The sequence below is a fragment of the Henckelia pumila genome, chromosome 4, assembly GCF_033568475.1.
Source record: "Henckelia pumila isolate YLH828 chromosome 4, ASM3356847v2, whole genome shotgun sequence".
Taxonomy (NCBI): domain Eukaryota; kingdom Viridiplantae; phylum Streptophyta; class Magnoliopsida; order Lamiales; family Gesneriaceae; genus Henckelia; species Henckelia pumila.
The window spans coordinates 21808951-21881039 of record NC_133123.1 but is presented as its reverse complement, the minus strand read 5'-3'; the positions used below and the strand labels follow the sequence as shown (position 1 = coordinate 21881039).

Sequence of the window (72089 nt, the reverse complement as noted above, 5' to 3'; positions counted from 1 at the left end):
TTTTAGAATATGGGGTGTGTTTTCTCTTCCAAATGCTTGGATTCACTGCATATGGATCTTTTTTATCCTATACTATGAAGAGAATATGGGAAATGAGATATACCCTAGTGATAGTGGATGATTACTCTCATTATACATGGGTGATTTTCTACATTCCAAATATCAAACAACATCTCACCTGATCAAAATTTTAAAATGTTTGCAAAATGAGAAATCCTCTGTGATAAATCGAATAAGGAGTGGCAGGGGTTCCGAGTTTACAAAAAAATCCTTGGATCCTATCTAGATGATCAATGAATCAAACATGAGTTCTCTGCTGCTAGGTCTCCTCAAAAAAATGGTGTTGCTGAAAGGAGAAATCAAACTTTAAAAGAATCAACTAGAACAATGATTGCTGATTCTAATGTTTCTCATAGACTTTGGGCAAAAACAATCAATATAGCTTGTTAAACTAAAAAATATCTATGATTAACAATAATATAACGAAACTTTTTATGAGATCTGGAATGGCACAAAACTAGACACTTCTTACTTCAAAATCTTTGGTTGCAAGTGTTTTATCCATGAGAATAGCAAACACCAATTATTTTCCTTCGATGCTAAATTTGATGAAGGAATTTTATTGGTTATTCATCAGTCAATCGAGCTTATAGAGTCTTCAACAATGAGTTTTAGACCGTTGAATAAACCATTCATGTTATTTTCTATGAATCTTTAGCTTGTACAACGCAAGAACATGTGAACATAACTGATTTAATTCACATATTGGAGATTACAAATCTCATCTATGTAATTGACAGTGATATTGAGATTATGCGGCATACTGAGAAAATCATTGCAACCGCTCCTTCCATCAATGAAGAAAATCTTACCGGGTGAGATCCATTGCAACCGGTCGAGGAAAATGTTGCTCCAAGAAATGAATATGTCACCATTCCTGATGTAGAAGCTCAACCTTAACAAGATTAGATCCCCCTTAGACCTTGTCTTCGGTGAAATAAGAATAATCTACCTGAGCTGGTCAAAGGTGATCCTACTTACCATCTTAGAACTAGGAGACAAACACTTGATGAGTTTTTTCATGCAACTTTCATCTCACAACTAGAACCTAAGAAGATTGATAAAGTATTAGAAGATTCCAGCTGGATAGAAACCATGCAAAAAGAACTCAACTAGTTTGAGAGCAACAAAGTGTGTCATTTAGTCCCTCTCCCGGAAAGACAAAACATTATAGGGACTAGATGGGTATTTAGAAACAAACTGGATGATAATGGAATAGTGGTGAGAAACAAAGTCGTCTGGTGGTTCAAGGATATCGCTAAGAAGAAGGCATTGAATTTGAAGAATCATTTGTACCAGTTTCAAAACATGAGGCCATCAGAATATTTCTTTATATGATGCTTTTAAAGTTTATCAAATGGATGTGAAGTCATCATTTATCAATGGTATGTTGCAAGAGGAAGTATATTTTGAACAACCTCCAGGTTTTGTCAATCCAACTCATCCTAGCTATTTTTTCAAACTATATAAAATTTTATATGGTTTAAATCAGGCACCTCGTGCATGGTATGATACCCTTTTGACATTTTTAATCGAGCATGATTTTGTAATAGGAACGGCCGACAAGACCCTATTAAAATTAACAAAAGTGGATCATATCTTGCCTGTGCAAATATATGTTGATGATATCATTTTTGATCAACTAACCCCAAATTATTGAGAGAATCTCTAAGTTAATGCAAGAAAAGTTTGATATGAGTATGATGGAAGAGCTTAATTTCTTCCTTGGACTACAAGTCAAGCAACTTGACAAAGGCATTTTCATCAACCAGTCCAAGTATACCAAAGAACTTAACAAGAAATTTGGCTTGGAGAACTGCTCTGCCACAACAACCCCCATGAGTGCATCAATTAATCTTGATAAAGATAAAGGGAGAACACCGGTCGAGGTAACAATGTATCGTGGTATTATAGGATTTTTGTTATATTTAACTGCTAGTCGATCGGATGTCATGTTTGTAGTCTGTCTTTGTGCTAGATTTCAAGTTGCACCCAAACAATATCACTATACTACTGTTAAGAGTATTATTAAATATCTCAATGGTACTAATAATGTGGGTCTTCTGTATCCCAAAGATTCAAGCTTTAACCTTATTGTATATTCAGATGAAGACTATGCAGTTTGCAAGATAGACAGAAAAAGCACCAATGGATCATTTCAATTACTTAAGGATCGACTGATCTCGTGGTTTAGAAAAAAGTAGACCTCCATAGCTACATCAATCGCTGAAGCAGAGTATCTCGCAGCTGGAAGTTGTTGTGCTCAAATCTTTTGGATTCAAGAACAACTTAGGGATTATGAGATCCAGTCGAGTGAAGCTCCTATCTTCTATGACAACAAAAGTGTTATTGCTATTACTTACAATCCTGTTATGCATTCAAGAACCAAGTACATTGATCTTATACATAACTTTATAAGGGGTCATGTCATTAATAAGGAAATAAAATTAGAATATTTCTCGACCGATCAACAGGCAGTAGACATCTTTACCAAACCTCTACCGGATGTTAAATTTTCTTACTTTGGAAATATTCTTGGTTTGGTAGACTTGTCATAATGTATGTTCTTAGGGGGAATTATTTTCCTTCATAATGAAGAAACCATTGTGTCAGGCGAGATAACACAATTGTCACTTGGTAGATAGAATCACTCTCCTAACCGGTCGAGTGACTCTGTGGAAAGGCTTGACGTTATTCACCTGCTAGCATGGGTAATCTTCATTAATACAGTTAATTGTAATTAGTGGCAAAACATTTCCAATTATTCATTATTTACCTGTAAAAAAATTTGTGTCTATCTTAAAATCAAGTGATTAATTTTGTCAAATACACGGTTATATTATAACTGCTTTGGGCACTCTTTTTCAAAATTTTAAAAAACTTTTAAAATTCAAACCAAAACCGTACATCCACGTGTGTGGTTGTGATTACCCCCACCGAATCATATATATACATATATATATATATATATATATATCACTTACTCGCTTCCTACTCATTACGCTATCATATTTTCTCTTAAGCATTCTGCATATCACTTACTAATCCTATGTGCTTTCAAATCCTTTGTGCTTTCACTAGTTCATTCATCTCTTTTAGAACTCATCATGTCTATCCAATATACTTGTGTTGCTTTTGATTTTGAGAAAACCATATATTTCAACCATGAGGGCATCACGTCCATTTTCACCATGCTGGAAGCTCCAGGGCTGAAGAAGTTTTTGGCATGTGGTTTTGTGTTCAACGTACATTTGGGTAAGCAGTTATTTGCCTATTCTCATCTGGATCATGGAAAGGTGCAGTTCACCATCAACGGGACCAAATAACATTTGATCAGAAGTACTTTTTAGACACCTTTGATTTGCCTTCAACTGGTTTGTCAAAATGCTCCGACCTTTCTGATGGAAATGCTAGCCACTCGGCTACTGAGTTCACTCTTGATGGGCATCTATCAAGATTTTTTCGGGCAACATGCTCAACTTGGAGATCCACTTTGGCATGTTGGCCAAAATCGTGGCCAAAACTCTCCTCTCTGGGCAGGCTCATATGAGAATATCACTCTAGAGAAGTTTCAATACATGGCTACTATTGCCTCCCAAATCCAGGTGGACTGTTCGATATTCTTTATGAAACACTATGTGAGATGACCCGTGGAAAGGGTCAGTCAGAAGCTTATTCCTTGCAGATATGTCACATCTTAGAGTTTCTTTGAGTCAATCTGAATGATACCGATCCCCTACACTCTACCAAGTGGATCAATGCTGCCAACATCCACAAATTTCTGAAAGAAAGTGATGCTTCTGAAGATTTTACAGACCTCACTGTTGATCCTAAGGCAGCAAGAATCTCAAGACACAAAGAAGGCACCAGTGAAAAGAAATATGGTGTACCATTCTAACTCTGAGGAGGAGCTGGACAATACTCCTCTTTACCAGGTGTTTGGCTCACCATCACCTTCCAAGAAGAAAGGACAAAAGACAAAGGATGGGAAAAGAACAAGGTACAAGAACCAAAGAATAAGAAGTTGAATCTAGTTTCAAAGATTTCTTAATCGAAACAATAGCCATCGGTCGAGAAGGAGCTTGTTGTCTCGCACCTCAACCAAAAAAGGTTTCTCAACCACCACTAGTCCAAAAAGCGTTTGCCTATCCTACCGCTCCATCTGTCTCAACCACCACCATTACATGACCGGTGAATAGTGTGGTGATTAAAGAAGGTGTTGTGCCATCATCAATTGTCGAGGTCCCTTCCTTGGACCCTAAGGAAACAGGAAAGGGAAAGATGATTCCTCCCTCCAAACCACTTACTGTAGAAGAACTTGATCAGATCAATGTCACCCAGTCTCAAGTACCGAGAGTTGTCAACCGGCTGCTAAAGGAGTTTGATCAATGGGTTCTCTACTGCACATAGATCCATTTGTACCAAATCATGAAGGAGAAAAGCATGTGCAAAAATTCCAAACTAGAAGACAAGATGTTCTTGTGAACTGGTACGGAGGAAGTTGGAGTTGCTTTGGCAGGCAAAATCTGATAGATTATCGGCTCTGTGAAAGTCTTGGGCTTATTATCTTCAAACGCCAGGAAAATTTTGATTAAAAAAAAATGATTGACAACCTCACATGACTTTGTTGTGCTTTGGGGTTTGGAGCACAGTGCCAACATCGATTCTCAATAGGTGAATGAGAGAAGAGTAGTATTTGGAATGGATAAATATCCCTCAGACAGGTATGTGGATATTTATGTTAAAGAATCTCATGTTATGTTTGACTTCATGGGATCAGTCGAAGAAGGTGAAGAAGAGGAACTAGTTTTTAAGGAAAAGGCGACATTTTCTTAGGCCTTAAAGATGACGGTGGTTCATCTGCAAAATTTGAAGAACAATCTACAGAAGCTCTTCTCAAGGAACAGGTTGTAGAGCCCATCTCGACCGATACCACTAAAGAAACTCGCAAAGTATCCTCACCCGCTAACGTGGAAAATCCATCAACTGTTGAATCTTCCTCAACCGCTGAGGAAATAATCACTGTTGGAACCAATCCATCTGGTGCTCAGCCCAAGGTAAATGCATCAAACCCTCCTCCTGTTTCTAGTGCTTCAGGTCCATCTTCCATGGAGTTGGAAGTTGTCCTTCCAGATATCTCTCACTACAGTGGATGAAAGAGTAAAATAAATTATGGAGTTTGATATTTTTTGGAAACCAGTCCCAGCAAATGGAAACTGAAAATCTCACTAGTCCAAAAAGCCCTCCTCTGGCTGACATGGAAACTGAAGATCTCACGGTCCAAAAATCTCGTTAGGATATCTTTCGATATAATTCAAAACATTTCAGATACTTTATCAAAAAAATTGGTTGATGACGCAATGCACATCCATCAAGGATCAAGAGATCATATAGTTACCCGAAATGTACACTGCTAAGGGTATGTGCAAAAGCTATTTAGGACCGATTTTTTTTTCTTATTTGGAAGCAATCCAAATCATGCATTATATGGAGTGTACTATTTATCAAGGAAGACGGCGAAAATAGTACTCTTGCATTTATTATGCCTACAAGACAAACTTTGAAGAGACTTATTCAAGAGACAGCATAAATAGAGAATGCTTCAAAAAATAACATAAGAACTGATCTATATGTTTTTATCCAAGAACTCTCGCTTACAAGCTTGCATTCTCAGTCACTTTGAGCACTCAAGAAATTCATATCATCGACTTCTCAATCAACCCTCTCTTACAATAATATATCATATCTTTCAAGGATCACTCAAAGTTTCTCAAGCTCTCTCGACTGTTTCAAAGGCAAAGGCCTTCGAAGAAGAGTTTGATTGTTTGGGTCTGAAGATTCAAACATCTTCTGTATTTTCTTGGTGTTTAGGTAATAATATTTGAGGTATTATCTTTGTGTTAAATAGGACTTCCGATTTAGGCGGTGTATAAGTCCTAAAGTTGGAGTGGGTTGTATACAAGGATTGTATAAACCAAAGTCTTCTAGTGCATTTCTTCCTAAGTAAGAAAAAGAGCGACGTAGAAAGATTTTGTCTTCGAACTTCCATATATCATGTGTTCTTTGTTTTTGCCTTTATTTATCTTGTTAATAGCATTATTGAGTTGAGTATAAAAGAGTCACTAAAAATTTTCAAACTATTTCTGCACTACTTGTTGTTTGATCATATCCAAGCGTTGAGATATTTGGTCTAGTTTGGTTAATACCTACTCGACCGGCCGCAAGATTTGGTCATTTTAAGTAAAAATTTTAAAGAGTGTGTATTCACACACATATACACACACACACACACACACACACCCCCCTTCACACACACTCACACACACACACAGATCCGATCCAAACAGAATCTCCTCCTGCAACATTGGATCGTTGGGTACAACTACCCTGCCAAACACAACAACTCATCATCCTGAAAAGAAGCATTTGTATATACCACATAGCCACCAGAACCAGACGACAAGTCTAGCATAGGCTCGGTAGTTTAACTTCGTCGCAACTCATGAAAGCTCTGCTCAAAATCATCTTACCAGACAAAAATAATATCCTTACTCGTCAACTGCGTCAATGATCTAAAAATCTGTGAGAAATTATTGATGAACCGCCGATAATAACCTGCTAAACCCAAAAAACTACGAATCTCTAAACTTGTCATCGGATGCGACCAGTTCAAAATAGTCTGTCTTACTAGGATCAACTGAAATACCATCATGGGAAATCACATGACCAAGGAACACCACCCGATCAATCTAGAACTCGCACTTTCTTAACTTGGCATTCAACTCTTTCTCTCGCAGAGTTTGCAACACAATCCTCAAATGTTGTGCATGTTCATCAACACTGTGAGAATAGATCAAAATATCATCGATAAACACCACAAAGAACTTATTCAGATAATCCCAAAAAACTCTATTCATTAGATTCATGAAGACTGCAAGTGCGTTCATCAACCCAATATGAATCACTAGAAGCTCGTATTGACCATACCTCGTAGGGAATGATGTCTTCGGAATGTCCTCATCACGGACTCGTAGCTGATGGTAACTAGACCTCGTGTCATTCTTGGAATAGACTGATGTTCCCTAAAGCTGGTCAAATAGATCATCAATGCACGGTAAAGGGTACTTGTTTTCGATCGTCACTCGGTTCAACTGTCTATAGTCGATACAGAGACGCATAGAACCATATTTCTTCTTGACGAAGAACACCGGCTCTCCTATAGGTGAAACGCTTGGACGAATTGATCCCATATCCAGTAGATCCAGCAACTCCTGCTTCAATTCCCTCGTCTCTGATGGAACCATATGATAGGGTGCACGAAAAATAGGGGTTTTTCCCAGCATAAGCTCAATCCCGAACTCAACCTCTCTGACAGGAGGAACACCTGGGATTTCATCAAGAAACACATTTGATAACTCATAAACCACCGATAGATAATCGAGGCCAACACTACCTGTGGACGTGTCAATTGCATAGATGAGGTAGCCTCCCTACCCGAATCCAAAGAACGACAAGCTTTCAAACATGACACTAATGGCATCGAAGGTAGCTCTCCCTCACCATAAAAAAAAAACCAACATCACCCTCCAGTGGACAAAACTTCACGATCTTCTAGTAACAATCCAATGTAGCTCAATATATCGTCAATAAATCTATAACCAAGATACAGTTGAAATCTTATATCACTAAGATCATCAAATTCGTTGTCAACTCATTACCCTAAAATTCTAAAGAATATCCTATTACTAGACTCTTGGCCAAAGTTGAATGGCATGTCCTGGTAGACATGTAAAGTACCACATCTAGAGACACGTAGGGAAATATTACTCTTAACAAATCATGCAGAAATGAAGGAATGAGACGCACCAGTATCAATGAGAACAAAGGCAGGTATTCCACATAAAATAAATGTGCCTGCAATGACCCAATCATTCTCATCCTGAGCATGATCCTTATTTAGAGCGAACACCTGACCCTAAACATGGGGTCGAAGATTAGATCCTCCCACTGACTGTCCCTATGGCTTTACTAAACAATAGACTGAGAACCAGACCTAGAACCAGACGCTGGTCCTCCACATGAATGCGGAAAATCCTCCTTAATATGGCCAATCTCACCATGCTAGAAACAAGCTCCTACAGCTTTACGGCACTTATCGAGTGGATGGTTCTTGCCACAATGATCACACTGGCCCTTCTTCTTTATAGAATAGAAAACACGTCCCGAATGCAAAGAAAAAGTAAATGGAGCAGACTTATTAAAATACTGGGCTCGTGGTCCCAAAGTATTGGCTAGTCGAGAATACTAAAGAGTCCTATCTCGGTTCAAAATAATCTTTGCCTAACGACACCGGTTTGCTAACCCCTCATACGATTTCAGATCATCACAAACATTCACTCGATCGAAGATCTCCTGATTAAGGCCTTGGAGAAAGTGATCATACTTGCTCTCAAAGCTGGCATTAATATGAGGGAAAATTGGTAATAACTCAAAGAGCTTATGTTGATACTCGTCAACAATCATACCCTCTGCTTTAACCCTAGCAGCTCAATAGACTTGGTCTGGCAAAGTGCAGGCGGAAAGTACAGCTTCATAAACGCAGCACGAAATCCAACAGAGTTATGGATGCAGACTTCCACCACTTGCGTGTTGGACTACCGGCGGTCAGATCAATCACGATTGATACCCGGTGCAGCGGAAGTTAAAAATTTTTATCATGGAACAATTCCATGGTGTGGGTATCAACCATTCAACGATTAAATTATTGTGTGTGTAAAATTCAAATAACAATTAATTAAATTTTACCTTCAATCTCGCAACGAGATTACTGGACACCAACAGATTTTATCTGCTCTTGTTGTCTCTCCCTGGAACCGATGAACTCCTTCAATCAGGTCCACGGACAGAGGTTTAATCCCTCTGATAGATTGCACTAGAAAATCTATCAGAAGTTTTTCTGCGAAGAGAATAAACGAATCTGATTCGTTATTCCTTACTGCGATTCAAAATCACAGACCGGAAAATCTCGGGCAGAGTATGGGGAGGGTTCGGCCGAAACAATCTTTGAGAGGAACTAGGGTTTTCGATTTTTGCTCTCAAAAATTATGACCCTGTTTTTTTTTAATTTCTGTACTGAAATAACTTATTTATAATGCAGGCCACTAACACCTTAGGGCCCATTAGTCATAAGCTGGGGCCCGACAAGCAAAGCCCGCTCGTTCAGAAATTAATATAAAATTCATCGTGACTCCGATTGATGAACTGATTTCACCAATGTGCACAGAAACCATTTCTGCACATTTTAAAGTCAAAATAAATTTTCCTGAATCCGAATTCAGTGGTTTCCAAAAATGTCCATCCCTATGTCATTTTAGGAAATCCTACTCCCTTACTCTTATTTAAGAAGTCCAACTCCTTAGTTCATTAAATTTAACTCTTTAAATTTAACTATCTCAACGGGGATTAAAACTCCATTACACTGTGTGACCCTCAATGGTTCAGGGATACAGCTAGCCGTGGGCTCACAACTCCTTGTGACTCGGAACAACACTTTCCGACTTGCCCAACGAATCATGGTAAAGCGCCTAGCAACATCGCCCCATGATTCCCTAGGTATCACTGATAGTGCCTACAAGAACCAGTAGATTTTGGTTAGCGTACAGTACGGTCCCTTCATCCATATATCCCGATCGAATCAACAACCATTGGTATATCGAGAGTCGCTCAAGATTCGATAACTATGCAATACATCTTGAAGATCAAATTAGTGACATCGCATGTGCTACTAAGAAACCATTTCTTAAATCACATCAATTACTCTGGCCAAGATTTATCACACTAATATCTCCTCAGATCGCATAGGATATCCACACTCGCAAGTATGTGGTGAATCCTTGACAACAATGCATTGACTCCTATATGTGTCGTAACTGTACCCAATCTCGACACCTGATGACCCCCATAGAGTCGGTAAACGAGTCAAAGCACAGCACTAGCATATAGAGTCTCCATGATGTTTCAAGTCGTAAGGACTAATGGTGTACAACCAAAACCGCGGACTTAATCCACTCGATAAGTGATAACCACTTGGAAAGTCCGGATAGGGTAGTTCGATTATTCATCCTATGAATATCCATTTGCATGCTTCGAACATCTCCATGTTCCCTACCAATGAAACGTGGTACTCCGCATCGCAAATGCTAGTCTCAAACTCGAGCGATCCTTATCCTTATTATCGGACGGCTCAATCGACTAGGAACGGTTTTAGAACATACAGTGACTATAAGATGTATTTCATGATAGACATCTCCATGTTCTACCACATCTTACATACACTATAGTATATTCAAGGTCTTTATCAAAACAACAATAGTATATCACAATATAACAATATGAAGTAATATAAAGTCATTGCCATAAAAGTGTAAATAATATTAAACAAAAGATTGTTTATACAAAGAGTCATCAAAGCCCATAGCCACACAGTTGGCTCACTGGGCACCCACTCTTACAATCTCCCACTTGCCCTATAGCCAACTAGTCATACTACGTAGACCCATTGCTTCGCGATGTTTGTCAAACAATGGTCCTGGCAAAGGCTTAGTAAGCGGATCAGCGATATTGTCTGCAGAGGCCACTCGTTCGACAATGATGTCTCCTCTTTCCACAATCTCCCGGATTATGTGGTATTTCCTCAGTACGTGTTTGGATCTTTGATGAGACCTTGGTTCCTTTGCTTGAGCAACGACACCCGTGTTGTCACAGTACACCGGGACTGGACCAACAAATTCAGGAATGACGCCCAACTCTTGGACGAACTTCCTCATCCAAACGGCCTCTTTAGCAGCAGCTGATGCTGCAATGTATTCAGCCTCAGTGGTGGAATCCGCTGTGGTGTCCTGCTTGGAACTCTTCCAAGAGACAGCACCGCCATTGAGCATGAACACAAATCCAGAGGTTGACTTCGAGTCATCCACATCACTTTGGAAGCTAGAGTCGGTATAGCCTTCCAATTTGAGTTCTCGTCCTCCATAAACCATGAACATATTCTTAGTCCTTCGCAAGTACTTAAGAATGTCCTTCACGGCTTTCCAATGCATTTGACCAGGATTAGACTGATATCTGCTCGTGACACTCAGAGCAAATGCTACATCCGGTCTGGTAGATATCATCCCATACATGATACTACCTATAGCTGACGCATATGGTACATGTGTCATATTCTCTATCTCTTCATCAGTCTTGGGACACATAGACTTGGATAGAGAAACTCCATGACACATGGGTAGATGTCCTCTTTTGGACCCATCCATTGAAAACCGTTTCAATATGGTATCGATGTAGGTTGATTGAGTGAGTCCTATCATTCTCTTAGACCTATCTCTATAGATCTGTATCCCAAGAATGTAGGATGCCTCTCCCAAATCCTTCATCGAAAATCTACCTGATAACCATATCTTTGTTGACTGCAACATCCCTACATCATTCCCAATGAGTAGGATGTCATCAACATAAAGTACTAAGAATGTCACCGCATCCTTAACTACTTTCTTGTACACGCAAGGTTCCTCCGGGTTCTTGATGAAACCAAAATCTTTTATTGTTTCATCAAATTTCTGGTTCCAACTTCTTGATGCTTGTTTTAGACCATAAATTGATCTCTGAAGCTTGCATACCTTATGCTCGCTTCCCATGGATGTGTACCCCTCAGGCTGCTTCATATAGATTTCCTCCTTAATGTCTCCATTAAGAAAAGCAGTCTTCACATCCATTTGCCATATCTCATAGTCATACCATGCAGCTATGGCAATTAGGATTCTTATGGACTTGAACATTGCAACTGGTGAAAAGGTTTCGTCATAGTCAACTCCTTGCCTTTGAGTATAACCTTTAGCCACCAATCGCGCCTTGTAGGTCAATACCTTACCATCAGGCCCAAGCTTTCTTTTGTAGATCCATTTACACCCTATCGGAACAATTCCATCGGGAGGATCTACTAAAGACCAAACTTGGTTTGTATGCATCGAATCCAATTCTGACTGCATAGCTTCAAGCCATAAATTCGAATCCGCATCAGAAATTGCTTCCTTGAAGTTTCTTGGATCACATCCAATGTCGGGTTCATCTTGATCCCCTTCAAGAAGAAGACCATATCGAACTGGAGGTCTAGAAGTCCTTTCGGATCTTCTAGGTGCAGGCGTGTCCAGCAATGGTTCCTGAGGTGTAGGATCGTTATTTTGTATTTCGGGTTCTTCTCGAACTTCTTCGAGTTCCATCATCTCGCCTTTCTTATCCAATAAGAATTCCTTCTCCAAGAAGGTGGCATTCCTAGAAACAAACACCTTTGTTTCAGCAGGATAATAGAAATAATATCCGATTGAATTCTTCGGATACCCTACAAAATAACATAAGCTGGATCGACTATCCAACTTATCTCCCACTGTCCGCTTCACGTAAGCAGGACATCCCCAAATCCTCAAGTACGAATACTTAGGAGCTTTGCCATTCCATAACTCGTATGGTGTTTTGTCCACTGCTTTAGTGTGGACGTTGTTCAACAACAATACCGCCGTTTCAAGCGCATAGCCCCAAAACGAAGGTGGAAGCTCAGTGAAGCTCATCATAGATCGAACCATGTCCAACAAAGTTCGATTACGACGCTCCGATACACCATTAAGCTGTGGTGTCATAGGAGGAGTCCACTGAGAGAGAATCCCATTCTCTTTCAGATAGTCCAAAAACTCGGTACTCAAGTATTCTCCACCTCGATCCGATCGAAGTGCTTTAATACTTTTACCTAGCTTGTTTTCTACTTCAGCCCTGAATTCTTTGAACTTTTCAAATGCTTCAGACTTATATTTCATTAAATATAAATACCCATACCTTGAATAATCATCAGTAAAGGTAATGAAGTAGGTGTGGCCATGTTGAGTCCCTACTCTAAATGGACCACAAACATCTGTATGGATCAAATCCAACAGATTTTGACTACGCTCAGGTTTCCCCTTAAAAGGAGATTTAGTCATTTTTCCTTTTAGGCAGGATTCACAAGTAGGTAGAGAATTAATATCAGACATATCAAACATGCCCTCTCCCACTAGCTTGTTCATCCTCCTTGAGGAAATATGACCTAGCCTAGCATGCCAAAGGTTTGCCGGGTTTTGACTATCGATTTTCCTTTTGTTTGTTGTCGCCGGTTTATCAACATAATTCACTGGAACGTCTTTTAGTTTTAAGTTGTATAGATCGTTTTCAAGTTGTCCATTTCCAATTAAACATTCATTCTTGTAAATATTGCAAATCCCATTCACAAAATTACAAGAATAACCATCTCTATCAAGCATAGAAATAGAAATAATGTTTTTAATTAAATCTGGCACAAATAAAACATCTCTCAACAATAATTTAAAACCATTCTGCAAAATCAAACAAACATCTCCCATGGCCGTAGCTTCAACTCTGGAACCATTCCCGAGCCTCAGCTGGGTCTCACCCATTCTAAGCCTGCGACTTCTTGTCATCACCTGCAAATCATTGCAAATGTGAGATCCACATCCGGTATCCAATACCCAAGAAGTTGTATTAAGTGACATGTTTATTTCGATATAGAACATACCCTTTGCAGTTCCTAACTGCTCAAGATACTCCTTGCAGTTGCGCTTCCAATGACCCGGCTTCTTGCAGTAATGGCAAACATCCTTGGATTTTCCATTGTTTGAAGCCTTTGTCTTTTGCTTCTTCTCGGGTTCCACTTTCTTGGGTGGGGCAGAACGTTTCTTGCCCTTCATACTTGGCCCCTTCTTAGCAGAAGATGAGGAGCCCACCAAGAAAGCTGGCTTATCCTTCTTAAGTGTGGATTCATATGTAACGAGCATATTGACCATCTCTTCAAGGGTGGCCTCTATCTTGTTCATATTAAAATTTATCACGAATCCATCAAATGAAGAAGGAAGAGATAGAAGCAGCAAGTCCACATTGAGTTCATGCTCCAACACCAAATCAAGGGTCGCTAACTTCTGTATGAGCCAAATCACTCGTACCCCATGATCACGGACCGAAGTCCCTTCACGCATGCGGCACGTCATCAACTCCTTAACAGTAGAGAACCTTTCAGCCCTCGACTGAGCCCCAAAAAGTTCCTTGAGTTGCGCGTGAATGTCAGCAGCATTCACCGTGTCCTCAAATCGCCTCTGGAGTTCATCAGACATCGAGGCTTGCATATAGCATTTGGTCTTGATGTCATGGTCCCACCATGCATCAAGCTTGGCCAATTCCTCCGGACTAACATCAGCTGGTGCTTCCTTCGGAGGTGCTTTCTCTAACACATAGAGCATTTTCTCCGAAGTTATGACAATCTTCAACTTCCGGAACCATTCCGTATAGTTGGCGCCAGTCAGCTTGTTTTGTTCGAGGATCGAGAATAAAGGATTTCGCGAATTCATTGTATGAAATACTGAAAAGGAAAACAGACATATATCAATGATTGTTTAACAATTTACTAAGACATAAAATAGGTGAATTTAATTTTATGAATCTCACTCCCACTATTTTAACGATTTCACCACCCTCTAGTGAAAACGGGAAACTTTTTCCTTAGTGAGAACATGGAGTCCAATTGACAAACTTATGGTCCCGAATAATATCAGCCAACCATAATTCTCAAAAGGTAGAGCCCAATTGCTTCCAAAGCAACCCCCATGTATTTACCTCATGTCCAATAAGGGCCCAATAATATGACGCCGTTTAAAGTGACATGTCAAGATGACCCATCAATATTAAGTTGTGATGGACGGTCGCCATGTGGATCCCCCAATAATATGAGCCGATCCCATGGGAGTTCCACCCAACTTACAACATTTGTCGATCCAATGTACAGCTTTCCGACGGACGGGCCCCCCCAATAATATGAGCCGGACCGTATCCGCGGGTAGCATCACATACATTGACCGTTGATGGAAGGTAGGAACATTTAAACAATATTTAAATTTCCTTTATTTATCTTGATATAAATTTTAAATCATATTTAAAATGAGGGATTTTATTTATAAAAATATTTGTCTCATCATATTTAATTTATTGCATGCATTGCCGGATTCACACAATTTATGTCTAAACATGCATACAATCATAATATCACATATTATATAGGATGATCGATTCCATTTCTAATTGACCCGTGGTTGCCAATCACGGGTCTTAGTCCAATCCTAGGTAATATGCAGTATGCAAATGCAATCCTATTACATATGCTTCCAATTTACATTTCTTCAGTCTTCATTGTCTGCTGGGCCCACCATCTTCAAATCTTGATCTCCCACTAAATCTAATGTATTTACAATAAATAACAATGACAAGTAGGGGATACATTTTTAGGGGGTGGGAACGGGCTATAAACCAAGCCCACTTTTATTACATATGACATTCATATCGGGCCATAAACCAGGCCCATTAATAAAACCAACAATAATAAAGACAAAATGTAAATTCCTAACATACACCTACAAAATTGGTCATGGCAATCGATCATCCTTATCCAATAACATTTAATTCAAAATTAATTTATTGGATAACATGCTGTGGCAATTCAAATTTAAACAAGATAAAATCATATTTTATATATAAAATCTCATTTCACATATAAAATCATATTTTATCTCTATATCAATCTTGCATGATTGCCACATTCTGAACTTTTGACTTTAGAGGCTTCGATCCCCCACTTCGGACCTTACGATATCCGTCATGCATTGACGTGTCTAAATTATTTCTACATCTAAGTGGACGGCTGAGTTTGGACCTTCCGAACCCTGGTTCTGTGCTTCCAAACTCCCATATGTCTGTGTATGATTTCCACCTCATAGTCTGCATAGCCTAACACTGATCAGGACCTTCTGATCCCAGTTCGGGCCTTCCAAACTCTTCCCCTTCATCCGATATTGACAAGGAATAGTTCGGTGCTTCCAAACTGTCTTTGGACCTTCTGAACTCTTCGGTGGGTCTGAAGCCTGAATTTTCATTTCTGAACTTGATTGTGCAATTTATTTGTTTAAATATTAATCCTTAATCATGTTTAACATTTAACCAGCTTAAAATGATAATCGGGTTACTACATGAACACTTAGAAAAGTTTTCACTGTTGAGTCTTTTTAATATTTATTAAGATCAGTAAAAATCCTCTTATTCTCTAATAATATTTTCTAATCTGAACGCTCTACTCTAACCAGCTTAATCCTTTCTTTGATAACTCTTTTTTTATATATATTGGCTTCTTTGATCAAATTTACTTGATCAAATATGATAGATTATGAGACTTTACTTAATGATTCTTACTAATCGGATCTTCAATTATATGTACTCGTGAATCCTTTTCTGATCTAATCTTGAGCTTCACAGCTGATCTGCTTCTGAAGCTCTTAAATGATATACTGATCTGATAGAATTTGATCTTATTAAGTATTGAGTCCTTTGATCTTGAGAGTTTTCTCTGTACAGTTCAGATATGATACTATCTCTAATAAACTTCTTTGTTTTGAAAGACTCATGCACTTGATTTGATCTCATCGATATGAAGTTGTAAGAGTTGTCTAGAGTTCTGTTCTGATACTTTATGTGCTATGATCTATGAACTCTATAAATATGATATGGTACAAGACTTGACCAGTTGCTCCTTGAGCTACGATCCGAAGAGCTCTAAGGCACTGATCTGGTGAGTTCAATTCTCTAATGAAAACTTTAGGCTCTCATTTGTTGTGATATGATCTTTTACTCTAAATATGATATGCCGATCCTCTTATTATTTAATTGAGAGATTGAATATTTTGTAGCGTCAATATACATTATGTTTTCAGTATATGCGAATTTATTGATAAAAAGAATTTTGTTTACATCATACACCAGGTATACCTGATACATAACGGTCAAGGACACTACAACCAAATTCAATAAATATCCTCAAGATAGGATCTAAATACACAATATTAAAAACCAACTATGTCATAAAGCAAAATTTCACCAAGATAACTCAAATGAAGCATAGTGAAATAATATTGTGACGTCTCTCATGACGTCACCAACATGCATGCTCATAAATAAAAATAAAAATGCAGAATTGAAAATTTTGCGAAAAAATACTTTTCATAAATTTGAAAAAGAAATATGTGTCAACTTGAATACTCACACATTGTGCGTTCCAAATTATCAGCGTGCTAACTAAAAGAAAACTTGCAGTTTATAAAACCCATTTCGAAACACTAATAATAAGAAAACTGTTTGGAAAGCATAAAATCTTTGCTAAAACACAGTTCATAAACAGTCTTTGAAAGAGTGGGTGCCCAGTGAGCCAACTTGTGGCTATGGGCTTTGATGACTCTTTGTACAAACGATCTTTTGTTTAATGTAATTTACACTTTTATTAATGGCAATGACTTTATATTACTTCATATTGTTATATTGTGATATACTATTGTTGTTTTGATAAAGACCTTGAATATACTATAGTGTATGTAAGATGTGGTAGAACATGGGGATGTCTATCATGAAATACATCTTATAGTCACTGTATGTTCTAAACTGTTCCTAGTCGATTGAGCCGTCCGATAATAAGGATAAGGATCGCTCGAGTTTGAGACTAGCATTTGCGATGCGGAGTACCACGTTTCATTGGTAGGGAACATGGAGATGTTCGAAGCATGCAAATGGATATTCATAGGATGAATAATCGAACTACCCTATCCGGACTTTCCAAGTGGTTATCACTTATCGAGTGGATAAAGTCCGCGGTTTTGGTTGTACACCATTAGTCCTTACTACTTGAAACATCATGGAGACTCTATATGCTAGTACTGTGCTTTGACTCGTTTACCGACTCTATGGGGGTCATCAGGTGTCGGGATTGGGTACAGTTACAACACATATAGGAGTCGATGCATTGTTGTCAAGGATTCACCACATACTTGCGAGTGTGGATATCCTATGCGATCTGAGGAGATATTAGTGTGACGAATCTCTGGCCAGAGTACTTGATGTGATTTAAGAAATGGTTTCTTAGTAGCACATGCGATGTCACTAATTTGATCTTCAAGATGTATTGCATAGTTATCGAATCTTGAGCGACTCTCGATATACCAATGGTTGTTGATTCGATCGGGATATATGGATGAAGGGACCGTACTGTACGCTAACCAAAATCTACTGGTTCTTGTAGGCACTATCAGTGATACCTAGGGAATCATGGGGCGATGTTGCTAGGCGCTTTACCATGATTCGTTGGGCAAGTCGGAAATCGTTGTTCCGAGTCACAAGGAGTTGTGAGCCCACGGCTAGCTGTATCCCTGAACCATTGAGGGTCACACAGTGTAATGGAGTTTTAATCCCCGTTGAGATAGTTAAATTTAAAGAGTTAAATTTAATGAATAAAGAAGTTGGACTTCTTAAATAAGAGTAAGGGAGTAGGATTTCCTAAAATGACATAGGGATGTACATTTTTGGAAATCACTGAATTCGGATTCAGGAAAATTTATCTTGACTTTAAAATGTGCAGAAATGGTTTCTGTGCACATTGGTAAAATCGGTTTATCAATCGGAGTCACGATGAATTTTATATTAATTTCTGAACATGCGGGCTTTGCTTATCGGGCCTCAACTTATGACTAATGGGCCCTAAGGTGTTAGTGGCCTGCATTATAAATAAGTTATTGCAGTACAGAAATTACACAGAACAGGTCATAATTTTGAGACAGAGTTTTCGAAAAAAACCCTAGCCTCTCTCAATAATTCGGCCGATCACCCCTCCCTCTCTGTCAGAGAAAATTCCGGTCTGTGATTTTGAATTGCAGTCAGGAATAACGAATCAGATTCGTTTAAATCTCTTCGCAGAAAAACTTCTGATAGATTTTCTAGTGCAATCTATCAGAGGGATTAAAACCTCATTCGTGGACCTGATTGAAGGAGTTCTTCAGTTCCTGGGAGATACAAGAAGCGCAGAGAAATCTGTGTGGTGTCCAATAATCTCGCTTCGAGATTGAAGGTAAAATTTAATTAATTGTTATTTGAATTTTACACACACAATATAATTTAATCGTTGAATGGTTGATACCCACACCATGGAATTGTTCCATGATAAAATTTTTAAACTTCCGCTGCACCGGGTATCAATCGTGATTGATCTGAGAGCCGCGTTTTCCAACAGTCTTGGCATGCAACTCCTCGCCTCCTCGGATACTCCGCGTCTTGTCAAACATCGAAATCATTTATTGTGTCTTTCTCACCTGCATAATTCATGCTAGTAAGTCTAAATTCTCAACAAGCGTACATAAAAAATAGCGTATACATAATAAATCCTTATAACATGCATAGGACGCTACTAAAGTATAAAAACGTGGCATTCCTTTCCTTTGGGTGATGAGATTCATGCAATTTTGGTAACCATTATAGCACATTCATTGGGTCCATGATCATGTAAATAGTTGTGCAACATAATATAACATTTGATACCGCCCATACTAGTCGAGTCCAATATGCGTACCGTCTTATACCAGACATCACGGATATGCACATAAACTTTCATTCTTTGGAAAGGCCCTCCTCGGAGCTCATCCCAAGACACCATTCCATGATGTCACCACAAGTACACTTCAAACATCAAACTTTAACTTTCATGCATCATAAATTCATCATTCTCATAAAGCATTCATGAGATAAAATCATTCCTTTCATGTTCATACATTTCATGCTCATAAACTTTTCATAAACCATCATGCCTTTCATAAGAACATATATTTCGTGGAGTAATAATAACTTATAGATGCATACATAGCTAAATCGATCCACGTGAGTTGTTCTTTCTGTTTTTGGCTTCAAAACTTGAAAATCTTTCCATGAAACATCTTATAAACGTTTCAAATATCTTAAAAGGCCTTAAAAATGAATTTAGGACTTCAAAAGTCATTTAAAAGGAATCCTGGGGCAGCCCTAGCTCTGAGGCGCCTCTGGAGGGTGCCTAGGTGCTAGGGTTGCAGCTTAGGCGCTCCTGGGTGGCGCCTAAGTGCCAGAGATTCGGCCCTAGCAGCGCCTAGGCACCGGGGTGACTCTAAAGGATAATTAAGGAGTTTATTGGTATTTTTCGGTATTTTCAATCCCAATTCAAACCTACTCACTCACATGTTGAAAAATTCGATCGATCACCTTCATGAAAAATTTGCAAAACTCGAAAAGGATTTGTTCGAAAACTACCCACTTCAAAATATTTGAATCAAAACCTTTTCTTACAAAATACACACACCAAAATATGAGATTCAAACATCTTTTGCATCAATCCTTAAAATCTTTACACAAAACATCAAGAACGATTCAGGTTTCACAGTTCTACATCATGCTCTTTAAAACCTCTCAAAAATACATACAATATACAATACATATTCATCAACAAGCAGATTTTTATATCAACATATCTATATTCTTAAATGGTGGTTTCAAAATTTTGAAGAAACTTGCCTTTCATCGACGCTAGTGAGAAATCTGGAAGTTGAGAACGATCTAGCCTTCAAAGAACGAACGAACGAATGACGAACCTTCACTCCAAAAGGTGTAGAATTTTGAAAAGTTGGGGGAGAGGAGAAGATGGCGGCGTGAAGGGTGAGAAAGAAGAGAAAAGAATTTTCACGCAAGACTTTGGCAGTAAACTGATTGGCCGAAAGATGGCCCGTTAACTTAAAAACACTTTTTACTCCTTTTTAACTTTAAAATTAAACCACTATACACAACTTTAAAAAAATATATATGCAAAATAAACATATTTTCACTTAAAATTACTTAAATCTTGTTCATAGGCTAGTCTCGACTCCCTTGGTCATCAGAATTAACCCATACCTGAAAAAAAAAAATTAAAACTGACATTTTGCATAAAATTTCATAATCTAAACATTTAAACTCATAATTTTCAATACTATTCAAATAAATCATCGTGAGTAAATTTTGTGGATTTTTGGACCTTACACATATATAAGCTTGAAACTTGATCTTTGAGAAGGTTGCGTCAGAGTACGACATAATTTATGCAAAAATCATGACATTATGCACTTTTTAAATAGGACTTATCGTACTTGATAATGCAAGGGTGTGAGTCTTGATCATCATGGATAGCGTGTACCACTCGAAAGTCATTTTAAGGAGTGTTTACAAAAGATTGTGGTTTCATGGAAATGACTATATATATTGCAAGAATTGAGAAAAAAAATCAAAAGTGTTATGTTTGAAAATAAAAGTTAAAACTGAAAAAATTTGTACCGACCCAAGTTCAATTATGAATAAAGTATTATTTAAACATGATTAAGGTTTTGTTAATCAAAAAATTGAGATGAATATATGTCAAGTATTTTGAAATCACTGAAGACGGTTCAAAATCAGTGCAGGTAGTTTGAACCTTCCGAAGGTAGATTGGAACTACCGAAGTCAATTCGAACTTTCCGAAATCAACCATCCAACAAAGAATTTCATGTGTCCAATAAGCATCGACACGTAGAAGTTCAGGCTTTACGAACTCGAGATCGAACCTTTCGAACTCACTTTTATAGATAGGTGGAAACTCAAGCATGACACGTCGATGCATGTGTAGTTCAGACCTTTCGAACTAGAGTTTGGAGCTTCCAAACTCGACCTATAAATAGGTCATGTGAGATTTATAATTCTGACATAATTTACATGTTTGTATCTCGAATTCTCAAGGTATTTTAGGCATTTCTATGTTATTTCTTCATGCTAGACAAACTACAAAGTGTTTTTGGAAGAGGCCGCAATGCCTGGAGCGAGGGGTTAGAAAGCATCCCTAAAGAGCAAACAATAGATGGAGGTATAACTTTGTAGCTTTAGTTATAGTTGGGGTTTGATTTTAACGGATGAAAAGTATGATCATGAGTTAATAATACCATTATGTTTGGCCGGATTGTAGGAACTCCTAAACTAGTGTTTAAAAGTATATAATATACTGACTGAGATGACCAACACAGTATTCACCCTTACATGTGCATATTTACTTTTCATATGATTATACATGTTCATAATTCATATGTTGCGCTGCATATCACGTTGAGCCTATATATCCTTGAAATAGCCTTGTTGAATACTCGCTCAACATGTTTTTTTCATCTTTGTGGACATTGGCACCAAGACTCACAATGCCCCATAGTACGATTGGACTCTGGTAACCCAAGAAATATCATGTCCACGTCTTGATTTCAATGTGGGAGTCAACCCCTGCTTATGACAAATCAAAGACTACACACTCAGACGCCTCTAAACTATGCATGAGATTTTAGATTTGATTCATGTTCATAGTTCATGTTACATGAATTTCATATAAATTTGTACGCTCGTGCTTTACATATAGTGCAATCGGCCACTCATGTACATGTTTTCATCTTAAACACATCATTCAATAGGACACGTCTCAGGTTAGACGGACCGACAGATAGGACAGTAGCTAGACGAGATCCATTTGTTTCAGGAGAAGGTTTATTATTTCTGTTGTTATTTTGATTGTTTGAGACATTCGATATAGTCCCTCACTAGTTAAGGTTTTATCTTTGCTGTTTAAACTTATGTGAGATATTAAATATGTTTAATCAAGTATTTTTACACGCATGCTAATAAGTTTAAAGGTAGCAAATCGGGTAGGGTCGCTAGTCCCCTACAAATTTTAAGGTAGAGTGTATTGTAAATAAATTATTCTAAAACTAGTTTTTAATAAAATACCAAAAATACCCTTATTGAAGTTCTTACAAAAGATAGAGTTTGATAGTGTTTTATGAATCATAAACGGATTTAAAAGATAATTTTAGATTAGACAAAAATATTGGATCAATAACATCCATAAAAGTTTCATTTATTTTCCAAAATACTATAATCACTTTTGAAAAATCAGAATGGCATGAGACTAGCTTTTGAATTCTGATTAAACTAATTAGTAGAAATAGAAGTAAAATTTTGAGTTAAGAAACACAAAAATCTGATTTTTCCTCTTCTTTTTTTAGTGAATAATCACTCTTAATTCGATGTTTCAATTATTACTCTCTTAATAGTTGTCATTAAGAAGTGCATGAAGAGCCATTTTCGGATTTCATTCCACGAGTTTGAGCTAAAATTGAGAGAACAGAAGCTCAAAAGTTTCATCATGCGACGAACACAACTAGAGGTGAGCATTAATTCGATAAATCAAATTAACCAACCAAAATTTTGATATGGTTAGTTCAGAAATTTGGTTTTAACTTTAAAAAATCATTTATTTAGGTTCAGTTACGGATTTTTATTTTAAAATAAATTCGTCAATTTAATCCATATATTTTTAAATAATATTAATTTTTATATGGGCTTAAATAATGTTTGTAATATTCAAATAAATTTTTATGATTTGTTACGCTCCTACTTTACGTGACATAACAATATATGCAATTTTCTTGAAAAATATTGCGGGTGTTGCTTTAAATCAGCAAAGAAATACGCACACATCACTTCAAATATATCAACAACGTACAACATCATGTCAATAATATCCGGTCTCATATGAACTCTTTGTTAGGTCAATGAAATTCAGATATCTCCACAATGGTATGATATTGTCCACTTTGGGTAGAAACCCTCATGGTTTTGCTTTTGGAACCATCCAAAAGGCCTCATACCAATGGAAATATCATTCCATATTTTAATCCATGATCTTTTTACTTAAACTTCCAATGTGGGACTTTTTTTGGTCATCCAATGTGGGCCTTTGGTTGACCATTCCTAATAATCTTCCAATGTGGGACTTTGGTTGACTATTCTTAACAATCCTCCCCTCAAACGAAGTTCCACCAGGTCTCCCCTCAATCCGTCCCTCCAATCGAGCCTACTCACCTTCAATGCGTTGCAGCACACGACTTACATGAATTTTCAGGAGCGTCCCTCGAGAGCTTTTTTCACGGATCTTTAATCGGGGTCTCAAACTTCTTCTCCATGAGTTTCCGAGGATTCCACCTAACATTTGTTTTTTATCAGACCATGACTCGTTTTCCACAGATTGCGCCATTTGTTAAGGTCAATGAAATTCAGATATCTCCACAATGGTATGATATTGTCCACTTTGGGTAAAAACCCTCATGGTTTTGCTTTTGGAACCACCCAAAAGGCTTCATACCAATGAAGATATCATTCCATATTTTAATCCATGATCTTTTTACTTAAACTTCCAATGTGGGACTTTTGTTTGGTCATCCAATGTGGGCTTTTGGTTGACCATTCCTAATTTTCTTTCAATGTGGGACTTTGATTGACTATTCTTAACACTCTTCGGCGGAAAAACGGAAAATGAAGAAGAAATCAAATTATTGTACTAAACTAAATTTTGATAACTCACATGACCAAAAACTAAAATATAATAACCTGCATGACCAAATTTAGAAGTTTCTAGTAATTTTATTGGAGCTAACTAAGGCTAGTTTTTAAAAATTTTGGAATTATATCTCCATATTTAAAATGATTTTCCAATATCATATTTCTTTCACTAGATAAATAAATCATTTTTTATCTTTTACTGAGAGGATATCTTACATTGAGTTGTGACATAGAAAATAAAAATATCAATACTAAATTAAGATTTATAGCACGACGCTAGTCGATATCCCAAGGAGATTGAATTTTTCAAAAATAAATAAATAAATAAAATAGATAAATATTTTGGAGCCATCTCTCTGCTTGCTCTACCTTTCCCAATCAATACGTGTTTAATTAAGTATAAGTCACAGTATAATAAATGGAGATTGGATAGGATTCTAACATGGAGTTGATTTATCATTATATTTTCCTCATCAATTGACCCTTTTTCAAACTTCTAACATGGATTTGATTGTAAATTTTTCTTTAGCTTCTTTGAAGTTTAATTGTAAATAATCTACGGTATCCATGATGTTTACATGAACATCTTGCGATACCCAGGAGCTACACACAACAAACATCCAAAAAATCATAAATATGTGTATATGTTTTAAGAGTTTCTTTATATATATATAAGATTAAAACACACTAACATATTTTAGCAGTCATTCATATATATATATATATAAAAGGTTAAAACACACTAACATATTTTAGCAATCATTTATAAATTATTTACATCCTTTAGATACAAAGGATCAAAATTTTATATATATAATAGCCAAAGAATGTTAATTAGAATAGAAAAAATGTACACTATTGAGACCACATGTTGAAACAGTGGAATTAAAATAATATATAAAACCTGCTCTCGCAGTTGATATTCCTCAATAGCCTTATTCATGTTCTATCGGTTATATAGTACACGTAAATTATTCAAAAACAGCCAAAAGATGCCTCGAATCTAAATATCTTTGGAACTTGATGTGTCAAAATTAGCTATTTTTTTTAGTTAGGTGGTGGCTCTTTTTTTATTCAATGGATCATATTTAACCAACGGGTCTCATTAAATTTATTCGATCATATTCCACAAAATTTTGAGTTCTGGTTTTCATCCACTCACTCAAAAAAAAAAATAAAGTTAAAAAATGTATTTTGAGTTAAAGATTATAGATGAATAAGATTTTTTTTTCCTGGCTCGGTTGTTATTTAATTTTGTGGCATGGTGAGGTCGGTGAGATGGGGCAGGTGTTACTAGTAGAATTGTTCTGATTAAGCTTCAATATCAAACTTGTAACTGACGATATTATTTTTTATTGATAGTATAATAAGTTTTCTTGTCAAAAAAAAAACAGTTCAATATCATATTTAAACATTATGTTATTTTTTGGCTGTTTATTTTTCTGAAAAACCACTTGGATTCCATATTTCATGTCTTCTAGTTCTTCTAGACGTTTGGGGGAAAAAATGGATGGAAGAAAAATAATCATTTAAATCATAATGTGTGTAACATAGAATCATCTATTTCGAAAATATTGTTCTATAACGGTGAAACACACGGTCACTATCTTTCAATATACACGACATAAAGTTCTTAACAAATTCAATAGTTTTAGTCAGGTAAATCATACTAAGCAAACATCTTTCTTTGTACCAGGTAAATCAAAAGTAAATTAAAGCCATTCTTTTAGTTTTTCACTTATATTGAACAGCTAAAGTTCCCAATTCATTTGTCCCAAGTGAATCAAATAAAATTTAAGTCATTCTTGGTTTTTCCAAATATATTTTACCTCATCAATTTTTCACAATCCATGCTAATGTTGTCAATGTATTTGTACCAGGTAAAAACGAAAGTAAAATTTAAGTCATTGCTCATACTTTAGCTCATTATTTTCATTGTTAATATATTTTTTTTTATCAGAACGTCGGAGAAACTTGCGATATGTTATGACTACGATCTATTTGAAATTATCGTTACCGGATTTACATCAACCTAACACTCCTTGAGAAAATTTTCCGGCATCACCGACATCACACTGATACATGCAAATAATGTTTTTTTTATAAAAAAAAAAAAAAAAAGGCAAGCATATTGAAATTTGAAAACAAATCAATGGAAGTCGACTTTTCAAGCTAGTTTTCTTTAAAAGTCTGTCGTTGAGTAATGAAGCCATTATTATTTCATAATATAAGGCTATGGCCATATCGTGACCACCACAGTTTTCAGAACCATCATTGAATAGCCGTTGAAAAGTCTTGCATCTTTTCTTTCTTATCATTTTTTATCCTAGCAAGTTAGAAGGCAATACATTTAGCACTGTAAAAAATTGAAATGAAATTGATACTTTTTTTTAATTTATTTCAAATCGAGCTTGAATTTCGAACTCGAGGTTTCCTCGTAAATTTGATATTAGGATATGAATATCATGACGGTTGACATTTTGATTTAAAAAAAAAAAAAAAAACCGGTTGACATTTTGATAGAGATAACAATTAACATCAAAGAAATTACGTCACAGTAATTAAATGTGTTTAAATAAATAAATGCTAATAAAAATCATGGAACGGTACATCCATTTATTTCTCGAAAATGGATGATAAAATTGACAACCGTACCATAATTTTTCGGCAAAATTTTGTCGAATTGAAGAGTCTGTTACAATAAAATCCCGAACCAAATTGAAGAGTTTGTTACAATAAAATCGCGAAGAAGTCATCTCAAATTGAGACGGGTATTGGGTGTCACATGAACTATAAATCATCGACATCTATTCTTAAACTTTTTAGATGAAGATTTTTAGGGAGTGTTTGCAAAAAAAATTATGTTTTTATATAAGTGATTAAATTTATAAATTATGAAAAATTGAAGAAAAATCAAAAGTTGATAGTATTTAAAAACGAAAGTGAAAAGCTAAAAATCAAAGGTGAAAAGTGTTTGATAAATAAGATATTATAGTGATTTTTAACATTAAACTTTAGAATCATAATCACCACTTGACTAACTTTTGGATTTCAATTAAATTAAGCAAAATCTAACACATAATCTGAAGTAATTTTTTTAAGCCAAAATCCAACAATCTTTTTTTTTTTTTTGTGATTGCAAACAATTTCTTAATGTACATGCAGTCTCAGAATTATATTTCTATCTAATATTCTTAAATAAATAAATGACACAAATCCAGAAATTTTATATATATGGAAAAGGAAAACATGAATTATTTGCAACATGAGATACAGACTGAATCATGTTCGTGGAGCAACCAATGAGATGCCAAAATGAATGCATCTTGTTCTTTTCTAAACTTACACTTGGTCCTTCAAGAACCCAATCAATCCGAAGAAAACCCAAAAATAATCGTTTGGAAATCGGACTCGGAAGTACGACGTTTATGGTATTAACCATACATTTAACATATCCAACTAAAGCACCACACTCAAAGCTATGTATAGCGTTTATTGTTGTCACAAGTAAAACCCAGAAAGGGTAACAATATCAACTTCTCTCAATACCCCAAGAAATGTATTTGACGCGTTTTCTGACAAAACTTGACTGGTTTCTACCCGACCAGAACCTCAAAGAATTCAGGAATGACGACCAGGAACGCCAAAGCTATAAATAGAAACTTCGGATACCTCTAACATGTGTTCAACCGAGGGACGCGTAAAATTCACACAGCACGGCCCTGTCCAGGAAACCGAAGTCTCAGGCCACAGCCTCTTGTTCCCGATAAAAAGATCGTATTAACACTTCAAGCTCTTCACTGACAACATGTTGGAAAACATGACCAAACCTGAGCTGAAAATGGCTCTACAACTATCAGAAACATGCTTAAAATGAATTCAGTATGGATGCGGACTGAACGTACAGCTCTGAAGCAGTCATGGACAATGGTCACCAGTATGGAACAACAAACATTCATCACCATAACATAAAGATTCCTATACTTGATACTTTGATAACCGTTCTTTCACAGGTGGCTCCAAGGCAGACATGCATTGTTCCCATGCTCCGTTTTTAAGCATCTGGCAATGTTTCAAATCGTTGAGAAATGCATCAATTTTTTGTTGAATCACCACTCATCACATTCACAGGATGCAACCAGCACAAGCATTTTTTTTTTGTCTTGTCTTTTGAGGGTGGGTCTGGTGTGACGAACTAAACGCCACCAGCCCCACAAAAGGGGGAGGGGATATATGGTCTTGTAACATATGCAAACGGCACATAATTTGTCTTTTTACTCAGGGTGGGTGGGGGTGTACACAAACTAGATGCCATCCGCTGCCACAAAAGGGCTAGGTGAGATCTGGGTTTTGCAACATATGCAAAAAACGCATACATTTTTTTGTCTTATTCGGGGTCGGTGGGGGTGTCCATGAACTAGACGCCACCTGTTGCCATATCGGGGGGGGGGGGGGGGGGCGAAGAGGGGAAGAGGTCTGGGTTCTGTACCATACTTGAAGCTCCATTATCTACTAGTAGGGATGTAAATGAGACGAACAGTTCGGGTCTCGGCTCGTTTAATGAGGCTCGTTAAGGCAAATGAACCAAGCTCGAGCTTTACAATATTCGGCTCGTTAGCTCATGAACATGCTCGTTAACAGGCTCGTTAACAAGCTCGTAAGTCATCTCTTAGACGAAAAAATAATAGTATTGATATTTAATTTATAAATTTACACTTTACTATGAAAAATATTGAAAAATCTATAAAAACTAATTTATTAGAATAAAATTACAAATTTTAATAATAATATTATAATTTTTTCAAATATATAATTTATTTTTTAATTAATTTAATGAATATTTAAATTTATATTTTAAATATATTAAGCTCGTTTATGCTCGATAAAAGCTCGTGAGCCATGAATATATTCGTTAAATAAGCTCGGGCTCGGCTCGTTTATAAATGAACCGAGCTTGAACATTCAAAAGCTCGGCTCGGCTCGTTTACATCCCTATCTACTAGCCATTTTCCTCTCACGTACTCAGTTCATTATTTTCTAAAGTTTTTTTGACCGAGCATTGAAACTCTTCACCGCATGAAGAGATATGTGGTTTTATCAATTTTTTTTTTTTGGAGTTGAACTTACAAGTCTTGTTCATTGAAATTAAAAATCAGATTCTCGGTGATAAAGTAAATAAGGAACTTAAAATATCAACAAGGAATCGCTTACTTGTTTATAGCCATGCAAAACCTGGGAGACTTCATTATGCAGGTCCTGGCTTCTTATTTGCTACGAAAGAACAGAAGATGAGAAACGGAGAAAAAACATTCATCCTTTTATACAGAAACCACAGTTACACGTGACTCACATGCCAGCTTGCAATCGCCTTGCACATGAAAACAAGCGAATGTAAAGCCCCAGACGGATTTGCTCTAACCTGACAGACATCAGAAACACGAAGATGGGCAATATAAAATTGACGAACTGAAGCTAATTGGAGTATTAGTCGAGGAAAATGCCTACCATTGCACATAGACCTCTAAAAGCATCTTCCTTTTCAATATCATCACGGATCCTGCAAGAGACAACGGAGAAATATAAAAATTTGGGTTAAAATAAAACAATAATCTAGATCTTATGCGCCAACATGCGTACTTGCAAAAGTGAGAACAAATAAAAATATCTTGCACTTCATAGTCATACTGACATGCAGTTGGTAAACCATTTAGCAAATACAAAGACGCGTGCTATATTCACAAATCAATGGTTAGGAATCTCTACTTTACAACCAGCAGTTTCACTAATAGAAACAGAAGCACAAGACAACTGTCGAACAAGAATTTCATTAACCACAAATGCAGAAATATAATCCATGAGTTTCAAGTCCGCATCTATTTTTGTCAATAAGTTTGGTTTATTTTAAATATAATATTAGATAGGATTTTGGTAGAATTAAAGTTGGTAAGTTAGGATTTGTTTCTAATTTGTTGGGATTATTTTATGTGTTTTCTCCTATTTGATTGACCCTTTGTAATACAATACAATGTTACTAAGAAAAAATTAATCAGAAAAACCAGGATTTCTCTCCCCTTTTGAGGACGAGAAGTTAGACACAACAGAACCAAGCATATTGAAATCGACAAGCATTTTATTAAAGAAAAGCTTGAGGAAGGAGTTATTTGCACTCCGTTCGTTCCAACCACGTTACAAGTTGCAAATGTCCTTGTATCGTGTGTTATAGATCATAATCTCTTACCATAAAAATGGCTGCATGACCAAGGGGATCTCAAGACAACTATTTCGTGACCAAGTCAGCAAGTTGGGAGTGATTAACATTTTCGCACCAACTTGAGGGGAACTGTTGATAAGTTTGGTTTATTTTAAATAAAATATTAGAGAGGATTTTGGTATGATTAAATTTGGTAAGATAGGATTTGTTTCTAATTTGTTGGGATTATGTTGTGTTTTCTCCTATTTAATTGAACCTTTGTACTACAATTTTATAAGAAAAAGTAATCAGAAAAACTAGGGTTTCTCTCCCCTTTGTTTCGTTTATTTCAATTTTACATGCGTCGCTTGATGGTATGAGCACTCCTGTACACGCTGAAACTTCATTAATCATGAGTCGATCAGAAAGTAAATAACTTACATAGACAGAGCAATACACCATGACTGCATGAAATGCTCCATGTGTGGTGAAACAAGCTCCGGGCAAACCCATGCGAGTCTTCCAAGTGTAATGGCACTATTTTCTATGAGTGATTTGTTCAGGTCCTTCACAAAGTATATCAAACCATAAGAGGATTTGTACAGTCAAGCTTGCTTTTTCTCTAATTAGGAAAAAAAACAAAACAAAACTACTCTGATATTTTTGAATTTTCCTGGGTATACAATTTGAAAATAAACTATAGAAGAAACCCAGATATTGCACTTTTCTTGATTTAACAATTTGGACAAAAATAGAGGTATAGATCAACAATTTACAAAATCAAGTTCAGGTTCAACGGAAAATGATTAATGTTGGCCTTACGTGAGCCGACGAAAAACTTTATAAAACAAAAGGTGAAGTAAAGAGGCAGCCAATTACCTCAGGATGTTGAAGTATTGGAACCAAGCATGAGATCACACTTAAAACAACAGGAGATACCTCCTTGTGGACCTGCAATTAAGAAAACCAATCATAAAACCTCAAAACTCATCTGCACTGAAGTAATCAAAAGCATTCCACAAACCAAAAAGAAAAAAAAAAAAAGACACACACACAATTAGCATGAACAAGCTGAAAACAAAATGTGAATGACGCATGAAAAATGTAGGAACTTGAAATTTGTGCCACCAAGCAACAGAGTAGGAGAAGAAAAGAAAAGCTTTGACATTGCAAGTTATTGTAAAAGGAGCGGTTGATCAAAACAAATGATTGAAACCAACAAAACTAATGTTATTAGACTCACTTCAGGAGTAGAATTTGGTTGTTTCATGCAATAATTTTGCAACCATCAGTTCTAAGAAGCACTTCATATTTAATGAGAACTCGCAATATAGTACAGCAACATCTGGCCAAATATTTCTTCAAATTTAACAATCCATTACCATTTTCTCTAATTTTTTTGTAAACATGCTGGACATTTTCTAAACATTGAAGTGCATTCGAAGAAGCCTAACGTCCTTCATAACTCTAAAGTTAGTAAAGACAAGTGTGAAGACCAAAACCAATGCCCTCATTACCAACTCCAGCAAAAGAAAACGTGGTGCTCAAACACATGAAAACCCCCACGACAGGTATCAATGAAATCCGAATTTGAAATTGATGAAGGGTGCACATTATAATAAAATTGAAATGCTATAGAGACGAAAATGGCAAGTGTTAGCATGCCTCAAAATAATCCCATGGTGATAGCAGCTTTGATTCTCTACATGAACACAGAAAACACTCCTAGAGGTATATTGTAAGCGCAACAAATAAAGTTTTGTGCAAAACAAATAGCCATACCTTAATTGCTAGTTCTCCGATAGCCCAACATGCATTATTGGCGACTGACAAGGTTTCCTTTAGCTTTGGAGTGTTCTGCTATGAAACAAGGATTAACGAAAAACACAGATAAAACCTGATGTGATTCAAGAAAATGTAGGTTTACTTACCAATTGCTTGGCAGCAACATCAAGAAATTCAGATAAACGAGAATGTAAATGAACTGGACAAACCTGATCAAGTCAATAAAAACATTTGGCTTATTGGGTTGCACCAATATATAGCTAAATATAAATAGGTTAGAAATTAATAGGGAGGAAGAGCGGAGACATGTGGATGTGCACTCCCACACATGCGTATGTGTGCATGCAAAACATACAACACAATGTTCAATTGCAATAAATTGCCACAGGGAAGAGAGTATCCATAGACGGTCTCCAAAAGATCAGGATACAAAGAACTTCGCTTGACAGGTGGATCGAAGCTTGAATAAACTCATTATCAACTTACTCTAGCAAGATCACCAAGCAATGCAAAAGCACTTTGGCGGATATCATATGCATCATCCATACAACATTGCAGTAGCATGTCTCTCAAATTACTCGGTGAAATCTACAACACAAATTATAAAGGGAAAAATGTTATAATACACAGCCATGGATAATTCAGATCAGGAACTCTACCAAAAATAGATTTTCATATACGTGGATATTCGCTTCTTCTTTTTTTGGACATCATACCACACTTATCCTATCCAACTAACTTTATTTTAAGATTCAAAAAGAATTATGGCATTATACTAAACATATAAAGTTCAAAACAAAATTTGCAGCCTCTAGCCGCTAGGTTCCCATAATTCTTATATCATTGGTTTGCAATTTTTGGAGTTTAAAAATACATCGAGAAAAAGTTAAAATATAGCACAAATTCAAACAATATGATCGTCGAACATCATAAATTCCTGACTCTAAAACATATGGTTTCAAATATCCACAGATATTACAATTTGATATCTATATCATATACAGTAACACTGGATATCCGGAAACTTTTAATTTGCTAATAGTGGATATTTGATCGAACGGGTTTTTACAGATTGGAAGTGTAGGATGTTTTGGATACCCAGATTTTTATGCACGCCACTATCAGAACCCATATATTTTTTATGTTAGTTAGTCTTCGGTGCTCTATGGTCATTTAGTACCTAACATTTTTTTTATAAGAAACTAGAATATTATATATAAAAATATGGAAGATAATTTAGCACCTATCCTCCCCATCATAAACTAGAGGAAGGACACGCATAAACAAATACTAAGAATATGGTGTGGTATAATGAAAATACGAGTAAGGAAAATGAAAGTACCAAACTCTCTATCCCTGCACCAAGACCCTCGGTCAGTCCAGAGAGAAGATCCAAAGAGCAAACAATAAACTCTTTATCATACTGTGCACCAGCTGAAACAGGATCAACCTGAAAGAAAGCTTCAATCATTTGGACAAGTTTTAAGTGAACAAATGTGTTAATTTTGCTCAGTTCCTTCAAGAGTAATGGAAGATTTAGAGCATAATCTACACATAATAGAATAAGTGCCATAGAAATGATCTAAACATGAACACCAAACCAAGATTATACAAAAAAGGGCAAGCTTGGTAAGAATTGGGACCAGAACACTAAATTGTATGGAAAGAAAAAAGCAAAGAAAGTCAGATGCAGTCTCCAGTTGCAAATTGATACGCTACCGCTGAACTAAAATACATAGAAGACGCTTCCATAAATTCTAAACAAGGGACACTAAATATTTTATCATTATGGTCCCAGAGACTGCCTGGAAATCTGAAGAGCCTTGCATATCTAGGGAAATAAAAGTTACAGAAAGACCATAGAATGTTACTGGAAAGAGTATCTACATGATCAAATCATAAGAATGAAGGATTGAAGTTCGACATACACAGGCAAATTGTTAGCGAATACTCTAAAGTTGCCAACAAAGTAAAATACTTAAGCCAATAATTCGGTGAATAGATATCATGCAACAGAAAACCTTAGCCAATTGTTGAGTCTGGATAATGTCAATGCATCTCTGAAACACTGGCTGCGCAAAATGCGAAAAACCAGTTCCTAGTGCCTGCAAAGAACAAATTATTAACTCTTGGCTACCATCATATATGAGTCACAATCACAACAAAACAAAGTGTTCGGTCAGAAAAATAAAAAAATAAAAATTCAAAAGCCCACAGTCTATTGACAACCTATGCCCATAAAACACTCTGCATATTTGATTTAAAAGCAAAGAAAAGACTGTTCTCTAACCATAAGAAAGTTCCCAACAAAATCATAACAATGCTTCTGATTGCCATTATACACACAACTTTAACAATCACAACCATATCAGGGAAATTAAGAGTTGTGTCAGCATCTTGAGATTATGAGCCATGCACGAAAAGTTCAGGGACAATAAGGCCAGTTGTTAACATAATATGTTGGACTTGCGGTATTTAAGCATGTTTTATTGAAAGTAAATGTCAGCGCCTTACTACCTTATCCAGCTCTGACCATCAGGTGTCAAAATATTTAGTGCCATGATATACAAAATGAATAGAGTCATCAACTTTTATTTTAGAATAGTATTCTTTAGATGTTGTGGAAGAGAACCATAGGATAAAATGAGTTCAAGACCTATAATGGTGATTAAAGTACCTGGGCTATTGATGTAAAACATTCCAACAGTGGAAAAAGATCTTTGTCAGAATTTGATAGCTGCTGCCACTTTGCAATTAATGGGGGCATCAAGATTTCGAGATATTGGGGCTGCAGTAATCAATATATAACGAAGCAATATTTGTTAATACGGTACTGTGTGAGAAAGAGTTTATTCCTCCATGGACGTGAAAAAGAAATGAGCATAAAATGCAACTGAGGTAAGAGATGTTAAAGCTTTTACATTAGTTTTACCTGATTTAGTTCCCCTCCAACAGCATCTGCTAACGTTCCAATAGCATCATATACAATTCTAAGGTTTCGTCTCTGTAAAATTTGGGCCAAATTTCACAAAGAACAAGAAATTAAGAGTAGAGTAGGCTCTGGAAAATTCTAATGCATGAGCATAAGTAAAAAGTTCTGATCTCCTATTTTATAGCACTAAAACAGAACAGAGAGCAATAGGAACAAAAATCAACCTGATATTTCCCAAAGGCACACATTAAGTGCCTAAGTATGATATCTAATCGTGATACCAATTCTCCTGCAGCCTCCTGCATATTAAAGAAAGTGTTATGGCAAACAGGAACTGAATTTGCATTCATTTCCAGTAGCTGTGTTTAACATGTAGAGAGGTGGATTAGAAAGATGGACAGCAAAATAAATCTATACTAAAAAAAACCTCTTCAAGTGTAGCAAAAGCAGAACACGCAGCCTCTTGCACCCGCTTGTTATCATCCAATATTCTCCGTAACAGCCCAATAAGAATTTTGTCGAACTGGTCATGGCCTTCTTGATGAGCAGTACCCTAGAACACAAACATTTTCAATTGCGTTGAGTATCATATCACTATTTTTTAGGCAATATAGGATTTTTCATCATGAGATTAAAGGTTACTTTCAATAGAAGATGCCAGTACCAAACTAACCACGGATATCTTTTGGCCATATTTGTGTCACGGGTATAAGGGAACTGGTGGCATGTTATTACACTTCATCGAATCACTAAAATCGGTTATATATTCACCAAGGCATGTGTCGAAACAAAAACTAGCTTTGCAATAACTTGGCGCCTTGATGAAATAAAAGTTTCTACGGCTCGGTACTCCGAATATAAAACGAAATCCACGATAGATATAAGCAATAAAAAAGGCGGTATAGGGGACCCTTTCTTTCCTTCACGTATCAAGCAATCGAAGATTTCAAATAACTAATCCCAACAATTGTCATTTACTCTTAGATCCAATTTTTTACCAGTTTCCACTTTTAAAATTCATAGATGTGGCTCAAAATTAGGGGTAGCCATTTTCCCAGCGGGTTCGAGGGCCCACGGCTAAAACCCCAAACAGGACAGGTTTGGGGAGGCTTTTTCGGATACGGGATTTTTAAAAATTCTCAAAGCATATCGGGCCATCCCCAAACTCCCAATAATAATAACAATAATAATAATAATATTGAAGGGCAACACTGTTTTATTTATCAAATTATTAAATCTTGGAATAAGATATATATTATACTCAACATTAAATTAAAAACAATAATATTTGTTAGTTTATATTATTCTATGTATTATATATAGAACATCCGTTCATAATAACATGATTTTATAACATAAATATATTAATAGAATTTCATTTATATTATGTAGATATAAATAAACTATTACAATTAATCTGTGTATATTTATTATTTATTTTTTATCCTTTCAAAAAAAACAATTTTAATTGATAATGATATTTTTTTATTTAAGATATTGTAATTAATTTTAAAAGTTAATTTTACAATTAAAAATTTTTACACCAAACTTATATATATATATATATATATATATATTCGGGTATGGGGACGGGATGAGGAATATCCGATTAAAACAAACGGGGATGAGGAATATCCGATTAAAACAAATGGGGATTAGGGCGGGGATGGCGATGGGTTTTGTATTAGGAGACGGAGATAAGGAAGGTATCCCCACCCCCGCCTCGTCCCATTGTCAATCTAGAAATCAGTAATCAGTAATACTTCAAAAAAAATCCAAAGAGGGCACTGTGGTGGAGTGCTTCAGAGCATCATAAGAGCAAAGTCAAATATCCTTCTCTATCTCAAACAAAAAATAAGCAGACATTTATTCATATTACCTGTACAATATATTTGCTGAAACGGGAAATTGTCCAACAAGAGATACTCCGTATGAGGGGGAACTTGTCGTCTAGCAATGGAATCAGAAATGAAATAATCTGCAAGTAAAAAGAATATCAATTTATCTAGACAAATGAGGATGAGGAAAACATAAAACAACGAAGTTTTAATAAATCAAAATTTGATATTATTATTATTATAAGAAGCATAAATAAATATCACAATGAGAAAACCAAAAAAACACTTCCAAGAAATGGCCAAGCTTGGACAAACTGGTACAAATGTAGAATATCACACCATCAAAAAACATAGACATGAAAAATTGAAGGACAAAAAGATCCAAAAATAGTGTCATGATTGGTAAGTCTAAGACCTTGTCCTCAAGGCCGGAGTGAGGAATTTCAATTTTAGTGGTTCCATTATCATTCCAACTTGTCTTCCTTGATTCTTAAGCTTCTACCATGCCCATCCATCTACAACCAGCTTGAACCTCCACGCTAGTTTGGAACCATGCAACTCCAACCATGAATTTAACTCCTTCCATTCCAGTAGAATGGCTGTTTACCGAGATCACGGAGGATCCTAATATAACCCTCAAGTTCAACCAGCAACCTATGCAACTCACCTTAACTTGATATTCATTTTCTACCCGTACCCCAACAACATGTGATACATTAATAGACAACCCCCTATTTCCTCAGTTTACCCCAACATGCTTCACTAAATCCCAATTGTGGTTCAGACCACCATCCACCATTGCAAACACAGAAACTCCAGCAAGTCCACCCACTAATATCATAGCGATAGCTAGAAATTTACCTCCCACCCCTTTCATCAATCGCCTTAGCAACTTCAATTTGCATCCTAAACTGAATCCAAGTTTCTCGGGCCATTACCACCAACGCTTTTCAAGGATGGATCACAAATCTGGCAGCAAAAACCAAGACAGGAACAATTAAACAAATAAGGCATGCCTGACTTCCATTTGTCCTAGCTGTCCCCCACCAATTTGGTCCTTAGCAATATTGATACATTTAAATTCCCAATCAATAGCAATCTCGGCAACTAAATTCACATTAACGAACTCACTTTCGGTCTCAAAAGTCTTCAAAGGTTCAAAGGAATCCACAATGAAATCCGAGACAACAATAGCACACGAACCATGTGGTGCCTCCTCCACCAACCACTGCTTCACCGCCCCACACACACCCCACTCGCTTCAACCCATTCTGTCTGGCTTTCTTTGGGTCCCGTAGTCTTGCTGGCATAACCCATCCCTTGCGATGCCTTCCACCATATCACAATTGAATTCCCCAATCAAACCCAACACAGACCCTCGATGAATTCTATGGGAAAAACGACACCTTCGGTTTGTTCGCCTCGATTTTCTTCCAGAACAGTTAAAAATATAATCGGCTCGGGTCTATTTCCCCTGTCCAAATTGAATTTATGGGCCGATTATAGGGATAGCCCAAGTAACCTACTTCCGCAATAGCCCACCCATGAAATGCCCAAGATCCATACATTAAGATGAGAGGTTCTAGCTGCAATCCACCCTGCAACAATTCATTGAGACCATATAGAAATGTGATGTTTCCCAATTCAGCGAGAGGACATAGCGAAGTAATGTTTTTTTTCATGTTGTTCAGCCCCCTCAATTCCATCCAGTTACCTCTCCCCCATCGAATACCGTTGACTTTACATGCCTGGAAGGTCACTCCTCATCATCAGGCCCAAGACTTTCCCCTTGCGCACCGTGTTCTTCCTTTGCCTAAAACGCAATTTTGATGCGAAGTGCGACTTGGACCCGATGGATCAACTTGTACCATGTCTTGGGGCCCAATTTTGTTAGTAATATCCAACCCCTTACTCCCCTACTCTGCCTCTGATTTGATTCATCCTCAGAACCCTTATCCTCCATCATAAGGGTCGATTCTATAGCCCAATCGAGGCTAGCTGGCACACGGTCTTTCACACCATGGATCTCATCAATTTGTTCGGCTTTGAAACCCACCTTACAATATGGGCCCGCTTAATACTCTACAGCTCATCATCACTCAGCCATGGTTCCTCGCTCATCTTCTCCTCCTCCCGTAAGGAAGGTAAATCGATCCCTCTTTGATCTTGTCTCATCTCATCAATCCTAAAACTCCCTCCATTGTTCTGTTGTTCTACAAACTCCCTCAGTCACTGGACATCTTCTTCCCTAAGTCAAATGAGTTATTTCTACTTTTATCTATCACCTTCAGCAATGCCGCACCCCATTACTTGCATCATGTTAGGTACTTAAATATTCTCGTGGGCATTAATATATTGGACCTAGGTCCAATACTCTCAAGGCCTTGGAAGATTTGAGACTTGGGGAATAGAGGTATTAAACTTGAGAGAAGAAAGAGTGGTTATTCATTCAGTTATTGTTCTGTATTTTGTAACTAGCTTTGGCTAGGGAGATACTAGCATTTCTGCTAGGGTTTTGCGCACAAAGCTTGCCTCTGGGAAATACTTTATATTGAATTTGCAATATAATTTCAATACTCTGTTGTGATTGCTAAAACATTACATGCTGGATCATTGCACGAAATATCTCTCTTAAATTCCAGATTATCAACTACCATTTCTTCTATCTTAGCTTCCAAAATTTGAAACCTCTGATTCTTAGCTCTATTCCTCACTTCCAATTTCATCACCACCTTTTCCAGCGCCTCATATTCAACATCGAATTATGTGGTCGTCATCACCCCCATTCGATCGGATCTGGAAGGTTGGACAAATTGATAGGACCACAAAACAATAATTCGAGAAAAGCAATTTACATTAGCTTTGTATAATAAAACCTGGACAAATAGTTGCAACTCCCCGATACAACCATAAACAAAAGTCAGAGAAGGAGAACAATTCCTCACTGAACCCAAAATACAGAGAAAAGAATCTCCCTGCTCAAGCTCAAGCTAGCACAGAACTGAAACCAAATGTGAATCCTCTCCCTTCACTCTACCATTATTTATTTTCAACTTTCCCCCGCTCCAAGTAACTCCCCTCATCTAGATTCTTCCAATTAATTTGAAATATAGAAGACTTGACCTTTGTTGCCCTCTTTGGTCTAACCCCAAAGTAATTGGGTCCGTAACATAAGGTCAGGCACTTCACCAAAGTTTCATGCAGGTCTGGAAACCTTGATATCTCGAGCTATGGCCCCCACTACTCTACAAATCCGCAGCTAAAGCGTAATTGAGTTCATCCTTTCATCACCCTGGCAATCTTCGACCCCCACCAAATTTCTAACATACTGTTTCCCAATGTTTTATGTAGGAGATAGCCAATGAGTCAATGACTAACAAGTTGAGATATCTACTACATGAAGTAGCCAAGATCAATATATAAATAACAGAACCGCAAAGGAAATCACAGATAACATAACATCTGAGTTACGTTGCTATGCCCATAAAGCAGGGTCGTTTGACATGCTATAAGATGTGGTTAACTTGATGGATAACCATGCACTTAAAAAGACATGCTTTGATACTTTAAGGAACAAAGAAATGTAAAATCAGATCAACAGAAAGTAATTTCACAACAATAGTACAAGTATTGTGGAACTAATAGTGTCAGGTTGCTTAAAATACTCGAGAAGGGAAAGATGAGATTCTGACTAATTTTATAAAAACATTTACCTCTGACAAATGGGGATACAGTCCATTAATGCAGCCCTCACCTATAGCACCAAGAGCTAAAACTGCAGCTTCCCTGTCTTTCCAAGCTTCATCACCGCCAGTGGACAACTTTGTCTGCATGAAACGAAGATGCAAAAAATTATAAAAGCTTGAGAAGTTATCAAAACATAATAAAACTGGAGGATTAATTTATTTAAAAGGAAAAAAGCGCAAATATCCTCTCAAATTATTTCAGCAGCTACCATCAATAATTGTGAGGATTTCACTCTTCATTTTATGGCTACTTCCAAATTAATAACTGAAAATGATACATTAAAAATCATACCAAAGTAAAAAGGGCGGATACATTCTACCTAACAGAATTGTTTACGCACTACATTTTCATTTATTTACATGAACTGCAGAAATTTGTGTTCTCCTAAATAATTTCTAAAAAAAATTTAAATTAGATCAGCAAATCGTTATGTAAATTAGCCATATTCACTATGAATGATGGAATTTAAAGAATGATTGAAGAGGCCCTCTGAAGATGTGCTTAAATGTGTCACTCTTTCCTTGTGGGTAATTTTTATTCGAAAATGAAAAATCATATGATGCAATTTGTTCACAGGGATTTTAAAAAGGAACAAGAAAAGAAAATCAAGCAAATGCAGCACATATATAAGTTCTGAAAAATACGCTCAGTAATGCATAAGACATATGCGTGCATGTAACGAGAGTATTTTCGTCCCAGGAAATTTTAGTCAGAGGCCAAAAATAATGATAATAGAGTAGAGAAACTAGCAAGGGAAAAACCAAGAGCAGAAGCTACACCAAATCACCGAGCAACTTAACCACCTGTACAACCGGCATCAATGTGGGTAGAATATCATCCCCAAAAACGTTGGAGAGAAAATCCAGAGCAGCTGCACTGCACTTTCTTAAATTCCAAACATTCACAATGTCATCATCCTGTAATTAAAAAATCCAATCGGCTAATGAAAATATGTGCTATAGACCTGATTAAAAAATAGAACTGACATCTAATTAATTGTGCGGTCAGGACCCACTCCCATAAAACCAAACCAGATAAAATACTCACCACTTGAGAAAACAAAAAACAAAAAAACATTCACGCAATATTCGACATAATGTAAATACTCCACCCCAAAGTACACAAAAGTAAATTTTAAAAAGAAAATACAAGTTTCTCCCTGGACAACATGACAGGATTATCAATTAATGCACACCTCATCTTCTGCATCCTCTGATCCATGAAAACGTGACGAATGGAAACGAGGTTTCAAATCCTGGGTTAAATAATAGTTACAAAAATTGTGATTTTAGTCAGTAGAGTATTTCTAAAGTAACGCTGCGGAAAAATGACCACTAAACCTGATCTCGATCCGGAAGAGATCCATCCTCCTGCAAAGAAATGGTGAAGAAAACAACAGCATTAATTTCCATCAATGTTTGAATCAAGTTGAATCCGGAAATGAAGCAAACCACAAACCTCGGCTTCCAAAACTGATTCATCATCATCAGCGTAAGCCATGTTTGAAAGCAAAACCTACACAAGTTGTTTAAATTCATCGAAAGATATAAACAAGTAGCATCGGATGTACTGAGAGCATGACGGGGGGGCATACTGGAATAAGACGTGGTAAAAATTCTCTCAAGTTTTCAGGGGGCAACTCAGCTTCGCAGTAAGTTGACCTGTCGACCAAAGCCAGCTACTTAAATACAGAACTCATAACTACAGAGTTGAAAAGGCATTAACAACACAATAATAGACATGACAGAAAATGAACTGGTAAAGGACCAAAAGCAACAAAATAAGGCAAAGAGATATTCAAGTTAAAAGTTGGGAATCCTTCAGAAAGAAAAGGCTGGATAAATATCTTAAGATCTGCTCAGACCATGAACATTTTTGGAGTGTTCAACACAATAAATTAGCATTAGCTGTCTATGGACTCCCATAACCTACTTGACTGAGTCACCTCTAACATTCATATCTTGTTTCCAGTAGGGTGGGTTAATTAAATGGGATTCGCATGAATATACCTATTAATCCATTAATAAACAAATGAGAAACAACATATTAGCCAAAAGGATGCAGTGTTTGACACCTGGACACAACAATGTATTGAAGAATATGGCAGAATATTCCAAGGGCGGTGTCTTTTCATCAAATGGAAAAAGATTTGAAACTCTACAACCTGACCTACACATTGATAGCTCCAATGGCTAAATGTGTGCATTCAAAGATAGATACAAATATTAAAAAAAAAAGAACTTATTTAGAAACCAAAACATCAAATATATAGTCAATATAAAGCAGAACATAAAAAAAAAAAGAAATTAAACGTTAATAATCCAACATGGTTGCTGTGAGCTTCAAAAAAGTAAATTTCAAAAACATTCCAGGTGAAATCACAATAAAGCAAGTGAGAACCAAAGAATATTGGATCCTCAACTCACAAGATGGCATCTCCTACAAAATATTAAACTTGATGCATATGAAAATTAAACATGGAAATTTACTTATAGTTACAAACAACAATAACTAACTAATCCATAAGAAAAAACAACACAATAATGCGAGGCACATAAAGAAGAGAACAACTATTTTACCAAAATTCACAAGCTTCTAGAGCCACTTCATCATCAGGGTCCTTGTTGACTATCAATATATACTCGATTACATTCCTTAAATGTGGCTGCATAAGGTTATCTAATTAATATAAGGACAGCAGAAAAAAAGCTATTGGAATCTTACACACCCAAAAGAATATCAGATCAAATTTAGTTATGTATTTAAGTATCAAAAATGATTGACGATGACTTTTAAACTGAACAATGTAGAAAAGTGAGCATGACAAAGAATTGCACACCTCGAGGACAGCTGAACGAACTTCAACTAGCTGAACAAATGCAGAACACACCTGTTCCACAAAAGGGTAAAAAATTAAACAAAATGCCACCAAATAGTTTAGTCACTTAGAAATTGAAAGGCCTTAAAAACTTAGCAAATCATATGTAAGTCACAAAAGACGTGACTAATGCAATGAAATCATGATCAATCAATAAAACAAAGAAATGTCACAAGTTTATAATTCATCTCCAGATTCCATGGCAATCTTAAGCACAACAAGAATAAACCTGGATAGATAAACTTCAGAGTATCTTAACTTTTAATAATCAATCCCAGAATACTGGCACCAAGGCAAAGTAATTTTCCGAATAACTACAAAAGAGTATGAAAACAAAATCGTGTATAAATGTTTACAGAATTAGATGCAGAGCTTATAAGCCCTTGAAAACAACTTATAAGTTGTTTCAGAGCTTATAAGCTCTGCCAAGTTGTTTTCAAGGGCTTATAAGCTCTATAAATTTGGCAGAGCTTATAAGCCCTTGAAAACAACTTATAAGTTGTTTCAGAGCTTATAAGCTCTTTAAATTTGTTTGGCAAATTCGTTTTCAAAAAGCTTATAAGTTGTTTTTAAAAAAGTAAGGTCACCCTCTTATTTTTAGAAAAGACCTTATTTTAATATTTTAAATCTTCATATTATCCTTATATATTGTCTTAAATACCCACCATGTTCTCCGCCCATTTTTTACATAATTTATCATTTTTCTAATTTAAAATATAAAATATTTCTATTAATATATGTTAACATTTATGATAAAATCCTAAAATATTTTTGTGTATATATATATAAAACTATTTACGTTACCTTCATAGTATTATACCATTTTTGGCAACTTTAACAATAAAAAAATCTTATAATACCAAATATATCAATAAGTTCATCCAAACACTTCAACAGCCTATTTTTAGAATAAGACCTGACAGCTTATAAGCTCTTAAAATAGCTTATAAATTCTAGGAGCTTGTAAGTTGTTTTGACAAACACCCTCTTAGCCAGTTTACTGCACATTTTATCCAAGAAAGAGAAGTGAAAAAGAACAATATCAACAAAAACCACCTAACTCAGCCATGCATAGATAACGGCTATCTAGAATATTAGTTCACTTATGCACTTAAGCTTACAAGGATCATTAACAAGTTAAACTAACACGTTGAATAACAGACGGCTTACTGACAAATTAATTCAATAAGACAAAAGATTCATGGGATAAATTAAATCATCATCCAATAAGAAAAAATGGCGAGGAAGCCAGCGTGAATTTTGAGGAGAATGGTAATTTCATACTTTAAAAGAAATGAAAAGTAGATAATCATTTGAGTCTTATCTGATTAACAACTGATAACTGAAAGAATCTCTTACCAACTTCCTAACTTCTGGAGCAGTGTCATTAGAAAGAACAAATAAACCTTGCAAATATTTGTCCATGGACGAATATAAGACCTGTAAGTTCATAAGAAAAGTGGTCACATGCAGAAAAAAGATAAAAAGAACTGGTTAAAAGTAACCATCCAGTTGAACTCACTGTAGGCATTAGCATGATGTACTGATTTACAGAACCCAACGAAAGCTTCCTCAACGTAATGTTCGGTGATTGGAAAAGCTTTTGCACAAAATAATACAAATTAAAATAGATGAGTCCATGTGTGAAATATGTTCCATTTACTCAATGAGACAAACAGCGAGAGAGAAGCATTGAATAAAATAACTAGTGTGAACCTGGAGGAATCTTGGAAAAAAAACATCAATGGGTCGTTCAGATAATCCAGGAATATCAGAATCAAGCACTTGGGGCGCATCCTCACATATCTGTGCCAAAACACGTGAGTAAAGCATTGGACCTTTGTATGAATCCTGTCTACCATATTATTCTCTCATTAAGAACAACTGTGACAGAAAAGGGTAAAGGGCCCTATAGAAAAGGTACAACAGTCTCATGCTTAAATGTCTATTTGATCAAGATAATCACAATGGAAAAATGCCTTGACAATATCAGACATCAACCATATGAGTCCGACAAGGTATAGAATTATGTAATGGTAAATTTAGCTCGTTGAGGCGACCCTGAATAGTGCATGAAGGACTTTTCACATGGTTGGGCTATAAAACAAAAGCCAAAATCCGAGAAAAGTGATTCAGGAGTAACTTGAATATAAAGATAATCCACACCTTGGACAAAGCATCCATAGCACCTTCTATGTGATTGACATCGTTACTATCTAAGCACTTCATAAGTGCATGCAGCAGTTCAGGCCATCCTGCTACTCCTCCAATCTGAACAAAAGTACTAATGATAGTCCCAGCTGTCGACCTGATTTGCCTATCCACTGCTCCGATACAAGGTAACAACTCAGACTTCAGGTATTGCTGGTTTGCAGGCGGCATAGTCTTTAAAGCATTTCTAAGGTTATTTTTGAGAAGCAACCCTGCTGCTTGCCTAATTTCAATTGATTTCCCCTGCAATATAATTTCACCCGAAAGTTAAGACAACATAAATTCCATTCTGCATGCCCATGGGCGTAGATATTTGAAGTTAAGCATTTTCTTAAAGTATCTTTCCGCCCACAGATTAAGTATCATTGACCAATCAGTAAAGCTCATATAATTAGTTCTAGATCCCAATATCATAGTTTCTCGAATGCTTTGGTGAACACAGAAGTACACTGTACACCTATCCTGATATCTCATCAAGATGACACCTAGTTAATAATACTAGGCATCCAAATTGCCAACAGAAGCTCATAACCTAAATCACAAAACATTCTCCAGTTTTCATTCACGGTGTGATATGCACATTAATTTCCACTTTAAAACAGCAGGCATTACTTTCACAGCGTTTTCAATAACGATAACATACAGTTCCACCCCCTATACAGCTCCCTCGTTGTAATAAAGCAGAATATACTGCTACGCCGCTGCCACCCTCAAGGGACTGAGGCGTGGAACAATTACATTCACAACAATCACAGTTACCCAACTTCATCGTGGTGTAGGATACAAAACATAACCAATCAAAATTCACAAACAACACTTCGATATATAGGTAACAATTAAAAAAAAACCTCCACGCGCGCGAAAATGAATGCCAGGTAATTATTGAAATCAGGAAACTGCGAGTACTGCTGGAGCTTCTGATAAATCTGCGACTTGTCATCGGAGGACGGAGCCATCTGCTGCTCCAGAAGTACACAGATCTCCCGCAGCCCCTCTTCCTGCGGCCGCCACGTCGATGCTTCGCCGCCGCCGCTTGACACCATTGTTCAGCTCCCTAATCAAATTTTCAAGTCTAAATTTGGTAGAAAAAATTTGAATCAGCGATCGACGAAAGGCTTTCAACAAATTTGCCGACGCTAATTCAGACAGGAAAAGACCGGCGAATGATTTGAATACTATGTATCGAGGAGACGCAGGATGGGAGAACAGAGATTTGGGCTTTGCTCTAGTGGAGACGGGATTTGGTGCGAGCAGATGCAGGAGATAACATTGTGAACCGCCAATAAGAATTTTGTTTTTTCGGAATATATCAAATGGCCGGTGGGTAGTGGGGAACAGATAAATATAGGAATAGGACTTGCTTATTTTCCCTTTGAGTGGGGCAAAGTCTATACTACCCCAAGTGCATTTTCAAAGGACTCTGCTTATTTTTCATCGTTGAAACTTTATTTAAATACGTGTGTAAAATATTATATACAAATATAATGTATTTTATATTGAATAATTTGTTAATTTTAAAGTGATTGTTTTTTTTTTGCCTTTTTTTCAAATATAAAAAAAAATAGTCATGAATGAAATTCAGTTTTAATTGATGTAAAGAGATATGATAAAAAAATAGATAATGCGAGCAGTTGAGAAAAAATGTGGGATAAGTGAGTTGGAGAGAGAGTGTAGGGGTACAAAAGAAAAAAATTGGAGAAAACATACCATGACACCAAAAACAATTAGAATAGGCTACGCAAACTTAATAAAATAATGAAGATATTATATAAATATATTATTTATATTTATATTATATATATTGTGTGAATAATTATTGCAAATGATACCCTGCAGTAATAAATCCTACGGATTACAATGATTATACTTGAAAGGAAATCCGTTTTTTACACATTTTATTTCGATTGAATTTGAAAATATTGGTGTTGGGGTGCAATAATTGTTTCTATTAGGTAGAGCAATCGAATCATGATGTTTATTGTTGTGTTGTTTAAAATATTTAAATTGCATCATTACCATCGGCTATAACTTTTGGTAAAACAGAAAACGTTTGGTCTTATAATTGCTATCAGAGTCAAAGTCATGGGTTCGATTCTCATTGATTGCAAGAAGTGTTTGCTTGGGCTGTTGTACGATTTAAAAGATTTAAATTGCACCATTACCACCAGCTATAACTTTTGGTAAAACGACAAGTGTTCGGTCATATAACTTATTTGTTTAATTTAATTTTTATATAGCTTTTTAATTACAGTAATAGTTTCTAAAATAAATTTGACTCTTTCGATCAGTTTTGTGTACATATGGTTTTAAATATTTGTGTTGTATAGTTAACATATATAATATATGATTTCTTAAAAACAAATCGATAAGTGATCGATCTTATAATCAAAGATTAAACCGAAAGTCGTTGCTGGGTTTTTATAATTTTCAAGTTGATGTGGTTGTAAGAAAGTGAAATGGTGTTGGAGTTTGCATTTGAACCGTGTGTTTGAGCTAATTTAATCTTTAACAATTTCGAGTTACATCATTACTATTAATTAAGTGATTGTTTATTTTAAAAAATTCCTAAATGTTAAATTGAATAAAAAGATTATAAAAAAAAGATTATGTTATATTTGAAAATATGAAAGAATCCTGTGATGACATATATGTTTCAATATATATGTATTACCTTTTTTATTATTTTTTTTCTTGTCAAGTACGAGGGGGTTTTTTTAGGCTGGAGTAAAATGTGATGAAACTTTTATGGGATTCCACTGTCGAATTCCTCTGCTGGATCCAAACAAAAGCGTGGAGAATTTTTTGAAAACCACAAAAGCAAAAACAACAAGGATAGGACATGGAAAATTTGTGTTTGTACCTAGAAAACGTTTATAATATATATTATATAAAATTACAGTGACAATTTTTTGTAAATATATATTATATAAAATTTCAAAAATATAATTGGATTTTTAACTTGCTGGCAAATTCTTTAAGTCTATGTTTGTGCAAATATATACATCTTTACTTTATATTACATTATTAAACTTGAGCACTAACTAATTTTGATATGTCAATGTGACTCCAAAATTTGTTTATAGTTTTACTCTTCTTAATATTTTTTATCTATTTTTTATAGTGTACGTTTATTTTATATCTAAAAGTACAAACTATCTCAATAAAATCTTATCTGATATTTAAATATCATATATATATATATATATATATATATTATAACATTACAGTGATAATTTTTCGTAAATATATATGATATAAAATTTCAAAAATATAATTGAATTTTTAAATAGCTGGAAAATTCAATATATACATCTATACTTTATATTATATTTGATGTGGTTTTGCTAAACCGGGTGCCCGGGCTGTCAGAATAGTGAAAGAGTGGGTGTCCGGTGAGCCAACTTGTGGCTAAGGGCTTTGATGACTCTTTGTATAAACAATCTTTTGTTTAATATAATTTACACTTTTATTAATGGCAATGACTTTATCTTTCTTCATATTGTTATATTGTGATATACTATTGTTGTTTTGATAAAGACCTTGAATATACTATAGTGTATGTAAGATGTGGTAGAACATGGAGATGTCTATCATGAAACACATCTTATAGTCACTGTATATTCTAAACTGTTCCTAGTCGATTGAGCCGTCCGATAATAAGGATAAGGATCGCTCGAGTTTGAGACTAGCATTTGCGATGCGGAGTACCACGTTTCATTGGTAAGGAACATAGAGATGTTCGCAGCATTCAAATGGATATTCATATGATGAATGATCGAACTACCCTATCCGGACTTTCCAAGTGGTTATCACTTATAGAGTGGATAAAGTCCGCGGTTTTGGTTGTACACCATTAGTCCTTACTACTTGAAACATCATTGAGACTCTATATACTAGTACTGTGCTTTGACTCGTTTACCGACTCTATTGGGGTCATCAGGTGTCGGGATTGGGTACAGTTACAACACATATAGGAGTCGATGCTTTGTTGTCAAGGATTCACCACATACTTGCGAGTGTGGATATCCTATGCGATCTGAGGAGATATTAGTGTGACGAATCTCTGGCCAGAGTACATGATGTGATTTAAGAAATGGTTTCTTAGTAGCACATGCGATGTCACTATTTGATCTTCAAGATGTATTGCATAGTTATCGAATCTCGAGCGACTCTCGATATACCAATGGTTGTTGATTCGATCGGGATATTTGGATGAAGGGACCGTACTGTACGCTAACCAAAATCTATTGGTTCTTGTAGGCACTATCAGTGATACCTAGGGAATCATGGGGCGATGTTGCTAGGCGCTCTTACCATGATTCGATGGGCAAGTCGGAAATTGTTGTTCCGAGTCACAAGGAGTTGTGAGCCCACGGCTAGCTGTATCCCTGAACCATTGAGGGTCACACAGTGTAATGGATTTTTAATCCCCGTTGAGATAGTTAAATTTAAAGAGTTAAATTTAATAAAAAAAGAAGTTGGACTTCTTAATTTTGAGTAGAGGAGTAAGATTTCCTAAAATGACATAGGGATGAGCATTTTTGGAAATCACTGAATTCGGATTCAGAAAAATTTATCTTGACTTTAAAAGGTGCAGAAATGGTTTCTGTGCACATTGGTGAAATCGGTTTATCAATCGGAGTCACGATAAATTTTATATTAATTTCTGAACATGCGGGCTTTGCTTGTCGGGCTTGAACTTATGACTAATGGGCCCTAAGCTGTTAGTGGCCTACATTATAAATAAGTTATTGCAGTACAGAAATTACATACAACAGGTCACAAAATTTTCGAAAAACCCTAGTGATTTTCCTCTGAAGTGGCAGACCCCTCTCCCCTCTGCTCGGCAAAATCCAGTCTGTGAATTTTGAATTACAGTATGGTTTAACGGATCAAATTCGTTAATCTCTTCGTAGAAACTTCTGATAGATTTTCTAGTGCAATCTATCAGAGGGATTAAATATCCGTTCGTGGACCTGATTGAAGAACAGTTCGTCCATCAGTTCCAGGGATATACAACAAGAGCAGAGCAATCTGTTGGTGTCCAAAATCTCGATTCGAGATTGAAGGTAAAAATTTATAATTGTTATTTAATTTTTAAACACACAATTTAATCGTAAGGTTGATACCTATTATGGAATCGTTCCATACAAAATTTTAAACTTCCGCTGCACCGGGTATCAATCCTAATTGATCTGATCGCCGCGTTATCCAACAGTGGTATCAGAGCCAGGTTGCTCAGATCAAGCGATTAAATTAATCGATTGTACAAAAATTTTTAGGCCTCGGTTTTTGAAACAAAATAAATATTTAAAAAAAAAAAAAAAATTCGGGCAAAAACCCGGGCAACGATTGGATCGCTGCCCGGGGGGGGGGGCAGCGATGGTCGCTGCCCGGCCCGACCCCATTAGGGCGCGGGAAGCTCGGGAATGTCCCGGGCGGCCCGCGGGAAAAATTAATTTTTTAATTTTTAAATTAAATTTTAATATGTTAAAATTCTATTTTTGGTCCGATCGAAAATTATTTTTGATTGGTCCACGAGGCGTCGGATCGAATTGTTCGAGTCCGAAAATTTTAAAATTGATTTTTGGATAAATTTGAATTTTTGGAAAATTTAAATATTTTATCCGTTAAATTGAATTTTGAAATTAATTATTTTTGGTACAATTGATGATAAGATATGATCTTATGGATATATTGAGTAAAATATGATTTTATGTATAAAATTGGATTTTATAGATAAAATATGATTTTATTTGATAAAAAGATAAAATATGATTTTGTATATAAAATATGATTTTATGTATGAAATATGATTTTATCCTTTTAAATTTAAATTGCCATTGCATGTTATCCAATAAATTAATTTTGAATTAAATGTTATTGGATAAGGATGATCGATTGCCATGACCAATTTTGTAGGTGTATGTTAGGAATTTACATTTGTTTTTATTGTTGTTGGTTTTATTAATGGGCCTGGTTTATGGCCCAATATGAATTGTCATATGTAATAAAAGTGGGCTTGGTTTATGGCCCGTTCCCACCCCTTAAAAATGTATCCCCTACTTGTCATTGTTATTTATTGTAAATACATTAGATTTAGTGGGAGATCAAGATTTGAAGACGGTGGTGGGCCCAGCAGACAATAAAGACAGAAGAAATGTAAATTGGAAGCTCAATGTAATAGGATTGCATTGCATACTGCATATTACCTAGGATTGGACTAAGACTCGTGATTGGCAACCACGGGTCGATTAGAAATGGAATTGATCATCCTATATAATATGTGATATTATAGTTGTATGCATGTTTTAGACAAAATTGTGTGAATTCGACAAGCATACAAAATTTTAAAAATGATGAGACAAATTTTTATAATTAAAATCCCTCATTTTAAATATGATTTAAAATTGATATCAAGATAAATAAAGGAAATTTAAATTTGTTTAAATGTTCCTACCTTCCATCAACGATCAATGTATGAGATGCTACCCGCGGATACGGTCCGGCTCATATTATTGGGGGGCCCGTTCGTCGGAAAGCTGTACATTGGATCGACACATGTTGTAAGTTGGGTGGAACTCCCATGGGATCGGCTCATATTATTGGGGGATCCACATGGCGACCGTCCATCACAACTTAATATTGATGGGTCATCTTGACATGTCACAATAAACGGCGTCATATTATTGGGCCCTTATTGGACATGAGGTAAAAACATGGAGGTTGCTTTGGAAGCAATTGGGCTCTACCTTTTGAAAATTATGGTTGGCTGATATTATTCGGGACCATAGTTTGTCAATTGGACTCCATGTTCTCACTAAGGAAAACAGTTTCCCGTTTTCACTAGAGGGTAGTGAAATCGTTAAAATAGTGGGAGTGAGATTCATAAAATAAATTTCGCCTATTTTATGTCTTAGTAAATTGCTTAAACAATCACTGATATTTGTCTGTTTCTTTTCAGTATTTCATAAGATGAATTCGCGTAATCCACTTTTCTCGATCCTCGAACAAAATAAGTTGACTGGCGCAAACTATACGGAATGGTTCCGTAAGTTGAAGATTTTCTTGACTTCGGAGAAGATGCTCTACGTGTTAGAAAAATTTCCTCCGAAGGAAGCACCAGCTGACGTAAGTCCGGAAGAGTTAGCCAAACTTGATACATGGTGGGACCATGATATCAAGACCAAATGCTATATGCAAGCCTCGATGTCTGATGAACTCCAGAGGCGATTTGAGGACACCGTGAATGCTGCTGACATTCACGTACAACTCAAGGAACTTTTTGGGGCTCAATCGAGGGCTGAAAGGTTCGCTACTGTAAAGGAGCTAATGACGTGTCGCATGCGTGAAGGGACTTCGGTCCGTGATCATGGGGTACGAGTGATTTGGCTCATAGAGAAGTTGGTAACCCTTGATTTTGTGTTGGAGCATGAACTCAACGTGGACCTACTACTTCTGTCTCTTCCTTCTTCGTTTGACGGATTTGTGGTGAATTTCAAAATGAACAAGATAGAAGTCTCCCTTGAAGAGATGGTCAATATGCTTGTGACATATGAATCCACATTAAAGAAGGATAAACCGGCTTTCTTGGTGGGCTCCTCTTCTTCTGCTAAGAAGGGGCCAAGTACAAAGGGTAAGAAACGTTCTGCCCCACCCAAGAAAATCGAACCCGAGAAGAAGTACAAGACAAAGGCTTCAAACATGGAAAAATCCAAGGATGTTTGCCATTACTGCAAGAAGCCCGGTCATTGGAAGCGTAACTGCAAGGAATATCTAGAGCAGTTGCGAACTGCGAAGGGTATGTTCTATATTGAAATAAATGTTTCACTTAATACTACTTCTTGGGTATTGGATACCGGATGTGGATCTCACATTTGCAATGATTTGCAGGTGATGACAAGAAGTCGCAGGCTTAGAATGGGTGAGACCCAGCTGAGGCTCGGAAATGGTTCCAGAGTTGAAGCTAAAGCCGTGGGAGATGTTTATTTAATTTTGCAGAACGGTTTTAAGTTACTTTTGAGAGATGTTTTATTTGTTCCGGATTTGATTAAAAACATTATTTCTGTTTCTATGCTTGATAGAGATGGTTATTCTTGCAATTTTGTGAATGGGATTTGCAATATTTACAAGAATGAATGTTTAATTGGAAATGGACAACTTGAAAACGATCTATACAACTTAAAACTAAAAGACGTTCCAATAAATTATGTTGATAAACCGGCAACAACAAACAAAAGGAAAATCGATAGTCAAAACCCGGCAAACCTTTGGCATGCTAGGCTAGGTCATATTTCCTCAAGGAGGATGAACAAGCTAGTGGGAGAGGGCATGTTTGATATGTATGATATTAACTCTCTATCTACTTGTGAATCCTGCCTGAAAGGAAAAATGACTAAATCTCCTTTTAAGGGGAAACCTGAGCGTAGTCAAAATCTGTTGGATTTGATCCATACAGATGTTTGTGGTCCATTTAGAGTTGGTACTCAATATGGCCACACCTACTTCATTACCTTTACTGATGATTATTCTAGGTATGGGTATTTATATTTAATGAAATATAAGTCTGAAGCATTTGAAAAGTTCAAAGAATTCAAGGCTGAAGTAGAAAACAAGCTAGGTAAAAGTATTAAAGCACTTCGATCGGATCGAGGTGGAGAATACTTGAGTACCGAGTTTTTGGACTATCTGAAAGAGAATGGGATTCTCTCTCAGTGGACTCCTCCTATGACACCTCAGCTGAATGGTGTATCGGAGCGTCGTAATCGAACTTTGTTGGATATGGTTCGATCCATGATGAGCTTCACTGAGCTTCCACCTTCGTTTTGGGGCTACGCGCTTGAAACGGCGGTATTGTTGTTGAACAACGTCCACACCAAAGCAGTGGACAAAACACCATACGAGTTATGGAATGGCAAAGCTCCTAAGTATTCGTACTTGAGGATTTGGGGATGTCCTGCTTACGTGAAGCAGACAGTGGGAGATAAGTTGGATAGTCGATCCACCTTATGTTATTTTGTAGGGTATCCGAAGAATTCAATCGGATATTATTTCTATCATCCTGCTGAAACAAAGGTGTTTGTTTCGAGGAATGCCACCTTCTTGGAGAAGGAGTTCTTATCGGATAAGAAAGGCGAGATGATGGAACTCGAAGAAATTCGAGAAGAACCCGAAATACAAAATAATGATCCTACACCTCAGGAACCATTGATGGACACGCCTATACTTAGAAGATCCGAGAGGACTTCTAGACCTCCTATTCGATATGGTCTTCTTCTTGAAGGGGATCAAGATGAACCCGATATTGGATGTGATCCAAGAAACTTCAAGGAAGCAATTTCTGATGCGGATTCAAATTTATGGCTTGAAGCTATGCAGTCGGAACTAGATTCGATGCATACAAACCAAGTTTGGTCTTTAGTAGATCCTCCCGATGGAATTGTTCCAATAGGGTGTAAATGGATCTACAAGAGAAAGCTTGGGCCTGATGGTAAGGTATTGACCTACAAGGCGCGATTGGTGGCGAAAGGTTATACTCAAAGACAAGGAGTTGACTATGATGAAACTTTTTCACCAGTTGCAATGTTCAAGTCCATAAGAATCCTTATTGCCATAACTTCTTGGTATGACTATGAGATATGGCAAATGGATGTGAAGACTGCTTTTCTTAATGGAGACATTAAGGAAGAAATCTATATGAAGCAGCCTGAGGGGTACACATCCATGGGAAGCGAGCATAAGGTATGCAAGCTTCAGAGATCAATTTATGGTCTAAAACAAGCATCAAGAAGTTGGAACCAAAAATTTGATGAAACAATAAATGATTTTGGTTTCATCAAGAACCCGGAGGAACCATGCGTGTACAAGAAAGTAGTTAAGGATGCTGTGACATTCTTAGTACTTTATGATGACATCCTACTCATTGGGAATGACGTAGGGATGTTGCAGTCAACAAAGATATGGTTATCAGGTAGATTCTCGATGAAGGATTTGGGTGAGGCATCCTATATTCTTGGGATACAGATCTATAGAGATAGATCTAAGAGAATGATAGGACTCACTCAATCAACCTACATCGACACCATATTGAAACGGTTTTCAATGGATGGGTCCAAGAGAGGACATCTACCCATGTGTCATGGAGTTTCTCTATCCAAGTCTATGTGTCCCAAGACGGATGAAGAGATAGAGAAAATGACACATGTACCATATGCGTCAGCCATAGGTAGTATCATGTATGGGATGATATCTACCAGATCGGATGTAGCATTTGCTCTGAGTGTCACGAGCAGATATCAAGCTAATCCCAGTCAAATGCATTGGAAAGCCGTGAAGGACATTCTTAAGTACTTACGAAGGACTAAGAATATGTTCATGGTATATGGAGGAAGAGAACTAAAATTGGAAGGCTATACCGACTCTAGCTTCCAAAGTGACGTGGATGACTCGAAGTCAACCTCTGGATTTGTGTTCATGCTCAATGGCGGTGCTGTCTCTTGGAAGAGTTTCAAGCAGGACACCACAGCGGATTCCACCACTGAAGCAGAATACATTGCAGCATCAGCTGCTGCTAAAGAGGCCGTTTGGATGAGGAATTTCGTCCAAGAGTTGGGCGTCATTCCTGAAATTGTTGGTCCAGTCCCGGTGTACTGTGACAACACGGGTGCCGTTGCTCAGGCAAAGGAACCAAGGTCTCATCAAAGATCCAAACACGTACTGAGGAAATACCACATCATCCGGGAGATTGTGGAAAGAGGAGACATCACTATCGAAAGAGTGGCCTCTGCAGACAATATCGTTGATCCACTTACTAAGCCCTTGCCAGGACCATTATTTGACAAACATCGCGAAGCAATGAGTCTACGTAGTATGACTAGTTGGCTTTAGGGCAAGTGGGAGATTGAAAGAGTAGGTGCCCGGTGAGCCAACTTGTGGCTAAGGGCTTTGATGACTCTTTGTATAAACAATCTTTTGTTTAATATAATTTACACTTTTATTAATGGCAATGACTTTATCTTTCTTCATATTGTTATATTTTTATATACTATTGTTGTTTTGATAAAGACCTTGAATATACTATAGTGTATGTAAGATGTGGTAGAACATGGAGATGTCTATCATGAAACACATCTTATAGTCACTGTATATTCTAAACTGTTCCTAGTCGATTGAGCCGTCCGATAATAAGGATAAAGATCGCTCGAGTTTGAGACTAGCATTTGTGATGCGGAGTACCACGTTTCATTGGTAAGGAACATAGAGATGTTCGAAGCATGCAAATAGATATTCATATGATGAATGATCGAACTACCCTATCCGGACTTTCCAAGTGGTTATCACTTATCGAGTGGATAAAGTCCGCGGTTTTGGTTGTACACCATTAGTCCTTACTACTTGAAACATCATTGAGAGACTCTATATGCTAGTACTGTGCTTTGACTCGTTTACCGACTCTATTGGGGTCATCAGGTGTCGGGATTGGGTACAGTTACAACACATATAGGAGTCGATGCTTTGTTGTCAAGGATTCACCATATACTTGCGAGTGTGGATATCCTATGCGATCTGAGGAGATATTAGTGTGACGAATCTCTGGCCAGAGTACATGATGTGATTTAAGAAATGGTTTCTTAGTAGCACATGCGATGTCACTATTTGATCTTCAAGATGTATTGCATAGTTATCGAATCTCGAGCGACTCTCGATATACCAATGGTTGTTGATTCGATCGGGATATTTGGATGAAGGGACCGTACTGTACGCTAACCAAAATCTATTGGTTCTTGTAGGCACTATCAGTGATACCTAGGGAATCATGGAGCGATGTTGCTAGGCGCTCTTACCATGATTCGATGGGCAAGTCGGAAATTGTTGTTCCGAGTCACAAGGAGTTGTGAGCCCACGGCTAGCTGTATCCCTGAACCATTGAGGGTCACACAGTGTAATGGATTTTTAATCCCCGTTGAGATAGTTAAATTTAAAGAGTTAAATTTAATGAACAAAGAAGTTGGACTTCTTAATTATGAGTAGAGGAGTAAGATTTCCTAAAATGACATAGGGATGAGCATTTTTGGAAATAACTGAATTCGGATTCAGAAAAATTTATCTTGACTTTAAAATGTGCAGAAATGGTTTCTGTGCACATTGGTGAAATCGGTTTATCAATCGGAGTCACGATGAATTTTATATTAATTTCTGAACATGCGGGCTTTGCTTGTCGGGCTTGAACTTATGACTAATGGGCCCTAAGCTGTTAGTGGCCTACATTATAAATAAGTTATTGCAGTACAGAAATTACATACAACAGGTCACAAAATTTTCGAAAAACCCTAGTGATTTTCCTCTGAAGTGGCCGACCCCTCTCCCCTCTGCTCGGCAAAATCCAGTCTGTGAATTTTGAATTACAGTCTGGTTTAACGGATCAAATTCGTTAATCTCTTCGTAGAAACTTCTGATAGATTTTCTAGTGCAATCTATCAGAGGGATTAAATATCCGTTTGTGGACCTGATTGAAGAACAGTTCGTCCATCAGTTCCAGGGATATACAACAAGAGCAGAGCAATCTGTTGGTGTCCAAAATCTCGATTCGAGATTGAAGGTAAAAATTTATAATTGTTATTTAATTTTTACACACACAATTTAATCGTAAGGTTGATACCTATTATGGAATCGTTCCATACAAAATTTTAAACTTCCGCTGCACCGGGTATCAATCCTAATTGATCTGATCGCCGCGTTATCCAACAAATAGCTAGGTGGGCCTGATGAGTTAGCCGGGCTGGTAAGAATGATGAATAGGGGTTGAGCTTAATACATTCCTCAAGGACAAAGACACTTCTGCACAGGAAAAATATATCAGAAGCATGTTAGTGGGGCGCCGGAAGGTTTTTCAGCGAGGCCACTCCGATGCTTAAGTCAGACTCAGATATGGAGTGGGCTTAGAGAAAAGTAGTATAAAATATAGTGCTTTTGGACTTGAGATGAACGCACCTTTACTAATACCTGTGGCAAAGTATTTATAGGCCTTGAAGTGAAAGAGTCACTCCGTAATTTCAGGGTAGTGGCCACGATTTGAATCATGGGTACCAGGACTAACCACGTCTAACTGTCACGAGTGATCAAGCTAGGATAACCGAAGTCATGGCAACCTGTGGAACATGCTCCCGAAAAATAGGCGTTGACTGGGTCATGAAAACTTGGTCTTTTCGGCCTCATAAATTCACCCGAGATGGGCTAATTCTTTAACCCCGAGCTGCCAGCCCGACCCCGTCAAGCCTTACTTATTCTCTTACGAGGAACAACCCTGACGTTCCTGATTTCTCGAGACCCTGATACCTCTGCCTTGTTGGGGTATCACCACTCCTCCCCAAAATAATCGGGTTAGAGCCTTGCTCGTTGTCCCGAAGATCATCCTGATATCCCTGCACTCCTGGGACCCTGATACCCTTGCCTTTCCGGGGTATCATCACATCTTCCAAAAATAGTCGAGCTAGAGTCTTGCTCGCTGTCCCGAGAAATAACTTTGATATCCCTGCCTTCACAGGATTATAGCATCCTTGCTTATTCTGTGGAAAAACTCTGAATTTCAAATTTCAAATTTTAAACTCGTTAGGGATGATGTTATGCGTGACGCCAGCCCTAGAATGTAAAGTGACAGGCGGCATTTGTAAGAGTGGGTGCCCAGTGAGCCAACTGTGTGGCTATGGGCTTTGTTGACTCTTTGTATAAACAATCTTTTGTTTAATATTATTTACACTTTTATGGCAATGACTTTATATTACTTCATATTGTTATATTGTGATATACTATTGTTGTTTTGATAAAGACCTTGAATATACTATAGTGTATGTAAGATGTGGTAGAACATGGAGATGTCTATCATGAAATACATCTTATAGTCACTGTATATTCTAAAACCGTTCCTAGTCGATTGAGCCGTCCGATAATAAGGATAAGGATCGCTCGAGTTTGAGACTAGCATTTGCGATGCGGAGTACCACGTTTCATTGGTAGGGAACATGGAGATGTTCAAAGCATGCAAATGGATATTCATAGGATGAATAATCGAACTACCCTATCCGGACTTTCCAAGTGGTTATCACTTATCGAGTGGATAAAGTCCGCGGTTTTGGTTGTACACCATTAGTCCTTACGACTTGAAACATCATGGAGACTCTATATGCTAGTGCTGTGCTTTGACTCGTTTACCGACTCTATGGGGGTCATCAGGTGTCGAGATTGGGTATAGTTACGACACATATAGGAGTCAATGCATTGTTGTCAAGGATTCACCACATACTTGCGAGTGTGGATATCCTATGCGATCTGAGGAGATATTAGTGTGACAAATCTCTGGCCAGAGTACTTGATGTGATTTAAGAAATGGTTTCTTAGTAGCACATGCGATGTCACTAATTTGATCTTCAAGATGCATTGCATAGTTATCGAATCTTGAGCGACTCTCGATATACCAATGGTTGTTGATTCGATCGGGATATATGGATGAAGGGACCGTACTGTACGTTAACCAAAATCTACTGGTTCTTGTAGGCACTATCAGTGATACCTAGGGAATCATGGGGCGATGTTGCTAGGCGCTTTACCATGATTCGTTGGGCAAGTCGGAAAGTGTTGTTCCGAGTCACAAGGAGTTGTGAGCCCACGGCTAGCTGTATCCCTGAACCATTGAGGGTCACACAGTGTAATGGAGTTTTAATCCCCGTTGAGATAGTTAAATTTAAAGAGTTAAATTTAATGAACTAAGGAGTTGGACTTCTTAAATAAGAGTAAGGGAGTAGGATTTCCTAAAATGACATAGGGATGGACATTTTTGGAAACCACTGAATTCGGATTCAGGAAAATTTATTTTGACTTTAAAACGTGCAGAAATGGTTTCTGTGCACATTGGTGAAATCGTTTCATCAATCGGAGTCACGATGAATTTTATATTAATTTCTGAACGAGTGGGCTTTGCTTGTCGGGCCCCAGCTTATGACTAATGGGCCCTAAGGTGTTAGTGGCCTGCATTATAAATAAGTTATTTCAGTACAGAAATTACACACAACAGGTCATTATTTTGAGAGCAATTTTCGAAAACCCTACCCTCTCTCTCAAACATATTTCGGCCGCCCCCCTTCACTCTGCCCGAGAAATTCCGGTCTGTGATTTTGAATTGCAGTCAGGAATAACGAATCAAATTCGTGTATTCTCTTCGCAGAAAACTTCTGATAGATTTTCTAGTGCAATCTATCAGAGGGATTAAACCTCTGTTCGTGGACCTGATTGAAGGCGTTCATCGGTTCCAGGGAGAGACAACAAGAGCAGAATTGTTCTGTTGGTGTCCATTAATCTCGTTGCGAGATTTGAGGTAAAATTTATTTAATTGTTATTTGAATTTTACACACACGTAATTCAATCGATGAACGGTTGATACCCATACCATGGAAACGTTCCATGAAAATTTTTTAAACTTCCGCTGCACCGGGTATCAATCGTAATTGGTCTGGGAACTCGCCAGTTTTCCAACAGTGGTATCAGAGCCAGGTTGCTCAGATCAATCGATTGAATAATCAATTGTACAAAATTTTTGAGTCTCGGTTTATGAAACAAAATAAATATTTTTAATAAAAAAAAAAAAATTTTCGGGGCAAAACCCGGACAGCGATTGGATCGCTGCCCGGTGGGGCAGCAATTGTTGCTGCCCCGGGCGGCGCACGGCGCCGCCCAAAGGGGGCGCACGGCGCCGCCCAAGGCGGCGACTGTCGCCGCCCAGGGCGGCGCACGGCGCCGCCCAGGGCAGCGCTGTGCGCTGCCCAGCGCAGCGTTGGGCGCTGCGCAGGGCAGCGCTCGGCGCTGCCCAGGGGCGGCGCTCGGCGCTGCCCAGGGGCGGCGCTCGGCGCCGCCCAGGGCAGCGCACGGCGCCGCCCAGGGGCGGCGCCAGGCGCTGCCCTAAGGGGGCAGCCGGGCTGCCCCCGGCCCGCGCCCCGGGTGCGGGCCGGCCCGGGAGTGTCCCGGGCGGCCCGCGGGAAAAATTATATTTTAATTTTAATATTTAAAATTTTATTTTTGGTCCGGTCAAAAATTGTTTTTGATTGGTTCACGAGATTTCGGATCGAATTGTTCGAGTCCGTAAATTTTAAAATTGATTTTGGATAAATTTGAATTTTTGGAAAATTTTAATATTTTATCCGTAAATTGAATTTTGAAATCAATTATTTTGGTACAATTGATGATAAGATATGATCTTATGATATATTAGATAAAATATGATTTTATTTGTAAAATTGGATTTTATAGATAAAATATGATTTTATTTGATATGGAGATAAAATATGATTTTATATGTGAAATGTGATTTTATATATAAAATATGATTTTATCTTGTTTAAATTTGAATTGCCACAGCATGTTATCCAATAAATTAATTTTGAATTAAATGTTATTGGATAAGGATGATCGATTGCCATGACCAATTTTGTAGGTGTATGTTAGGAATTTACATTTTGTCTTTATTGTTGTTGGTTTTATTAATGGGCCTGGTTTATGGCCCGATATGAATGTCATATGTAATAAAAGTGGGCTTGGTTTATAGCCCGTTCCCACCCCCTAAAAATGTATCCCCTACTTGTCATTGTTATTTAATTGTAAATACATTAGATTTAGTGGGAGATCAAGATTTGAAGATGGTGGGCCCAGCAGACAATGAAGACTGAAGAAATGTAAATTGGAAGCATATGTAATAGGATTGCATTTGCATACTGCATATTACCTAGGATTGGACTAAGACCCGTGATTGGCAACCACGGGTCAATTAGAAATGGAATCGATCATCCTATATAATATGTGATATTATGATTGTATGCATGTTTAGACATAAATTGCGTGAATCCGGCAATGCATGCAATAAATTAAAAATGATGAGACAAATATTTTTATAAATAAAATCCCTCATTTTAAATATGATTTAAAATTTATATCAAGATAAATAAAGGAAATTTAAATATTGTTTAAATGTTCCTACCTTCCATCAACGGTCAATGTATGTGATGCTACCCGCGGATACGGTCCGGCTCATATTATTGGGAGGGCCCGTCCGTCGGAAAGCTGTACATTGGATCGACAAATGTTGTAAGTTGGGTGGAACTCCCATGGGATCGGCTCATATTATTGGGGGATCCACATGGCGACCGTCCATCACAACTTAATATTGATGGGTCATCTTGACATGTCACTTTAAACGGCGTCATATTATTGGGCCCTTATTGGACATGAGGTAAATACATGGGGGTTGCTTTGGAAGCAATTGGGCTCTACCTTTTGAGAATTATGGTTGGCTGATATTATTCGGGACCATAAGTTTGTCAATTGGACTCCATGTTCTCACTAAGGAAAAAGTTTCCCGTTTTCACTAGAGGGTGGTGAAATCGTTAAAATAGTGGGAGTGAGATTCATAAAATTAAATTCGCCTATTTTATGTCTTAGTAAATTGTTAAACAATCATTGATATATGTCTGTTTTTCCTTTTCAGTATTTCATACAATGAATTCGCGAAATCCTTTATTCTCGATCCTCGAACAAAACAAGCTGACTGGCGCCAACTATACGGAATGGTTCCGGAAGTTGAAGATTGTCTTAACTTCGGAGAAAATGCTCTACGTGTTAGAGAAAGCACCTCCGAAGGAAGCACCAGCTGACATAAGTCCGGAGGAATTGGCCAAACTTGATGCATGGTGCGACCATGACATCAAGACCAAATGCTATATGCAAGCCTCGATGTCTGATGAACTCCAGAGGCGATTTGAGGACACGGTGAATGCTGCTGACATTCACACGCAACTCAAGGAACTTTTTGGGGCTCAGTCGAGGGCTGAAAGGTTCTCTACTGTTAAGGAGTTGATGACGTGCCGCATGCGTGAAGGGACTTCGGTCCGTGATCATGGGGTACGAGTGATTTGGCTCATACAGAAGTTAGCGACCCTTGATTTGGTGTTGGAGCATGAACTCAATGTGGACTTGCTGCTTCTATCTCTTCCTTCTTCATTTGATGGATTCGTGATAAATTTTAATATGAACAAGATAGAGGCCACCCTTGAAGAGATGGTCAATATGCTCGTTACATATGAATCCACACTTAAGAAGGATAAGCCAGCTTTCTTGGTGGGCTCCTCATCTTCTGCTAAGAAGGGGCCAAGTATGAAGGGCAAGAAACGTTCTGCCCCACCCAAGAAAGTGGAACCCGAGAAGAAGCAAAAGACAAATGCTTCAAACGATGGAAAATCCAAGGATGTTTGCCATTACTGCAAGAAGCCGGGTCATTGGAAGCGCAACTGCAAGGAGTATCTTGAGCAGTTGGGAACTGCAAAGGGTATGTTCTATATCGAAATAAACATGTCACTTAATACAACTTCTTGGGTATTGGATACCGGATGTGGTTCTCACATTTGCAATGATTTGCAGGTGATGACAAGAAGTCGCAGGCTTAGAATGGGTGAGACCCAGCTGAGGCTCGGGAATGGTTCCAGAGTTGAAGCTACGGCCATTGGAGATGTTTGTTTGATTTTGCAGAATGGTTTTAAATTATTGTTGAGAGATGTTTTATTTGTGCCAGATTTAATTAAAAACATTATTTCTATTTCTATGCTTGATAGAGATGGTTATTCTTGTAATTTTGTGAATGGGATTTGCAGTATTTACAAGAATGAATGTTTAATTGGAAATGGACAACTTGAAAACGATCTATATAATTTAAAACTAAAAGACGTTCCAGTAAATTGTATTGACAAACCGGCGACAACAAACAAAAGGAAAAACGATAGTCAAAACCCGGCAAACCTTTGGCACGCTAGACTAGGTCATATTTCCTCAAGGAGGATGAACAAGCTAGTGGGAGAGGGCATGTTTGATATGTCTGATATTAACTCTCTACCTACTTGTGAATCCTGCCTAAAAGGGAAAATGACTAAATCTCCTTTTAAGGGGAAGCCTGAACGTAGTCAAAATCTGTTGGATTTGATCCATACAGATGTTTGTGGTCCATTTAGAGTAGGGACTCAACATGGCCACACCTACTTCATTACCTTTACTGATGATTATTCTAGGTATGGGTATTTATATTTAATGAAATATAAGTCTGAAGCATTTGAAAAGTTCAAAGAATTCAAGGCTGAAGTAGAAAACAAGCTAGGTAAAAGTATTAAAGCACTTCGATCGGATCGAGGTGGAGAATACTTGAGTACCGAGTTTTTGGACTATCTAAAAGAGAATGGGATTCTCTCTCAGTGGACTCCTCCTATGACACCACAACTTAATGGTGTATCGGAGCGTCGTAATCGAACTTTGTTGGACATGGTTCGATCTATGATGAGCTTCACTGAGCTTCCACCTTCGTTTTGGGGCTATGCGCTTGAAACGGCGGTATTGTTGTTGAACAACGTCCACACTAAAGCAGTGGACAAAACACCATACGAGTTATGGAATGGCAAAGCTCCTAAGTATTCGTACTTGAGGATTTGGGGATGTCCTGCTTACGTGAAGCGGACAGTGGGAGATAAGTTGGATAGTCGATCCAGCTTATGTTATTTTGTAGGGTATCCGAAGAATTCAATCGGATATTATTTCTATTATCCTGCTGAAACAAAGGTGTTTGTTTCACGGAATGCCACCTTCTTGGAGAAGGAGTTCTTATTGGATAAGAAAGGCGAGATGATGGAACTCGAAGAAGTTCGAGAAGAACCCGAAATACAAAATAACGATCCCACACCTCAGGAACCATTGCTGGACACGCCTGCACCTAGAAGATCCGAGAGGACTTCTAGACCTCCAGTTCGATATGGTCTTCTTCTTGAAGAGGGTCAAGATGAACCCGACATTGGATGTGATCCAAGAAGCTTCAAGGAAGCAATTTCTGATGCGGATTCGAATTTATGGCTTGAAGCTATGCAGTCAGAATTGGATTCGATGCATACTAACCAAGTCTGGACTTTAGTGGATCCTCCCGATGGAATTGTTCCAATAGGGTGTAAATGGATCTACAAAAGAAAGCTTGGGCCTGATGGTAAGGTATTGACCTACAAGGCGCGATTGGTGGCTAAAGGTTATACTCAAAGGCAAGGAGTTGACTATGACGAAACCTTTTCACCAGTTGCAATGTTCAAGTCCATAAGAGTCCTTATTGCCATAGCTGCATGGTATGACTATGAGATATGGCAAATGGATGTGAAGACTGCTTTTCTTAATGGAGACATTAAGGAAGAAATCTATATGAAGCAGCCTGAGGGGTACACATCCATGGGAAGCGAGCATAAGGTATGCAAGCTTCAGAGATCAATTTATGGTCTAAAACAAGCATCAAGAAGTTGGAACCAGAAATTTGATGAAACAATTAAAGACTTTGGTTTCATCAAGAACCCGGAGGAACCTTGCGTGTACAAGAAAGTAGTTAAGGATGCGGTGACATTCTTAGTACTTTATGTTGATGACATCCTACTCATTGGGAATGATGTAGGGATGTTGCAGTCAACAAAGATATGGTTATCAGGTAGATTCTCGATGAAGGATTTGGGTGAGGCATCCTACATTCTTGGGATACAGATCTATAGGGATAGATCTAAGAGAATGATAGGACTCACTCAATCAACCTACATCGATACCATATTGAAACGGTTTTCAATGGATGGGTCCAAGAGAGGACATCTACCCATGTGTCATGGAGTTTCTCTATCCAAGTCTATGTGTCCCAAGACTGATGCAGAGATAGAGAATATGACACATGTACCATATGCGTCAGCTATAGGTAGTATCATGTATGGGATGATATCTACCAGACCGGATGTAGCATTTGCTCTGAGTGTCACGAGCAGATATCAGTCTAATCCTGGTCAGATGCATTGGAAAGCCGTGAAGGACATTCTTAAGTACTTGCGAAGGACTAAGAATATGTTCATGGTTTATGGAGGACGAGAACTCAAACTGGAAGGCTATACCGACTCTAGCTTCCAAAGTGATGTGGATGACTCGAAGTCAACCTCTGGATTTGTGTTCATGCTCAATGGCGGTGCTGTCTCTTGGAAGAGTTCCAAGCAGGACACCACAGCGGATTCCACCACTGAGGCTGAATACATTGCAGCATCAGCTGCTGCTAAAGAGGCCGTTTGGATGAGGAATTTCGTCCAAGAGTTGGGCGTCATTCCTGAATTTGTTGGTCCAGTCCCGGTGTACTGCGACAACACGGGTGCCGTTGCTCAAGCAAAGGAACCAAGGTCTCATCAAAGATCCAAACACGTACTGAGGAAATACCACATAATCCGGGAGATTGTGGAAAGAGGAGACATCAGTGTCGAACGAGTGGCCTCTGCAGACAATATCGCTGATCCACTTACTAAGCCTTTGCCAGGACCATTGTTTGACAAACATCGCGAAGCAATGGGTCTACGTAGTATGACTAGTTGGCTATAGGGCAAGTGGGAGATTGTAAGAGTGGGTGCCCAGTGAGCCAACTGTGTGGCTATGGGCTTTGTTGACTCTTTGTATAAACAATCTTTTGTTTAATATTATTTACACTTTTATGGCAATGACTTTATATTACTTCATATTGTTATATTGTGATATACTATTGTTGTTTTGATAAAGACCTTGAATATACTATAGTGTATGTAAGATGTGGTAGAACATGGAGATGTCTATCATGAAATACATCTTATAGTCACTGTATATTCTAAAACCGTTCCTAGTCGATTGAGCCGTCCGATAATAAGGATAAGGATCGCTCGAGTTTGAGACTAGCATTTGCGATGCGGAGTACCACGTTTCATTGGTAGGGAACATGGAGATGTTCAAAGCATGCAAATGGATATTCATAGGATGAATAATCGAACTACCCTATCCGGACTTTCCAAGTGGTTATCACTTATCGAGTGGATAAAGTCCGCGGTTTTGGTTGTACACCATTAGTCCTTACGACTTGAAACATCATGGAGACTCTATATGCTAGTGCTGTGCTTTGACTCGTTTACCGACTCTATGGGGGTCATCAGGTGTCGAGATTGGGTATAGTTACGACACATATAGGAGTCAATGCATTGTTGTCAAGGATTCACCACATACTTGCGAGTGTGGATATCCTATGCGATCTGAGGAGATATTAGTGTGACAAATCTCTGGCCAGAGTACTTGATGTGATTTAAGAAATGGTTTCTTAGTAGCACATGCGATGTCACTAATTTGATCTTCAAGATGCATTGCATAGTTATCGAATCTTGAGCGACTCTCGATATACCAATGGTTGTTGATTCGATCGGGATATATGGATGAAGGTACCGTACTGTACGTTAACCAAAATCTACTGGTTCTTGTAGGCACTATCAGTGATACCTAGGGAATCATGGGGCGATGTTGCTAGGCGCTTTACCATGATTCGTTGGGCAAGTCGGAAAGTGTTGTTCCGAGTCACAAGGAGTTGTGAGCCCACGGCTAGCTGTATCCCTGAACCATTGAGGGTCACACAGTGTAATGGAGTTTTAATCCCCGTTGAGATAGTTAAATTTAAAGAGTTAAATTTAATGAACTAAGGAGTTGGACTTCTTAAATAAGAGTAAGGGAGTAGGATTTCCTAAAATGACATAGGGATGGACATTTTTGGAAACCACTGAATTCGGATTCAGGAAAATTTATTTTGACTTTAAAACGTGCAGAAATGGTTTCTGTGCACATTGGTGAAATCGTTTCATCAATCGGAGTCACGATGAATTTTATATTAATTTCTGAACGAGTGGGCTTTGCTTGTCGGGCCCCAGCTTATGACTAATGGGCCCTAAGGTGTTAGTGGCCTGCATTATAAATAAGTTATTTCAGTACAGAAATTACACACAACAGGTCATTATTTTGAGAGCAATTTTCGAAAACCCTACCCTCTCTCTCAAACATATTTCGGCCGCCCCCCTTCACTCTGCCCGAGAAATTCCGGTCTGTGATTTTGAATTGCAGTCAGGAATAACGAATCAAATTCGTGTATTCTCTTCGCAGAAAACTTCTGATAGATTTTCTAGTGCAATCTATCAGAGGGATTAAACCTCTGTTCGTGGACCTGATTGAAGGCGTTCATCGGTTCCAGGGAGAGACAACAAGAGCAGAATTGTTCTGTTGGTGTCCATTAATCTCGTTGCGAGATTTGAGGTAAAATTTATTTAATTGTTATTTGAATTTTACACACACGTAATTCAATCGATGAACGGTTGATACCCATACCATGGAAACGTTCCATGAAAATTTTTTAAACTTCCGCTGCACCGGGTATCAATCGTAATTGGTCTGGGAACTCGCCAGTTTTCCAACAGCATTGTCAGAACACGCATCCTGTCCCTTCAACTATCCCGGCCATCATTACTCTATCCAGCCCAAAGCCCAAGGTTATTTTTTACCCTTTGATCATCTGCAATACACGGCTCAGATTTGATTTCCTCGCCTATATATATTCTGTCATTGTCCTCCTTTCTCACTTTCTCTTCTCACGCACTCGCTTCCCTCGCCCTTACTTCTCTTGTGCTCCAGCGAATCTGTTATTCCGGCTAATTTTCTCGGCCTTTGTTCGTGTTTTCTGCATTTTTTGTGAGTGTTTTTATCTATCTTCTATTAAATCCCTTTCCTCCAATCTTTTGAGATTTCTGAATCGGCTTTTTCTACGTCTGGTGCTAATGCTCGCGGTTCCTTCAGCATGGAGTCCGCGGCCCTACGCCATAATTCCCCTCCCCTAATTTCTTCCTCCGCTCAAGTGGTGACGGCCCCTTATTCTTATCGCCCTAAGAAAGCCCAAGTTGGGATTTCTAAGGATAAGGGGAAATCCAAAGCCTCCCAACCTACACCTCTTACATCCTCCCACAAACCAAACCCTGAAGGTCCCTGGTTTTCCAACTTCACCAGTACCCTTCGTCCGGAGTCCATAGAAGAGCTTCGGGCCATGGATAATATTCCCCCATCTTATTCTATCATTGTCCCCGGCCCCCAGGGCAAAGCTGACCAGCCTCCCGAGGGTTTCTATACTTTCTTTAAGGAGCAACTCTGAAATGGGCTCCGCTTTCCGGTCCCTCTCTTTTATTATAAAATTGCCAACTTTTATAAGGTGCCCCTGAACGAATTCCACCCCAATGCTTTCTGCATGATGGCTTCCACCTATGTTCTTTTCAAGACACACAATTTATCCACTACCCCTCTTGTTTTTCATCATTACTATGCTTGTTGGTTTACTCAGGCGGCCTTTTCTTTGAATGCCCGGCAAAATGCCCGCTTTTTAGATGATACTCCCTCCTCCTGGAAGGGCTGGAAGGAAAGATTTTTCTACATCCAGCTACCTTCTGCCTGCACAAAACCCACCCAAATCTTGAGAGCCCTTCCACCCCAAGCTGAACTCCCTAGAAATTACAAGTTTAAGGAACCCTACCTCCGTTCTCAAGAGCTAATAGAAAACAAAAAATTTCCTTCAGCCCCCCTTTTGGAGGAAAGAAGTTTGATTGCTTATGGGCTGGGTGCCCGAGTAGTAGATCCATTGGATCGGATAATCGATCAGTATGAAGCCCCGAGCCCCATACCCAGTATACTTTACTATTTCTTCTTTATTTATGTGTTGTCTCCCGACTTGTGTCTCTAACTTGTTAACTTTTCCATATTTGTTTCACAGAGGAACTAGCCCCCCTAAAAGGAAGAAAAAATCCCGACTGATGAAGCAAGCCTTTGCTAAAAAAACGGGCAGTTGAGAAGGCGGTTGTCCAACAAAAAGAGGAAGACCGGGCTGCAGAGGCAGCCAAAAAATCCAGAGTCTTCCAACTGGTCGAGGAACGCCGAGCCTGGGAGGCCCAGGGCCCAGAAATTCCTTCTCCTGTTGCCGCCCCTTATCCTTCCAACCTCCTACCCTTTACTGCACCCACAATGTCTGCCGCTTCAAAGGCTGAAGCCACTGACCAACCAGCCCCCGATGTAGCTGAGCCCTCCTCCCTCCTGCCTCGGAAAAAGAAAGTTGTGGAGGAGCCCGACATGGTCGTTTTAAGCGACCCGGAGGAAGAGGCTCCAATTTCTCCTTCCTTCCGTCCTCTGGCCCCCTTCTACCAAGCTTCCCAAGGCTCCAGCCCTCCGAGTTCAATGGAAAATATCTTCATGGTTGGGGCTTTTGGTCGAGGGGTATGAAAAATGAAAGATCTCTTAACCCCTGCTGAGCAGAACTACTTCTACCACAGGGGTCCGACCATCAAGTATTTTGAGGGCACCAATCGAATTCTATCCATAAGTTTGCTTTCTCTTGTCTTGACAGTATTAATTCTTTCATTCCTAACACTTGTGTTTTTAGGGACTGCATATGTTGGTGGATAGATATGAGGATGCCACCCGGTTCGGCAGGATTGAGACGGATCGGGCTCATGTGGAGGCGGAGAGATCCCGGGTTGCTTCCGAGCTGAACAAGAAGCTGGAGAAGGATATGGAAATGATGAGGCAGACCCATGACCAAGTGGTGTCAAGTTTTCGTTCCTCCCTGGACGCAGCTAAACAAGCCCTTCACTCTGCTCATGTAGATCTCTCCCAATCCCAAGCCGACACTAGCCGAACCCAAGACATTCTTTCTGCAACCACTGCTCAACTGGAAGTAGTCCAACGTGAAACCGCAGAAGCCCGGGCCGAGGTGGCGGCTTCCAAAGATAAAGCTGAAAAGGCGGTATCGGCTCTGGAGACTCGCCTAAAGTCTGAGGAGGATCTCAAGGCCTCTTTTCTTTCCTCTACGGAATTCCGAGAATCTGGGGAAGACAAGTCCTACTCCTTTTTCTAGACCGGATTTTATAGATGACGTGACCAATTTGAAGAGGCTGGTCTTTGGTCTGCTGACCAAAAGGATTCCTTGACTTGGATAAGGCTATTGAATCTCTTCCCGGCTCAGCAGGGCCCAAAGATGCAGAAGCCGCTCAATCCAAAGAGGCATTGGTTGCTAAAAATGGAGGCGCTTCTGATAACTCGGTAGCCTAGAATACTTTTGTAATTGGGCCATGGAAGCCCCACCTCTTGTAATCCCCTTGTTATCAATGCGATTTGTCTTTTCAATTTTGATCCTCTACT

The 72089-nt window shown here is 37.8% G+C and overlaps 1 protein-coding gene across 3 annotated transcripts; it reads right to left on the bottom strand.

Moving 5' to 3' along the window:
• Positions 1-27627: 27627 nt before the first annotated feature.
• On the bottom strand, positions 27628-47296 carry LOC140859874 (transportin-1). 3 transcript variants are annotated; one of them, XR_012143553.1, is made up of 30 exons: positions 46850-47296; positions 45957-46244; positions 45507-45596; positions 45313-45390; positions 45150-45230; positions 43752-43802; positions 43492-43577; positions 42507-42573; positions 42371-42427; positions 42253-42282; positions 42108-42167; positions 41716-41829; positions 40879-40992; positions 37207-37305; positions 35755-35880; positions 35552-35626; positions 35328-35399; positions 35073-35183; positions 34417-34500; positions 33738-33845; positions 32882-32983; positions 32542-32604; positions 32393-32470; positions 31490-31561; positions 31052-31176; positions 29926-29977; positions 29771-29839; positions 29632-29691; positions 28326-28482; positions 27628-28255 (listed from the first exon to the last, which is right to left on the bottom strand). XR_012143553.1 is itself a non-coding variant. In XM_073262480.1 (29 exons), exons 1-29 carry the CDS (start codon positions 47042-47044, stop codon positions 28399-28401), a joined length of 2691 nt encoding a protein of 896 aa, XP_073118581.1. In that variant the 5' UTR covers positions 47045-47296; the 3' UTR covers positions 27628-28398. The 3 variants fall into 3 exon arrangements, 2 of the variants coding, with proteins under 2 accessions (XP_073118581.1, XP_073118583.1); XM_073262480.1 differs by having other exon boundaries at positions 27628-28482; XM_073262482.1 differs by having other exon boundaries at positions 27628-28482; positions 32393-32467.
• Positions 47297-72089: the final 24793 nt, after the last annotated feature.

Excerpts from the sequence above, each read along its gene's own strand:
- LOC140859874 (XM_073262480.1), bottom strand. The coding sequence starts at position 47,044 with ATGGTGTCAAGCGGCGGCGGCGAAGCATCGACGTGGCGGCCGCAGGAA. Across the intron at positions 37,306-40,878 it reads TGTATCCCCATTTGTCAGAG|ATTATTTCATTTCTGATTCC; the intron begins GTAAATGTTTTT and ends TTTTACTTGCAG. Across the intron at positions 35,627-35,754 it reads CTTTTGCTACACTTGAAGAG|GAGGCTGCAGGAGAATTGGT; the intron begins GTTTTTTTTAGT and ends TTTAATATGCAG.